The following is a 72,089-nucleotide window of genomic DNA, read 5'->3' on the forward strand; positions in this document are numbered from 1 at the left end:
CACCGCGCCCGGCCCATCAACACAACATTTAAAATTTTCTCTAGAAAGTATCTGCAGGTGACATGTCATGTCAATTTTTGTCAAAAAATATCTTTATATTACTTTCATTTTGAAATATTACTTCATTGTTATAATGATGGAGGCTGACAGTGATTGGTCTCCCAGTATATTAACATTGTCATATTTCTGTCTTCTAGCATCCACTGTGAGAGAAGTCATCTGTCAATTGTTATCTTTTGAAGGTAAACTTTTTTTCTGGAATTATATAAAACTCCGTGCCTTGCCTTTGGTGTTCTTCATTATCACCACAATGTAGATTCATGGAGTGCACAAACACATTGTTTCTAGTCACACAAAGCAATGCTGTGCAGAAACAAGAATGCATTAACTAAATCTACAGATAACAGCATGGGTGAATCTCAAAAACATAATATTGTACATAAGAAGCCAAATACAATCAACTGTGTAAAGTTTGATCTTATGTATATATGTTTACATTTATAGTTATTTACATAATGTTAATAATGTTTCACTTATCCTGCCTATAATTCTCGTGCATATTGGGTTTCTTAAATCTCTTTCATCAGTTCTTTCATTAATATCTCATCAGTTCCATATTGTCTCATAATTCTTCCCTCAAATATTTTCTTTGGTATCCTTTCCCATTACTTCTGAATCCAGTCAGTGGAAAGAATTGATCTAAATAAGTAGTCAATAATAGTAGAAATGCAAGCCTTCTTCATTACTTTCATTGGTGCACTATTATCATTTGACTGAATGTTTAAATAAACCCATTAAAATGTAAGTGGCTTGAGGAGAGTGATCACTTATTACTTATCTCTGTGTTTCCTATAGTACCTAGCTGAATACAAAGATAACATTGGGCATCTATTTTTAACAATTTACAAATGCAACTATAAAACCTTTAAAAGTACTTTATAGTTTTTTTTTTCCAGATATTGTATCCTTTGTATTCACAGGTCAATCTAATAAAGTTAATATATCTTCTAAAAGACTGAAATTATTGAATATTGTAGGAGTATCTGCTTCACTGTATTATTTAGAAAAATGAGGAGTTTGATCAAAAGGTAATATAACTTTCCCTCAGCAGAAATGACAGTTGGAACCAGTATCAAAACATACCAATAGCCATGCAAGTAATTTACAGGATATTGAAACAGGGTTTTGAAGTATTGTAATGCTTATTTTCTCCTTGTTTATTAAGACATTTTATAGTGCTGATAATTATTGAGACGTGTTATTGTATAGAGACATTAAATACAAGAACTGTAAAATACTTGAAAGTGATGGCCTGTTTGTGGAGGAACAAAGTGAGACATGAAACAAATGCCTGAGGGCAATATACTCTTCTGTCTACAGTTTGTCTTAACTATCGTGAATATTTCTTTTTTTTTTTTTTTTTTTTTTTTTGAGACGGAGTCTCGCTCTGTCGCCCAGCCCAGGCTGGAGTGCAGTGGCGCGATCTCGGCTCACTGCAAGCTCCGCCTCCCGGGTTCACGCCATTCTCCTGCCTCAGCCTCCCGAGTAGCTGGGACTACAGGCGCCCACAACCGCGCCCGGCTAATTTTTTGTATTTTTAGTAGAGACGGGGTTTCACCGTGGTCTCGATCTCCTGACCTTGTGATCCGCCCGCCTCGGCCTCCCAAAGTGCTGGGATTACAGGCGTGAGCCACCGCGCCCGGCCGAATATTTCAAATAAATGAGTTGTGGGGGGGAAAAGGTTAAAAAAGCCTCTGAGATGAAAAAAGAGTGGGTGCATAAATGATATGAATTTAGAGACTCTAAAAAGAACATGTTTTCTTTCATATATCACCTAAGTCCTATCTGTTCTTAGTTTTTTAGTTTTTTTGTTTTTTTAAGGGGAATCAAGAAACCTTTATTTTATTCTTGAGTCTTTCTCTGTTTGACATTGAAGAAGCCAGTTTAACTGTCTGGGCCTATGTTTACTCATCTAAGAATTGAGTGGAATTACCTTTGTAGTAGAACCCAGAGGGAAATAAATTGTGCATCATCATAAAGATGCTGACTAGTGTTTATTGAAATATTTACTAAGGTGATAAAGAATGCACTTGTAATAATTTGCATAGTTTGTTCACCAGAGGGTGTGTCTGCTTTTCACTCGACTTCTATGGACAGGGACATAGCTGGAGTACTTGGTAACAGCAGTTTACATGTAGTGAATGTATCCATACTGGGTGAGCAAACAAAGACATACAACTTGCTTTTTTTAATAGATTGAGTTGTCTAGAGTTGTGTGACATGTAAACAACAAGGAATATTGTTTAATGTGGGCCCAAACTTGCAAAGGAGGATCACGAGGTCAGAAGTTCAAGACCAGCCTGGCCAAGATAGTAAAACCTCCTCTCTACTAAAAACAAAAATTAGCTTGACGTGGTAGTGGGTGCCTGTAATCCCAGCTACTCGGGAGGCTGAGGCAGAGAATTTCTTGAATCCGGGAGGCAGAGGTTGCAGTCAGCTGAGATCACACCACTGCACTCCAGCCTCGGGGACAGAGCGAGACTTTGTCTCAAAAAAAAAAAAAAAATTATTAACAATAAGGTTATTTTCATGTCACTTGTCTTTTGTTTATAAAAATAAATTAAAGCTAAAATAATATTTATGATTAAAGCCTTTGGGTTATTTTAAGTTCCAACTAAACATATTTAAAAATTTTAAGCTGTAAGAATTTTATTTTATAAAATTAACAATTCAATGAAAAATTCGACATAAAACATTGAATGACATTTTATTCATTTTAATTTTCATTTATACCTTATACTTTACAGTAATTTTTAAAGACAGATTAAAACCACTATTTTCCTAGAATAATGCCTTTGTAATTAAGAAAAAAAAAACTTGAAATTTGGAAGAAGGCTGGATTTCTTTAGTTAAGGTATTTTAAGACTTTCAAACTAATCAGGGAATATATTTTGTCAAGTAACTTTTTAAAAAAAATAGGCTAATCCTTTTAGGTTTAATTTACTCCTAATGAATGCACATCATGATACTTCTTTTCTGATTTTTCGAATCCATAAAGTCAATCCTCGCATCGTATAAAACAGAGCTTTTTAATTTTATTCAAATTAATTATTTTTGTGATACAAATTTTACCTTCTTATTAGTAAAAAGGAAAAATTGGGAAAGTATGGAATTATCTTTGTAATTACCTTCCCCCCCAAATTATTAAAAATACTATGGCTAAAGGCAAATATTTTTAATGTTTTAAATTACATTTTTCATTTATTATTTATTTATTTATTTATTTACTTTATTTTTATTTTTTTATTTTTTTATTTTTTTATTTATTATTATTATTATACTTTAAGTTCTAGAGTACATGTGCATAATGTGCAGGTTTGTTACATATGTATACTTGTGCCATGTTGCTGTGCTGCACCCATCAACTCGTCAGCACCCATCAGCTCGTCATTTACATCAGGTATAACTCCCAATGCAATCCCTCCCCGTGATAGGACCCGGTGTGTGATGTTCCCCTTCCCGAGTCCAGGTGATCTCATTGTTCAGTTCCCACCTATGAGTGAGAACATGCGGTGTTTGGTTTTCTGTTCTTGTGATAGTTTGCTAAGAATGATGCTTTCCAGCTGCATCCATGTCCCTACAAAGGACACAAACTCATCCTTTTTTATGGCTGCATAGTATTCCATGGTGTATATGTGCCACATTTTCTTAATCCAGTCTGTCACTGATGGACATTTGGGTTGATTCCAAGTCTTTGCTATTGTGAATAGTGCCGCAATAAACATACATGTGCATGTGTCTTTATAGCAGCATGATTTATAATCCTTTGGGTATATACCCAGTATTGGGATGGCTGGGTCATATGGTACATCTAGTTCTAGATCCTTGAGGAATCGCCATACTGTTTTCCATAATGGTTGAACTAGTTTACAATCCCACCAACAGTGTAAAAGTGTTCCTATTTCTCCACATCCTCTCCAGCACCTGTTGTTTCCTGACTTTTTAATGATCGCCATTCTAACTGGTGTGAGATGGTTCTCATTGTGGTTTTGATTTGCATTTCTCTGATGGCCAGTGATGAAGAGCATTTTTTCATGTGTCTGTTGGCTGTATGAATGTCTTCTTTTGAGAAATGTCTGTTCATATCCTTTGCCCACTTTTTGATGGGGCTGTTTGTTTTTGTCTTGTAAATTTGTTTGAGTTCTTTGTAGGTTATGGATATTAGCCCTTTGTCAGATGAGTAGATTGCAAACATTTTCTCCCGTTCTGTAGGTTGCCTGTTCACTCTGATGGTAGTTTCTTTTGCTGTGCAGAAGCTTTTTAGTTTAATTAGATCCCATTTGTCAATTTTGGCTTTTGCTGCCATTGCTTTTCGTGTTTTAGACATGAAGTCTTTGCCCATGCCTATGTCCTGAATGGTACTACCTAGGTTTTCCTCTAGGGTTTTTATGGTATTAGGTCTAACATTTAAGTCTCTAATCCATCTTGAATTAATTTTCGTATAAGGAGTAAGGAAAGGATCCAATTTCAGCTTTCTACTTATGGCTAGCCAATTTTCCCAGCACCATTTATTAAATAGGGAATCCTTTCCCCATTTCTTGTTTCTCTCAGGTTTGTCAAAGATCAGATGGCTGTAGATGTGTGGTATTATTTCTGAGGACTCTGTTCTGTTCCATTGGTCTATATCTCTGTTTTGGTACCAGTACCATGCTGTTTTGGTTACTGTAGCCTTGTAGTATAGTTTGAAGTCAGGTAGCGTGATGCCTCCAGCTTTGTTCTTTTGACTTAGGATTGTCTTGGAGATGCGGGCTCTTTTTTGGTTCCATATGAACTTTAAAGCAGTTTTTTCCAATTCTGTGAAGAAACTCGTTGGTAGCTTGATGGGGATGACATTGAATCTATGAATAACCTTGGGCAGTATGGCCATTTTCACGATATTGATTCTTCCTATCCATGAGCATGGTATGTTCTTCCATTTGTTTGTGTCCTCTTTGATTTCACTGAGCAGTGGTTTGTAGTTCTCCTTGAAGAAGTCCTTTACATCCCTTGTAAGTTGGATTCCTAGGTATTTTATTCTCATTGAAGCAATTGTGAATGGAAGTTCATTCATGATTTGGCTCTCTGTTTGTCTGTTACTGGTGTATAAGAATGCTGTGATTTTTGCACATTAATTTTGTATCCTGAGACTTTGCTGAAGTTGCTTATCAGCTTAAGGAGATTTTGGGCGGAGACAATGAGGTTTTCTAAATATACAATCATGTCATCTGCAAACAGGGACAATTTGACTTCTTCTTTTCCTAACTGAATACCCTTGATTTCTTTCTCTTGCCTGATTGCCCTAGCCAGAACTTCCAACACTATGTTGAATAGGAGTGGTGAGAGAGGGCATCCCTGTCTTGTGCCAGTTTTCAAAGGGAATTTTTCCAGTTTTTGCCCATTCAGTATGATATTGACTGTGGGTTTGTCATAAATAGCTCTTATTATTTTGAGGTACATTCCATCAATACCGAATTTATTGAGTGTTTTTAGCATGAAGGGCTGTTGAATTTTGTCAAAGGCCTTTTCTGCATCTATTGAGATTATCATGTGGTTCTTGTCTTTGGTTCTGTTTATATGCTGGATTATGTTTATTGATTTGCGAATGTTGAACCAGCCTTGCATCCCAGGGATGAAGCCCACTTGATCATGGTGAATAAGCTTTTTGATGTGCTGCTGAATCCGGTTTGCCAGTATTTTATTGAGGATTTTTGCATCGATGTTCATCAGGGATATTGGTCTAAAATTCTCTTTTTTTTTTGTTTTGTCTCTGCCAGGCTTTGATATCAGGATGATGTTGACCTCATAAAATGAGTTAGGGAGGATTCCCTCTTTTTCTATTGATTGGAATAGTTTCAGAAGGAATGGTACCAGCTCCTCCTTGTACCTCTGGTAGAATTCAGCTGTGAATCCATCTGGTCCTGGACTTGTTTTCGTTGGTAGGCTATTAATTATTGCCTCAATTTCAGAGCCTGCTATTGGTCTATTCAGGGATTCAACTTCTTCCTGGTTTAGTCTTGGAAGAGTGTAAGTGTCCAGGAAATTATCCATTTCTTCTAGATTTTCTAGTTTATTTGCGTAGAGGTGTTTATAGTATTCTCTGATGGTAGTTTGTATTTCTGTGGGGTCGGTGGTGATATCCCCTTTATCATTTTTAATTGCGTCGATTTGATTCTTCTCTCTTTTCTTCTTTATTAGTCTTGCTAGTGGTCTGTCAATTTTGTTGATCTTTTCAACAAACCACTCCTGGATTCATTGATATTTTGGAGGGTTTTTTGTGTCTCTATCTCCTTCAGTTCTGCTCTGATCTTAGTTATTTCTTGCCTTCTGCTAGCTTTCGAATGTGTTTGCTCTTGCTTCTCTAGTTCTTTTAATTGTGATGTTAGAGTATCAATTTTAGATCTTTCCTGCTTTCTCTTGTGGGCATTTAGTGCTATAAATTTCCCTCTACACACTGCTTTAAATGTGTCCCAGAGATTCTGGTATGTTGTATCTTTGTTCTCATTGGTTTCAAAGAACATCTTTATTTCTGCCTTCATTTCGTTATGTACCCAGTAGTCATTCAGGAGCAGGTTGTTCAGTTTCCATGTAGTTGAGCGGTTTTGATTGAGTTTCTTAGTCCTGAGTTCTAGTTTGATTGCACTGTGGTCTGAGAGACAGTTTGTTATAATTTCTGTTCTTGTACATTTGCTGAGGAGTGCTTTACTTCCAATCATGTGGTCAATTTTGGAATAAGTGCGATGTGGTGCTGAGAAGAATGTATATTCTGTTGATTTGGGGTGGAGAGTTCTATAGATGTCTATTAGGTCTGCTTGCTGCAGAGCTGAGTTCAATTCCTGGATATCCTTGTTAACTTTCTGTCTCGATCTGTCTAATGTTGACAGTGGAGTGTTGAAGTCTCCCATTATTATTGTATGGGAGTCTAAGTCTCTTTGTAAGTCTCTAAGGACTTGCTTTATGAATCTGGGTGCTCCTGTATTGGGTGCATATATATTTAGGATAGTTAGCTCTTCCTGTTGAATTGATCTCTTTACCATTATGTTATGGCCTTCTTTGTCTCTTTTGATCTTTGATGGTTTAAAGTCTGTTTTATCAGAGACTAGTATTGCAACCCTTGCTTTTTTTTGTTCTCCATTTGCTTGGTAAATCTTCCTCCGTCCCTTTATTTTGAGCCTATGTATGTCTCTGTGTGTGAGATGGTCTCCTGAATACAGCAGACTGATGGGTCTTGACTCTTTATCCAGTTTGCCAGTCTGTGTCTTTTAATTGGACCATTTAGTCCATTTACATTTTAGGTTAATATTGTTATGTGTGAACTTGATCCTGCTATTATGATATTAACTGGTTATTTTTCTCGTTAGTTGATGCAGTTTCTGCCTAGCCTCGATAGTCTTTACATTTTGGCATGTTTTTGCAATGGCTGGTACTGGTTGTTCCTTTCCATGTTTAGTGCTTCCTTCAGGGTCTCTTGTAAGGCAGGCCTGGTGATGACAAAATCTCTAAGCATTTGCTTATCTGTAAAGGATTTTATTTCTCCTTCACTTATGAAACTTAGTTTGGCTGGCTATGAAATTCTGGATTTGAAATTCTTTTCTTTAAGAATGTTGAATATTGGCCCCCACTCTCTTCTGGCTTGTAGAGTTTCTGCCGAGAGATTTGCTGTTAGTCTGATGGGCTTTCCTTTGTGGGTAACCCGACCTTTCTCTCTGGCTACCTTTAAGATTTTTTCCTTCATTTCAACTTTGATGAATCTGGCAATTATGTGTCTTGGAGTTGCTCTTCTCGAGGAGTATCTTTGTGGCGTTCTCTGTATTTCCTGGATTTGAATGTTGGCCTGCCCTACTAGGTTGGGGAAGTTCTCCTGGATGATATCCTGAAGAGTGTTGTCCAACTTGGTTCCATTTTCCCCCTCACTTTCAGGTACCCCAATCAGACGTAGATTTGTTCTTTTTACAGAATCCCATACTTCTTGCAGGCTTTGTTCATTTCTCTTTCTTCTTTTGATTTCTCTTCTTGCTTCATTTCATTCATTTGATCCTCAATCGCTGATACTCTTTCTTCCAGTTGATCGAGTCGGTTACTGAAGCTTGTGCATTTGTCACGTATTTCTCGTGTCATGGTTTTCATCTCTTTCATTTCGTTTAGGACCTTCTCTGCATTAATTACTCTAGCCATCAATTCTTCCACTTTTTTTTCAAGATTTTTAGTTTCTTTGCGCTGGGTACGTAATTCCTCCTTTAGCTCTGAGAAGTTTGATGGACTGAAGCCTTCTTCTCTCATCTCGTCAAAGTCATTCTCCGTCAAGCTTTGATCTGTTGCTGGCGATGAGCTGCGCTCCTTTGCCGGGGGGATGCGCTCTTATTTTTTGAATTTCCAGCTTTTCTTCCCTGCTTTTTCCCCATCTTTGTGGTTTTATCTGCCTCTGGACTTTGATGATGATGATGACGTACTGATGGGGTTTTGGTGTAGGTGTCCTTCCTGTTTGATAGTTTTCCTTCTAACAGTCAGGACCCTCAGCTGTAGGTCTGTTAGAGATTGCTTGAGGTCCACTCCAGACCCTGTTTGCCTGGTGTCAGCAGCAGAGGCTGCAGAAGATAGAATATTGCTGAACAGCGAGTGTACCTGTCTGATTCTTGCTTTGGAGGCTTCCTCTCAGGGGTGTACTCCACCCTGTGAGGTGTGGGGAGTCAGACTGCCCCTAGTGGGGGATGTCTCCCAGTTCGGCTACTCAGGGGTCAGGGACCCACTTGAGCAGGCAGTCTGCCCCTTCTCAGATCTCAACCTCCCTGTTGGGAGATCCACTGCTCTCTTCAAAGCTGTCAGAGTCGTTTGCGTCTGCAGAGGTTTCTGCTGCTTTTGTTGTTATCTGTGCCCTGTCCCCAGAGGTGGAGTCTACAGAGACAGGCAGGTTTCCTTGAGCTGCTGTGAGTTCCACCCAGTTCGAGCTTCCCAGTGGCTTTGTTTACCTACTTAAGCCTCAGCAATGGCGGGCGCCCCTCACCCAGCCTCGCTGCTGCCTTGCGGTTAGATCGCAGACTGCTGTGCTAGCAGTGAGGGAGGCTCCGTGGGCGTGGGACCCTCCCGGCCAGGTGTGGGATATAATCTCCTGGTGTGCCTGTTTGCTTAAAGTGCAATATTGGGGTGGGAGTTACCCACTTTTCCAGGTGTTGTGTGTCTCAGTTCCCCTGGCTAGGAAAAGGGATTCCCGTTCCCCTTGCGCTTCCCAGGTGAGGCGATGCCTCGCCCTGCTTCAGCTCTCGCTGGTCGGGTTGCAGCAGCTGACCAGCACCGATTGTCCAGCACTCCCTACTGAGATTAACCCAGTACCTCAGTTGAAAATGCAGAAATCACTGGTCTTCTGTGTCGCTGGCGCTGGGAGTTGGAGACTGGAGCTGTTCCTATTCGGCCATCTTGCTCCGCCCTATTTATTTACTTTTGAGATGGAGTCTCACTCAGTTGTGCAGGCTGGGGTGTATTGGCATGATCTTGGCTCACTGCAACTTCCGCCTCCCAGGTTCAAGAGATTCTCCTGCTTCAGTTTTCAAAGTATCTGGGATTACAGGTGCATGCTACTATGCCCAGCTAATTTCTTATATTTTCAGTAGAGACTGCGTTTCACCATGTTAGCCAGGATGATCTCAATCTCCTGACCTTGTAATCCGCCTACCTTGGCCTCCCAAAGTGCCACAGTGCCTGGCCTCTTTTCATTTAATTTAGTTGCAATCACACACTTGCATTTGCAATGTCTGTACAACGACAATCTGTATGAGTGGATGATATGCTTTATTTGACATTTCTCCATATAAGGTATTTGTAAAAATATTAAAATAAACATTTTGATCACCAAGTATAGTATTTGTATAGATATGTTGAATTAATCAAGATTTCCATTTTTTCAAACTTTTCTGTGCCTATCATTTAAAAATGGGCATTTTAGCTGGGCATGGTGGCTGTAATCCTGTAATCCCAGTACTTTGGGAGGCTGAGGCAGGGGGATTTTTTGAGCCCAGGAATTTGAGACCAGCCTGGGCAAATAGTGACATATCGTCACTATAAAACTTTTTTAAAAATTAACTGAGCAGGTGGCATGAGCCTGTAGTCCTAGGTATTCAAGAGGCTGAGGTGGGAGGATTGCTTGGGTACAGGAAGTGGAGGTTGCAGTGAGCTGAGATTACATTACTACACTCCAGACTGGGTGACAGAGTGAAGCCCTATCTCCAAAAACAATAACAATACAAATAAACAGTTACTTTTAATATTAGTGTTTCTCAACCTTAGCTGTATGTTAGAATCACTGGGGGAGTTTTTAAAATTGTCGGCTAACTCCTATGTTGTTTACTGGAATAATTAGTTAATCAGAATCCTTTGGAGTGGGACATAGATCACAGTGTTTTATAAACTTCCTAGGTGGTTTTAATGTGTAACTAAGGTACAGCAGTACTGCAAATCAAAAGAGTAATAGTTGAAATTAATAGGCCTTACTTGGATAAATCTTAATGAAGCATTACTGTTGCTGTTCCCAACAATTAAGAACATGAGCTTCTTAGAACTGAGAGACAAATAATTTTGCATGTGTGATATATTTCTTTCGATAAAGCTCAAGTTTCCTACTCAAGTTTTCAGCTAGTTATTTACCATCCAAAATTATGTTTAATGACTTACGCAATACTCATCACATGTCCTGGAAGAAGTTCAAATATGAGTGCATATCTGTTACAAAAGTTCTTCTACTTGCTAATGTAAACAAGGTTTTTCTGTAAGAAATCACATTCGTTAAAGGAATCAAATAGATGTTAAACCTTGTCTCATTCTACTATGACAAAATTTTCATCTAAGAATATATCATTAAGACAGACATTTAAATAAAAGCTAACATTTTACAGTTTTAAATGTTTTCAACCTGTTGCTTTAAATTATAATAATATATTTTCTAACAGTCAATGAGATCTTAATTTATAATGGCCTTCTTGTTCTGAATGAATGGTTATCTTATCACATTGTTTTACTACTACTATTTAAAATTGTGGTATGTAAATTGAAAGCGAAGTTGTTCTGAATACATTCTTCTGCACTGTGCATCAACTTTTAATTTCAGTTACTAAAATGAGGTAGCAAACCAGTCTTTTGTTTCCTTCTAAATTCAGGAAAAGTTTAAATGCTTAGGAATTATTATTTTCCACATGGGTTGAAGGAACTGAAGTAAAAAAGCTCTATCTAGGTCTCCTGTACAGAGGCATGTAGTTTAATAGCTTTTCCAATTATCTTTCCCTTAGCCATTTTTTTTTTAACATTTTCAAAGAGAATGTTTTGGGTATATTTGTAAATTATTATTTTTCCAAATTACATAATACATTACATTTTGCTGCTAATATAATTCCAACATTTTGACTTACTTTTAGTTTTCTATATTGTACAATATTTAGTAGAATTTGTATTTGTTGCATACATTTTGTTAATTAGTAAAATCATCCTGTGCATTTCCCTATGACTCAAGATTTGGCTACATTCCATTATTTTTTATTTTTCAATTTAACTTCAAAATTAATACAGAAATAGAAATAATAATGAGATGTACTTTGTGATAAAATGAGAAGCATCTCTGTAAATTTGAAGATTTCTTCTTCTGGCAGTAAATATATGCTGCTTGTGTGACAGGAACAGCCACATATATTTGGGTGAACAGTTACAATTATTGATTTTTTTTTCTTTTTTCCCATGTGCTTCTGTAACTGATTTGATATTTCTTATTAGCCTTTCAGCATTCTCATTTTCATGATTTCTCTTCCATTTAAAGTGATTTTTCTATTTAATTTACTTGAAGTTTACAGGAAAAGCTTAGGAAAGCTAATATTCTAATATTATCTCCAATTCATACCAAGTCTACTGAGTTTTATTCTAGTGTATTCAGTTTTCATAATATTTTTGAAGAATAGCTCTTTGTAGCCAATTTTACAGATGAGGAACTAGGTATATGAGAGAAAAGAAAAAAAGTAGAGTTTAAATCCACAAGTGTGTAACTCAGAATTCTAGGCCATTTATAGTATAGCATCCCACAAGCTAGTCAAATGTTTACATTGATGCAAACTCAGCCAAAAGAGCAACTTCTAAATAATTAGTAGAATATTAAACTTTAGCCAAGGATTCTAAGTAAATTAGGAGAAAAATGAAAGACAATGAAGAATAGGTATGCATCGAAAGTCACATACTCTTCAATTATAAATGGGACCAATTATGATCATGACTGAAGATTAGGTAAGATATTGTATCAATGACCCAGAAGATTAGGTAAGATATTATATCAATCACCCATAATAGTTTAATTTAATATTTTAGAAAATAGACCTCTAGAAACAATTTGTTTTCTTTTTGTAAATTCTGGTTCCAAAAGAATATGTTAACTAAACAGCAAAATGCTGCAGTCACATAATATAACTAGGAGACTGATTTGATTTTTTGCCCAAGCAAATTTGCCAGCATTTAGCAAATAGAAGCATGTATTCTAAGATATTTGAAAATCCTGGCAATGATGCCTGAATCCTCTGGCTTTGGATTGTTTACTTCTGAGCTCTCTCGCTATATGAAAGAGAGAAAAACAAGCCATAAACCCACTCAACATAATTTATTGACAGCAAAGCGTATTTATGCTTCTATTTTGATAAACAGATGAAGTGGCAATTTTTGAAACCCTCTCCATGCTTTAAAAAGAAAGGGAAATGCATGTGGCAAAACACATTTGGAAATTTAGCAAACCTCAGATGTTTATTGTGAGATGTTTGATGAACCTAAACACAGCTGTGTAAACTTCTACCATGAGTATGGCATTTTCCCTCAAAAATAGCCAATACCTCTTCATGCTAGCCGTGTACTGATAATACCATTCAATTAATAAGTAGCTTTGTTCATGAATAAAATATTTTTAAATGAGAAAAACTTGCTCTCAGCCCATGCATAAGCTAATATGCAGTGATGAAAACACTATTTCTGGAATAATTTAATATCCCAAAAGTGCCCTAATAGTTATTACAAAAGACCCACTTTAATTTGAATGTGTGTATTAGCCTGTGAACTGTAGATGGAAAGTCTACTAGCATGATTTGTATGGCAGGATAAGGTCAAAACAACAACATATTATTTTAAATAATTCCATGTTTTTAATTGACACAATGTAATTTTTGTGGGATAAAATTAGTAAAAACAATTTAAGGGGTTTGTGGGTGATGTGAGTAAAAACCACATCAGAAAATGCAGAAAAATTAAAAGACTGTGCTTGAAACAGTCCCTGTCCCATGATAAGATTGCTTATGCCTGGAAATGCATTAAAAAATGGCACATGTTTTCACAATAACAAAACAACAAACTAAAAATAAAACAAATACAAGAACAAATATTGTTGATAATATAGACATTCCATGATATTCACTTATTTCATTCTTATTCGTATAATAGTTGTAGCCATCTTTAGCTTCATGTATTTTAGTTTCTTCTTTGCTAAATTAGTGTCCATGGAAGTTGAGAAGTTATTGGGAAAAAAATCAGAGTCCTAGAGATTTGTGCAATAATATTAAAAGGTGATAGTGGGTGTTTAATTAGAGTTCCAACAGGAAAGGAGGGAGAGAATAGGGTATAACAAAATATTTGAAGAAATAGTGTGTGAAATCTCTCAAATGTGGTGAATACAAAAATATATAGATTTAAGCAGCTCTACAAATCAAAGCAGAATAAAATTTCACTCATGCACGTTACAGTAAAACTACTGAAAACTAAAGATTGAAAAGAAGATCTTTAAAGCAATTAAGATAAAACAAAGTTTACATGGGGAATAATGGTTCAGATCAGCACTGACTTCTCATCTGAAAGTGTTGAAACTAGAAGATAGCGCATAAATTAAGTGCAATGAGGAAAATAAGTTGCCAGATCAAACTTTGAAATTCAAAGTGTTATCTGAGAAGAAAAAAAAGCCTTCTAAAACAAAGAACAATGACACAGTTTTGTTGAATAAACCTGCCCTATAAGATATGCCAAAGAAAAATTGTCCAAAATGAAAATATGATACTTAGTCACAAAAGGATAATGCACTTTAAAATATATAATTATCTTAGTAAATAAGAAAGCTAACTCTAAATATTCAGTTTCTTTATATAGATTCAAAGTTGCTGGAGTACTGCCAATGCAATAAGACAAGAAAAAACACCAGAAAAATAATTCTATTTGGATATGATATGACTGTGTTGTAGAAATCCAAGAAATATACAGAAAACCTAAAATTAAATGTATTAAGGTCACAGTGCTTAAGGTTTATTTTATTGAAAATTGTATTTCAGGTACTAGTAACAAAAAAATGGAAGCAACAGAAATCAGTTCTATTTACTGTAGTGTTAGGTAGTGTTAAAAATATACTTAGGAATAAATTTACCAAAACTTTTCCAAGACCACTACACTGGAAACTATATAATATAACTAAATGAAATTAGGAAAGACCAAACAAAGGTCAAAATATACTATACTTATATAGTCTACTCAATGCTGTTAAGATCCCAATTGTCTCATTTGATCTTTAGATTCTATATAATCACAACTGTATTCAAAACAAACTTTTCCTTTGTTGAAATTGCCAAGCTGAATCTAAAATTTTCATGAAAATGCAAGGACGTAGAATATCCAAAGCAATCTTGAATAGTAAAAATAAAATTGAGAGAACTACTTTACCTAATTTTAAGACAGTATGTTACTGGCATAAGCATCAATGCATAAATACAAGAACGCTCAGAAATAGACCCACATTTTGTGATTGCTTTTCTTTAATTACAAAGGTGATAACACAATCTAATAGACAAAGTAAAATATTTTTCCAAAATGGTGATAGAAGCTACATTTCAAAATGAAACCTGGATTTCTACCTCACATCTTATAGACTTATTAATTCATACTTACAATAGTTATAAACATACAATACAGAAAAGGAAATATTTTAGTGAAAAACTACAAGAAAATCTTCATGATAAAGTGGTGGGCATATAAAGCACATAACTCTTAGGCTGCATCAAGCAATAATTTTTTAATGCTAAAAAATTAGACTTCATTGGCCAGGCGTGGTGGCTCACACCTGTAATCCCAGCACTTTGGGACGCCAAGGCGGGTGAATTACAAGTCAGGAGATCAAGACCATCCTGGCTAACATGGTGAAACCCTGTCTCTACTAAAAATACCAAAAAAAAAAAAAAAAAAAAAGGCAAGCATGGTGGCAGGGTGCCTGTAGTCCTAGCTACTTGGGAGGCTGAGGCAGGAGAATGGTGTGAACCCAGCAGGCAGAGCTTGCAGTGAGCCAAGATCACGCCACTGCACTCCAGCCCAGGTGACAGAGTGAGACTGTGTCTCAAAATAATAATAATAATAAAAATAAAATTAGACTTCATCAAAATGTAAATGTCTTATCATCAAAAGAAATAGTCAGTGAATAGTGAAACTGTAGACGAGGAAAAATATTCACAAGGCAATTTCTTTTTTTTGTTGTTTTTTGAGATGGAGTCTCGTTCTGTCACCCAGGCTGGAGTGCAGTGGCAGGATTAGAGGTCACTGCAACCTCCTTCTCCTGGTTTCAAGCAATTCACCTGCCTCAGCCTCCTGAGTAGCTGGGATTACAGGCACACGCCACCAAGCCTGGCTGATTATTCTAGTTTTAGTCGAGATGGGGGTTTTATCATGTTGGCCAGGCTGGTCTCCTGACTTCAAGTGTTCCACCTGCCTCAGCTTCCCAAAGTGCAGGATTACAGGGATGAGCCACCATGCCCAGCACAAGCACATATTTTTTAAAAAATGGTATTCACTATATGTAATTTCTATACTCAATGTAATAGAGTTTTCTAAATGGCTAATAGCAGCCCATAGTCCTTAACATAATTAAGAATTAGAGAACTATGAATTAAAATAATATGAGATACCACTGTGTTCATCAAAATAGTTAATACAAAAGTTTGAGAGAGAGATGGAAAGACAGCACCAAGTATTGGTAAGTTTCTGGGTCTAGAAATTTCACTGTGAGTGGAAGGTAAAATGGTACAATTATTTTTTAAAAAATCTGGTAATTCATTATAAAATTCAATATATTCCTACCTTATGACCCAGCCATACTTCTCCTATGCCTTTACCCATAGTAAATAAAAATATATATTTTAAAGTTGTACAAGAATATTCATGGAAACTTTATTTATCATAACCCAAAACTAGATAAAACCTATGTGTTTATTAATAGGAGAGTAGATAAACTGTAGCACGTTTATGCAAGAAAATACCAAAGTATTTATTTATTTATTTTTGTGATGGAGTTTCACCCATGTTGCCCAGGCTGGAGTGAAACGGCGTGATCTCAGCTCACCACAACCTCCGCCTCCCAGATTCTAGCGATTCTTTTGCCTCAGTCTCCAGAGTAGCTGGCATTACAGGGATGCGCCACCACATATGGCTAATTTTGCATTTTTAGTAGAGATAGGATGTCTCCATGTTGGTCAGGGTGGTTTCAAACTCCTGTCCTCAGGTAATCCGCCCGCCTCAGCCTCCTAAAGTGCTGGGATTACAGGAGTGTAATCCGTGCCTGGACCAAAGTGTTTTAAAAAATGAATGCATTGATGATAAATAACATTTATGAATCTCAAAAATGTTGTTCATATTAAGAAAAAAGTTCCAAAAATACATAATATATGCTTGTATTTATGTGACATTCTAGAATGACAAAAATTATTCTACAGTAGAAAAAATTAGCACAGAATTGTTGCTTCCTGGTGATAGAGCAGGAAATGACTGGGATGGGGCATAAGGAGATTTCTGACTGATGGTAAAGTACTATAACTGGCTGGGGTTTCAGGTTACATAGGGTTATGCATTTTTCTAGACTCACTGAATGTATACTTATGTACATTTCATCATATGTACATTTTACATTGAAAAGAAACTGCTAATGTATTCATGATATGCATGCTGTGGTAGTTATAAAAATTACCTTAAAGCATATCAAAAGTAAGATGAGTAAATGGTTATGTAGAGGAATAGAGATATGAGAGAGTAAGTATAATAAAATATTATTTTAGATGGCAGTTTTCTAGATGTTCTCTGTAAAGTTCTTTTTAAATAAAAAGTTGGGTAAAACTAAAATTGTCTTAGGTAATTTAATATTTTGCTTTCAAAGCTCTATTATCCCCAGCAGTAATTCCATATCTGTCATGCTCATCATTCAGAAATGATGGGAATCTAAATGTGAAAGTAATGGTGTTAAATCTTGGCTAAATACTCTTTAGCCAACTAATCAGTGAATGATTCATATTTTTAACAGAAGGTTAGATTGTTCATCATGGCCAATTCCCTCCCATGTTCCACACCTCGGGTCAACTGTCTAACAATTATCTCTGAGTTTTCCCTCAGCTCAAATGTTTTAGGATTAAGAGTCAGAGTCTATAGTCTCATACTTAAAAGCAATATAAGAACATTTGGTGTGTGTAAAAACTACTTGAAATTGTACAGCCTTTTGAATTATGTAGGCTAGGATGCAAATGCCAGCTCAGTCTCTTACTCGCTTTATCCAATAATTGTGTTAGGATGACATGAAATAGTGCATGTAAAGCCTGTCTCTTTCGCTCTTTTCTCTCTCTCTCATACACACAAGATAGGATATTAGCCAGAGGCTCAAACCTGCACAGTTCATCTAGAGTTTCAGAGTAACAACTGAAAAAGGTTTGTTTACCATTGTCTAGATATTTGAAAAAACATGAACCATAGTATGATTTAGCTGAAAACCACTGGCTATTCAACAATAATCACCACAGGCACCTACAACTTCTTAGGAAAAAAAAAAAAAAAAAAAAAAAAAAAACACTTGGAGGTAATCTGTATTGTCATTTCGAATCCATTTTCACATAGCTTTTAAATAAGATATTTGAATAAAATATTCAATCTATTAGACAAATAATATTGTTGTAAAATAGCAAGACTATGTGCATATATGTAAAGCACAAAACGTCAGTACAAAAACATACTTAAGTCATTCTACTGCACTGAGTAAGATGAATTTGCACCGTCTATCCCAGAGGCACTGAGTACAGTTATCTAGTTCTAGGTCTCCCTCAGAAATTGCAGAATGCCTTTGTCTAAATCATGGAAAAATCCTAGGCTTAAGTTTTCACTTGTGGGTTGGGAGGACTGCACTATTTATGTTTTTATGTTTTTCCCCCATTTATTCCTTTTATTAAGAGATTCTCCCACATCCAGTACAATGAACCACATAAGATAAATAATATAATGTTTCTCCAAGTGTGGTCCTTGAACTATGTAACATCAGAATCACTTTAAATGTTAAGGAGACATACTCATCTTGAAAACCATTTTATACAATGAGACCAAATGGGGTAAGAATTAAATTTGTAGAAAATAACCCCCTCCTGAGTGTAGTTAACAACATTGGTTGAACCTTGGAATCACATGGGAATTTAACTCATAAGGATACCCGAGTCACTTCAGAGAATTTGATTCAATGGATTTTGGGTGTTATCTGAGGATTGGAATTGAGAAAAATCTTTCCAGGTGATTCTAATAATGGGAATAATGACTGCCCTTGTTCTAATCCAGAGTTTTTCCACTTAATGTATATCTAAATGATAAGAGGATCTGGTTAAACTATAGATTCTGATTTAGTACATCTGAGGTTGAATGAGAGACTTTGCATTTCGAACAAGCTCCCAGATGATGCAGATGCCACTTATCTCAGACTATCCTAGGTAGTCGTTAAAAAAAAAATCTTTTGCAAACAGAATTATATTATATATTATATATTATTGCTTTTGTATACTTCTGGGAATCCTGCATAGTCAACCTTTTGGTTTTCTGTCTGTGAAGCATTCCCTGAAAACAGCACCAACATATTTACAGAGCTCTCTTCAAAACAGAAAAACATTTCTAAATAGTTTATATCTAAAATAATAAAAAGAAAAAAGGAATCAAACAAAAATAACTAGATAGAAAAATTAATAATAATAACGATGATTTGATGAATCTATGTGGAAGAGAATCTGAATGCCTCAGAAGTCTATGAAAAGAGGCAAGTTTTAAATTGAAATGTGATTCAAGAGGTTGAGACACCCATTTTGACTATGAAACAGGGTAACAATTTTCTGCTTCTATTCCTCCATGGCCATTCTCTGTCCACAGTTGAAGGGATGTTAAAGACTTTTTTCAGCATCACTTAGGCTTTTGAAAAAGTGATGAGAACACCTATCCTTGGAAGAATTAAATAAGGGGAATCAGCATCAGTACTGGCAGTCCTTGTGTATTCTTGGCAGCTCAGCACAAGGCTATTGGCAGGATTGAAGGAGCTAAAATTGTTCCCACTCTTGCACCCGCCTTGTATTGTAATTTCAGCAGGAGTCAGAATTTGGCAGATAAGTCAAAGGACTTGAATATTTTCATTTCTCTTCATGTCATTTATTTACAGAGTACCTCTCTCATTTTTTCTCTTCTGTCAGAGAGCTGACAATGTTTTACCAAAAATAGGTAGAATTGATATAGAGGAAAAGTGACAAAATTGATTATTGAAATTAATTGAGTATTAGAGATTCAATAAGTAGTTTAAGCTGCTACAATTTTGTTATCAGTACAGTGGACACTGATCACATTTGTGTATTGAGTCCTTGAAACATAGATGGTTTGAACTGAAATACAATATGAGATAAGTGTAAAACACATACCAAATTTCAAAGATTTAGCATGATCAAAATGGAATGAAATTAAAAGTCAATATGATGAAAGATCCCAAACTAATAACTATCTACCTTGAAAAAGTAGAAAACTTTTAAAAACTATGGATTAACCCAAGTCATGTGGAAGGAAGAAAATGATAATGGTTGAGCATAAAAAAATTTAAATAGAAACTATAAAATAATAGAAAACCACATTTGTTATTTGAAAGATCAACAAAACTTATAAAACCTCTAGCAGAGGTTTTTCAGAAAAAAGAAAAAAGTTTCAAATTACTAAAATTAGAAATTAAATAATGTATATTACTATTGACATAGAAATAAAGATGATTATAAATACTATAAATAATTGTCAATAAATTAGATTTAAAATAAAATTGAGACATTTCTAAAAAGCTACAATTTACTAAAACTGATTCAAGAAAAATATAAATTGTAAATATATAAAAAATAAAGTAAATATATACTATTTAAAAAATCTCAATTTCAGAAGATTTTAGTTCTGATTCTATCAAACATTGAGAGAATGAATACCAATTCTTTACAAACTCATCCAAAAATTGAAAGAGAAGGGTACACTTTTTTTTTTTTTAAGATGGAGTCTTGCTCTGTTGCCCAGGCTTGAATGCAGTGGTGAAATCTTGGCTCACTGCAACCTCCGCCCCCTGAGTTCAAGCAATTCTCCTGTCTCAGCCTCCTGAGTAGCTGGAACTACAGGCACACGCCACCATGCCTGGCTAATTTTTTGTATTTTTAGTAGAAACGGGGTTTCACCACGTTAGCCAGGATGGTCTTGATCTCCTGACCTTGCGATCCACCTGCCTCAGCCTTCCAAACTGCTAGGATTACAGGCATGAGCCACCACATCTGGCCAAGAAGGGTAAACTTTCTAATACATCCTATAATATAAGTATTACCCTGTTAGCATAACCAAATGAAAATGTCATGATAAAGAAAAAGAACTGGAGACAAATATATCTTATGAAAATAATGCAAAAAGTCAACAAAATACTAACAGAACTGTGCACTGTACAAAAAGATTTTATATACCATGGCCAAATGGAGTTCATCCTAGGAATTCAAGGTTGGTTCAACAGACAAAATAATCAGTGTAATATACCATATTAATACAGTCAAGTGCCATATAAGGACATTTCAAACCACATAGACAATGGTGGTCCCATAAGATCAAAATGAAGCTGAAAATTTTCTATTGGGTAGTGACATCATAGTTATCATAATTGTAGTGCAATGCATTATTTATGTACTTGTGGTAATGTGGTTTGAACAAACCTACAATGCTGCAAATCATATGAAAGTATAGTACATACAACTATATATAGTACATGGTACTTGATAGTAAATGACTGTTACTGATTTTTGTGTTTATTAGACTATACTTTTTTGTATTTTAGAATGTACTTCTATTTACTAAAAAATTGTTAACCATAAGAGAGCCTCAGGCAGGTTCTTCAAGAGGTATTCCAGATGAAGGCACTGTTATGGTAGGAGATGACAGCTGCATGCATGGTGTTGCCCCTGAAGACCTTCTAGTGGGGCAAGATAAGGATGTGAAAGACAGTGATATTGATTATCCTGATCCTGTGTAGGCCTAAGCTGTGTGTGTATTTGTCTTAGTTTTTAACAAAAAAGTTAAAAAAAATTAAAAATAGAAAAAAGCATATAGAATAAGGACATAAAGTATTTTTGTACAACTGTGTGTTTGTGTTTTAATCTATGTGTTATGAAAAAGGAACAAATACTTTAAAAATTAAAAATTTTACAATGTAAAATAGTTACAGTAACTCAATATTAATTTATTATTGAAGAAAAATTTTTCATAAACTTAGTTTCCCCTAAGTGTACAGTGTTTATAAAGTCTATGGTAGTGTACAGTAATGTTCTAGGCCTTCACATTCACTCACCACTCACTCACTGACAATTCCAGTGCAATTTCTAGTCCCACAAGCTCCATCGAAAATATGTGCCCTATGTAAGTCTACCATTTTAACATCTTTTATGTTGTATTTTTATTGTCTCTTTTCTATGTTTAGGTACACAAATATTTCTTGTTGTGTTCCAGTTGTCCAAAGTATTCAGTACAGTATCATGGTGTAACAGGTTTGTAGCCTAGGAAAAACAGGCTGTACTATACAGCCTAGGTGTCTAATAGACTCTGCCATCTAGGTTTGTGTACACTCTGTGATGTTTGGAAAATGATGAAATCGCCATATGTTGCATTTCTCAGAATGTATTCCTGTTGCTAAGCTACATTTGAATGAAGAATGGACAAAACCACAGGAAGACTTGCAAAGCCATGAACGAGCGAGCGGCTAGGAAGCAGTTGTGCCACCCAGAACCTGGCCATCAGTGCTGCTCCAGACTTCCAGTAGGAGGAGCCACAACAGGTGCTGGGCCCACTTGGGTCTGGGCCTTAGGTTGGCCCTGCTGCCAGCATTCAGCCCGGACTCCAAGCACAGAGCATGGGCGGACTCCTCATCTGCCTTCCAGATAATGCACCTGGAGCAACTAAGGGAATACAGGCCAAGGTCCCTCCTACTTCCTGGTTGTTGCGGAGCAAAGAAGATGAGCAATAACTAATTATATTCTTTAGGTCTATAGTTGAAAAATTTGTAGGAAGAGATTAAGGTGGTGGATAGGACGCAGGACTAGCTTGCAACTCCTGCTCAGAAGGGCAGAGCAGCATGTAGACACTCACATGGTGAATTTTTGATCCAAAAACTACCATAGCAACATACCAGAAAAGCTAAAAGAATTCATAGACTCTTTGAAGAAAGAGTCTTTGCATCACCACTGCAGGCTCCCTGAGATGACAAAAAACTGATTCTTTCTCAACTGGGAGGGCCATGGCCTGGGGCAAGTTTTCAGCCCTGGTCACCAACTGCCTGGAAATAGACTGGGTGCTACTGGGGTGGAATGGTGGGTGCCTGTCCAGATTTTATAACTTTGGACTGCATAGGAGTGGGGTGAGGCCTGTGACTGCCAGCTTTCCCCCACTTCCCTGGCAATCTTTATGACTCAGAAGAGACAGCCATAATACCCCTGGGAACATAACTCCATTGGACTGGGAACCACAGCCTCATCCCCCATAGCAGCCAAAGCAAGCCCCACCCAAGGAGTGGCCGAAGTTAGACCTGTCTATTTCTACCCCCACCTGGTAGTCTTTCTCTACCTGCCCTGGTAGCCAGATAAAAGTCATAATCTCTTGGGAGCTCTATGGCCCTTCTCACTGCATGAAAACCTGAATACTTAACCAAGCATACCTAGGGCAAGTTTGCATCCTGTCTATAGGACCACAGCTGATGAGCACCTGAAAGTGCCACCTCCTGGCTGGAGGCCAACCAATACAAAACCAGTGCATTTCACAAAAACACAACAAAAACCCTCACAGAGTACACATCACTCACCTGCTACCTCCACCAGAGCAGGTGTTGGTATCCATGCCTGCAAGAACTGAAGACAGATTACATCACAGGACTCTTTGTAGGCACTTCTCAGTACCAGCCCAAAGCCTGGTAGTTCTGCTGGGTGTCTAGAACCAGAAAAGCAAAAACAATCACTACAGTTTGGTTCTCAGGAAGCCCCATTCCTAGGGGAAGGGGGAGAACACTACATCAAGAGAACAACCTGTAGGACAAAATAATCTGAACAGCCCCCCGAATCCTAGATCTTCCCTCTGACATAGTCTACCAAAATGAGAAGGAAGCAGAACACTCTGGCAATATGACAAAACAAGGCTCTTTAACACCCCCACAAGATCATACTGGCTTACCAGCAATGGATCCAAACCAAGACAAAATCTCTGAATTGACAGAAAAAACAATTCAGAAGGTCGATTATTAAGCTAATCAAGGAGGCAGCAGAGAAAGGTGAAATCCAGCTTAAAGAAATAAAAAACATGATACAGGATATAAAAGAATAATTATTCAGTGAAATAGATAGCATAAATAAAAATCACAACAAGAATAAAACAAGCAGAAGAACAAACTTCAGAACTCAGAGACAAAACTTTCAATCCATCAAAGACAAATAAAAAAGAATAACAAATGAACAAAACCTCCAAGAAGTTTGGGACGATGTTAAACATCCAAACCTAAGAATGATTGGTGTACCTGAGGAAGAAGAGAAATCTAAAAGTTTGGAAAACATATTTGAAGGAATAACTGAGGAGAACTTTCCCAGCCTTGGTAGAGATCTAGACATTCAACTACAAGAAGCTCAAAGAACACCTAAGAAATTCATTGTAAAAATATTATTGCATAGACACACAGTCATCAGGATATCTAGAGTTAAGACGAAGGACAGAATCTTATTAGTGGTGAGGCAGAAGCATCAGGTAACCTATGAAGGAAAACCTATCAGATTAATAGCAATTTCTCAGCAGAAACCCTACAACTAGAAGAGATTGGGGTCCTATTTTTAGCTTCCTTAAACAAAACAATTATCAACCAAGAATTTTGTATCCAGACAAACTAAGCTTCATAAATGAAGGAAAGATATAGACTTTTCCAGACAGACAAATTCTGAGACAATTTGCCACTGCCAAACTAGCAATACAAGAACCACTAAAAGGAGTTCTAATCTCAAAACAAATCCTTGAAATACACCAAAATAGAACCTCTTTAAAGGATAAATTTCAGAGGACCTATATAATAGCAACACAGTGAAAAAAATAAACAAAAACAAAGTATTTAGGCAACAACTAGCATGATGAATAGAATAGTACCACACATGTCAATACTATCGTCGAATGTAAATGGCCTAAATGCTCCACTTAAAAGATATAGGATGGCAGAAGGGATAAGAATTCACCAACTAAGTTTTTACTGTCTTCAGGAGACTTTTGTAACATATAAGGAATCACATAAACATAAGGTAAAGAGGTAGAAAAAGACATTCCATGCAAATGAATGCCAGAAGCCAGCAAGAGTAGCTATTCTTACATCAGCAAAACAAACATTGAAGCAACAGCAGTTTAAAAAGACAAAGAGGGGCCTTATATACTGATAAAAGGACTAGACCAACAGGAAAATATCACAATTCTAAATATATATGCACCTAACACTAGAGCTCCCACATTTATACAACAATTACTACTAGATCTAAGAAATGAGATAGATGGCAACTCAATCATAGTGGAGGACTTTAATACTCCACTGACAGCACAAGACAGATCTTCAAGAGACAAAGTCAACAAAGAAACAATAGACTTAATCTATACCCTAGAACAAATGGACTTAACAGATATTTGTAGAATATTCTTTCCAACAACTACAGAATATACATTCATTAACACATAGAACATTTTCCAAGATAGACCAAATTATAGACCACAAAACAAGTCTTGGTAAATTTAAGAAATTTGAAATTATATCAGGTATGTTCTTAGACCACAGTGGAATAAAATTGAAAATCAGCTCTAAAAGGAACTCTCAAACCATGTAAATCCATGGAAATTAAATAACCTGCTCCTGAATGATCATTGGGTCAACAATGAAATAAAGACGGAAATTAAAAATTTCTTTGAACTGAGCAATAGTAGTGACACAACCAATGAAAACCTCTGGGATACAACAAAAGTAGTGCTAAGAGTAAAGTTCATAGCATTAAATGCCTACATCAAAAAGTCTAAAAGAGTACGAACAGACAATCTAAGGTCACACCTCACAGAACCAGAAAAACAAGAACAATCCAAACCCAAATCCAGCAGAGGAAATTAAATAATGAAAATCAGAGCAGAATTAAATGACATTGAAACAAACAAATAAACAAAAACAGTAAAAAAGATAAGTGAAACAAAAACTGGTTCTTCGTAAAGATAAAATTGATAGACCATTGGCAAGATTACCCAAGGAAAAAAGAGAGAAGATTCAAATAAGTTCAATTACAAAAAAAAATGCGAGGTATTACAACTGATACCACAGAAATACAAAAGGTTATTCAAAGCTACTGTGAACACCTGTACACACAAAAACTAGAAAACCTAGAGGAGATGGATAAATTGCTGGAAATATACAACCTTCCTAGATGAAACCAGGAAGATAATAGAAACTCTGAACAGACCAATAACAAGTAGCAAGATTGAAATGGTAACTTAAAAAGAGACAACAAAAAAAAGTTTAGGACCAGATAAATTCACAGATGAATTCTATCAGAAATTCAAAAAAGAATTGGTACCAATCCCACTGACACTATTCCAAAAGATAAAGAGAGAATCCTTCCGAAATCAGTCTATGAAGACAGTATCATGCTAATACCAAAACCAGGGAAGGACATAACAACAACACAAAAAGAAAACGATAAACCAATATCCATGATGAACTTAGATGCAAAAATCCCCAACAAAATGCTAGCAAACCAAATCCATCAGTATATCAAAAAGATAATCCACCAGGATCGAGTGGGTTTCATACCAGGGATGCAGGGATGGTTCAACACACACACAAATCAATATATATTATACACTATATAAACAGAATTTAAAACAAAAATCACATGACTATCTCAGTAGATGCAGAAAAAGGTACGGACAAAATCCAGCATCCTTTTATGATTAAAACCCTCAGCAAAATTGGCATAGAAGGATACCTTAAGGTGATAAATGTCATCTACAACAAATCCACAGCTAACATTACACTGAATGGGGAAAAGTTGAAAACATTCCCCCTGAGAATGGAACAAGACAAGAATATCCACTTTCACCACTTCTATTCAGCGTAGTAGTGGAGTCCTAGCCAGAGTAATCAGACAAGAGAGAGAAATAAAGCACATCCAAATTGGTAAAGGGATAGTCAAACTATCACTGCTGATGATATGAACATATACCTAGAAAACCCTAAAGACTCATCCCCAAAGCTCCTTGAACTGGTAAATGAATTCAAGAAAGTTTCAGGATACAAAAGTAATATACACAAATTCATAGCTCTGCTACACACCAACAGCAACCAAGGGGAGAATCAAATCAAGAACTCAACTCCTTTCACAATGGCTGCCAAAAATATATATTACAAAATACTTAGTAATAGACCTAACCAAGAAATTGAAAGATCTCTACAAGGAAAATGAAAAAAACACTGCTTAAAGAAATAAATGACACAAACAAATAAAAACACATCGCATGCTCATGGATGGGTAGAATCAATATTATGAAAAAGACCAGACTGCCAAAAGCAATCTACAAATTCAATGCAATCCCCATCAAAAATACCACCATCATTTGTCACAGAACTAGAAAAAAATTCTAAAATTCATATAGAACCAAAAAAGAGACCACATAGCCAAAGTAAGATTAAGCAAAAAGCACAAATCTGGTGAGATCACATTACCTGACTTCAAACTATACTACAAGGCCATAGTCACCAAAACAGCATTGTATTTTTATAAAAATTGATACATAGACCAATGAAACAGAATAGAAAACCCACAAATAAGGTCAAATACTAACAGCTAACTGATCTTCAATAAAGCAAACAAAAACAAAGTGGGGAAAGGACACCCTACTCAATAAATGGTGCTGGGAAAATTGGCAATTCACATGTAGAAGAATGAAACTTGATCTTTATCTCTCACCTTATACAAAAATCAACTCAAGATGGATCAAAGACTTAAATCTATGACCTGAAACCACAGAAATTCTAGAAGATAACATTTGAAAAACCATTTTAGACGTTGACTTAGGCAAAGACTTCATGACCAGGAACCCAAAAGCAAATGCAGCAAAGACAAAGATAAGTTAATGGGACTTAATTAACTAAAACACTTTTGCACAGCAAAAGAGATAATCAGCAGAGTAAATAGACAACACATAGGATGGGAGAACATCTTTGAAAACTTTGCATCCAACAAAGGACTAATAAATATTAAAACTACACAGAACTCAAACAAATCAGCAAGAACAAAACCAATAATCCCATCAAAAACTGTGCTAAGGACATGAATACACAATTCTCAAAAGAAGATATACAAATAACCAACAAGCAAATGAAAAAATGCTCAACATCACTGATGATCAGGGAAATGCAAACAAAAACCACAATGTGATACCACCTTACTCCTGCAAAAATAGCCATAATCAAAAATTAATTAAAAAAAAATATGTTGGCATGGGTGTGGTGAAAAAGGAACACTCTTATACTGATGGTGGGAATGTAAACTACTAGAACCACTGTGAAAACAGTGTGGAGATTTCCTGAAGAACTATAAGTAGATCTGTCATTTGATCCAGCAATACACTCCTCGGTGTCTACCCAGAGGAAGTCATTATATCTAAAAGGTACTGATACCTGCACATGCATATTTATAACAGCACAATTTGCAATTGCAAAAATATGGAACCAGCCCAACTGCCCATCCATCAATGAGTGTAAAAAGAAAATGTTATATGTATATATTTATATACACACACACATACACACACACACATACACATCATGGAATACTATTCAGCCACAAAAAAGTAATGAAATAAAGGCATTTGCAGCAAGCTGGATGGAATTGGAGACTATTATTGTAACTGAAGTAACTCAGGAAGTGAAAACCAAACATTGTATGTTTTCACTTATATGTGGGAGCTAGGCTATGAGCACGCAGAGGCAGAAGAAAGGGAAAGGGTCGGGGGTGGTGAGGGATAAAAGACTAGGCATTGTGTACAGCGTATGGGTGATGGGTGCAACAAAATCTCAGAAATCACCACTGAAGGGCTTATTCATCTAACCAAATGCCATCTGTTCCCCCAAAAACCTATTGAAATAAAAAAATTTTAAAAACCCACATGACCATTTCAATAGATATGTGAAAAACAATTAACAAAATCTGACACCCTTTTGTGACAAAAGGAACATCAACAAGTAGAAATACAAAAGAACTTCAATCCAATAAAAAGCCACATCTAACATTACACTCAATGGTCAAAGATTTCCTTCTAATATTGAACCAAGGATGTCTGTCCTCCTTACTTCTACTCAGCATTGTACTAGAGGTTCTATTCAGGGTAATGAGATTTAAAAAAATAAAATAAAAAAATAAAAAATAAAACAGAAATAAAATTATTCAGGTTGGAAAGAAACAAGTTAAAGTCTCTTATTTACTGATCACATTATCCTGCATATAATTATACAGAATTTCCAATGAAACAATTACAGCTAATAAATTAGTTCAGCAAGGTTTCAGAACACAAAATCAATATAGAAAAATCAACTGTATTTTTGCACACTATCAATGCATAATCCAAGGATAAAATTGTTTAAAAATCCCATTTATTATTATAACATCAAACACAACAAAGCACTTAGGTGTAAGTATATGTAAAAATGTACAAGACTTGTATAGTAAAACAGTATAATACAAAAGAAATTAAGACAAGTGAATAGAAAGTTATCACATGTTCATTGATCAGAAGATTTAATATGTTAAGATATCAATCCCCCTAAAATTGATATAAACATTTAATGAATGCCCTATAATATGTGCAGCTTCTTTTGTTTGCTTGTTTTTGGTTTGTTTGGTTTTGGTTTTGGTTGCTTTTTTTTGTTTTGTTTTTTTGGAAGAAATTGACAAGCTAATCTAAAATTATATATGTTAAAGCAAAAAAACCCATATTAGGTAAGATAATTTTTTGAAAAAATACATGGAAAGATTCCCACTTTTCAATTTCACAACTTACAACAAGAAAGCTCCAGTAATCAAGGCAGTGTGGTACTTGCATAATAATAAATATAAATATATTAAATACAAATGAGAATACTGAAATACATTTATAGTCAATTTTTTTTTTGACAACAGTTTCAAGACAATTTATTTTGGAAAAAAACAGTATTTTCTACAATGTTGCTAGGACAATTGGATATCCACATGCAAATAATAATAATGATTTGAACTTTTACCTACTATCATGTAAAAAAAATTAACTGTAAAGCCATAATATTTAAATAAATACATTTGACAATAGAAATTAAAACCATTTGTGCTTCAAAGTACACTATTGAGAATGTAAAACACAACACGCAGAATGGGAAAAAATATTTGCAATCTATATATCTGGTAAGCTTCAGTATTCATAATATGTTAAAATAACTACTATAAATCAACAACAAAAAGACAAATACTCCATTTTTTTAATCGACCAAGGATTTGACTAAACATCTTTTCCGAGATGATATACAAATGGCCAATTACCATATAAAAACCTTATTAGTTAATCTCATTAAGAATATGCAAACTGTAGGATGAGGTGGCTCACACCTGTAATCCCAGCACTTTGGGAGGCCGAGGCAGCGGATCACGAGGTCAGGAGTTTGAGACCAACCTGGCAACATGGTGAAACCTCGTCTCTTAAAAAAATACAAAATTAGCTGGGTGCGGTGATGCATGCCTGTAGTCCCAGCTACTCGGGAGGCTGAGGCAGGAGAATCGCTTGAACCTGGGAAGCAGAGGTTGCAATGAGCCAAGACTGTGCCACTGCACTCCAGTCTGGGCAACAAAGTGGGGCTCCATCCCAAAAAAATTAAAAGCAAACCAAGAACACAATGCAATAACACTTTATGCCTTCTAGGATGGCTTTTAAAATAGGAAGAAAGAAACTTGCAAGCATCAATGATGATGAAGAGAAATTAGAGGCCTCACATTTTGCTGAGAACAATGCAAAATGGTACACCTTTCTTTTAAACATATTTTGGCAGTTTCCATATTTTGACAGTTTCCATATAACCCACAAATCCCACTCCTATATATATAGCAAAAAGAATTGAAAATCTATGTTCACACAAAAACTTGTATACCATGTTCATAGTAGCATTATTCATAGCAGCCACAATTTAGAAACAACTCAACTGTCCATCAATTGATGAATTAATTTAAAAAGGTATAATTCATGAAATAAAATGTTATTCAGCCATAAAAAATGAAGTATTGCTTTCTGGTCCAATATTGATGGATCTTGAAAATATTATGTAAAAAAAAACCCAGACATAGAAGACCATATATAATGGGTTTCCATTTATATGAAATAGCAAGAATGAATGAATGTATAGGAAATTAATGGTGTTGGTTACCTTGGTGAGTGTAGATATCAATAATTATTCCTAATGGGTACTTGGGATTTGTGTGTGTGTGTGTGTGTGTGTGGGATGATAAACATGTTTTGGAATTAGTCGAATGATAGCAAGCTTTTTGAATATGGTTAGAATCTGCCAAGTTGTATGCTTTAAAATTGAATATTTTTTGGTATATAAAATATTTATCTCAATTATTTTTCAAAAAGCTATTTCTGAAGGGATCATAAAGCTTAAAAGTAATTTAAGTGTTTCAGAACACTACCTCAGAAAATTTATAGGAATTCAGAGATACTCAGTATCCATCAAGTACAATTTACAATGCCTAGTATTTATTCAATTAATTATGTATTCAAATAAGCAAGAAAATACAACCATAATGAGAAGAAAACCCAAACAGTCAAAATTGACCCACAATTAACAAAGCCATGAGAATTTTCAGGCAAGAGTATTAAAAAAAAGTAACTGCATTTATTACTTAAAAACTAAATTGTCTAAATAATATGTAGAGAATTGACACAAATCAATAGAGAAGGAAGCACCAATCCCTAAAATGTATAGAAGACTCCCATCCCTAAAATGACAGCTATAATAGATTATTAGCATATTAGAAATTGCACAATGAAAGATTTGTAAACTAGAAAATGCAGCAACAGAGACTGTCATAACTGAAACAGAAAAAAAAGATTTGAGTCTTCCTCTCTATGAACATGGAATATCTTTTCATTTATTTACTTCTTTAATTTCTTTAATCAATTTTTAATCTTTCTCATAAAGGTCTTATACATATTTTGCGAGATTTATAACTATGTATTATATTTGGGGGCAATGCTAATGTAAATGGTAATGGCTTTTTAATTTCAAATTCTACTTGTTTATTTCTAGTATAGCAATTGACTTTTGTATATTAACCTTTTATCCTTCGACCTTGTTATAATGACATATAAGTTACATGATTTTTTTCTATCAATTCTTTCTTTTTTTTTTTTTAAGAAACAATGTCTCGATGTCTCACTCCACCTCTCAGGCTTGTGTGCAGTGGCACGATCGTAGTTCACTGCAGCCTCAAATGCCTATGCTCAAATGTCCCTCCTGCTTCAACCTCCTGAATATCTGAGAATACAGGTGTATGCCACCATGACTGGCTAAGTTATTAATTAATTAATTAATAATTTACAGTTTTTTAGAGACTAGATCTTACTGTGTTGACTGCTGGTCATGAACTCCTTGCCTCAAGCAATACTTCAGTCTTGGCCTCCCAAGTAGCTGAGATTATGGGAATAAGCCACCACTCTGAGATTTTTTTGTCAATACTTTCAGATTTTTTTGCATGCATAATTATGTCCTCTGTGAATCGTTTCGTTTTTTCCTTCTCAGTCTGTATGTTTTATTTCCTTTTCTTGTCTTATTGCATTATCTAGGACTTCCATATGATGTTGAAAAGAAGTGATAAGACAGGGTATCCTTGCTTTGCTTCTAATCTTAGTGGAGAAGTGTGTAGTTTCTTAAAATTAAGTATGCTGCTAGATGCAGGTTTTTCACAGAAGTCCTTTTCCAGTTGAGTAATTTTTCATCTATTTCTGGTTTGCTGAGAGTGTTGAACATGTCTTGGATTTTGTCAGTTAACTTTTCTGTAACTATCAACATGATTATGTATTTTTTCTATAGTCTGTTGATGTGATAAGATTACATTAATTGATTTTAAAACATTCATCCAGGCTTGCATACTTAGGATAAATTTCACTTGCTTATGATGTATCTTTTCACACATTATTGTATTTGATTTACTATTTTGTTGAGGATTTTTGCATTTATGTTCATGAGAGATATTGGTCTCTAATTTCTTATAGTGTCTTTGTCTAATTTTGATATTAGGGTAATTTTGGTCTCTTAGAATTGGTTAGAAAGTAAACCCTCTGTTTCTAACATATGAAAGAGTTTATAGAGAATGGGTATCATTTCTTCTTTAAATGATTGGTAGAATTCACTATTGGACCCATCTGAGCCTGGTGCTTTCATTTTGGAAGGTTATTAATTAATACAATTCCCTTAATACAAGTAAGCCTATTTAAAAGATGGACTTTTTTTTTTTTTCTTCTGTGGGTTTTGTTAGCTTGTGTCTTTAAAGGAATGGGTCCATTTCATCCTGGTTATAAAATTTGTTACTCTTGTTATTTGATGGCTGATGTTTCAATATATATTCCCACAATTTTCAGTAATCTTTTCTTACCTACTTCACTAAATATGTGTCTTTCCCACATGTAATAATGGTTTTCTTCTTTAAAGACTAAATCTTACCATGTTCACTGCTGGTCATGAACTGCTTGCTTCAAGCAATACTTCAGTCTTGACCTCCCAAGTAGCTGAGATTATGGGAATAAGCCACCACTCTGAGATTTTTTTGTAAATACTTTCAGATTTTTTTGCATGCATAATTATGTCCTCTGTGAATAGTTTTTTTCTTCTTTCTCACTCTGTATATGTTTTGTTTCCTTTTCTTGTCTTATTGCAGTATCTAGGACTTCCATATGATGTTAAAAAGAAGAGATAAGACAGGGTATCCTTGCCTTGCTAATCTTAGTGGAGAAGCATCTTTTAAAAATGCCAACTACTACTACTACCATTAATATTATTCTCATTACATATATTTGTTTGTCTCCAAGGAAGTTGACATAAAAGATTTAAACCAGACTGTCTAGATTTAAACCTCTAAATTCCTTGCCCTTGGGTAAGAAAATTAATCTTTCTAGTCCACTTTTATGTTGAGTTAAATAAAGGTCAGACTCAAAAAGTTGCTTTGAGGATTAAATTAGTTAGTAGAGAAAAGCACTTATAAAATTGCCCAACACATTGTAAGCACTTCACAAATGCTAGCCCTATGTTTGCTATTATAAAGTTATTGAATCTTGCAGACTACCTGTAACTTGTTCATCTTCTCATCTCCCAGTACCTATCACAATAGCTGGTGCAACAGACTCTTTGAGTTAAGTGGCACAAGCGATTAAGAAATGGAAGTTGGCTCTTTCCCCTTCCTCTGTAGAATCAAATTTTATGAAAAAATAATACTTTATAAAAACAGCGTCAAGAGATCTGCCAAGTTAGCCCATATTACTTAAATGGTAGGGATGGTATTCGTAAGTTGTACATGTCTTCCTAATACTTTTAATAAAGAAAAATATTTTACTTTCTGTAATACAAAAGTATGTCACATGAGGATTGTGTAGACACATATTTGATAATAGAAAAAGCATTAGGTTTCTTAATATTACATTTGCTATAAGTTATGCTGTGTTATGATATATGTAACTCCCATGAAGTTAATCTTTTTCTGTAAATGTGACCACAAATGACCAACTTAAGGAAATTTTAAATGAGTGGAGCTTATTGTGTTGGAATAATTCTAAAGTTCATAAAATGGTAACATTTGCAAACTTTAAACTTGTATATGTTCTATTCAATATCACAATTCAAAATTAATGAAAGTAAAAAGTAGCTATAGATTGATGTACCAGAGTGCATACTGCTTGCCAAGTGGTAAAAAAAATCAATATATCCTTGAAATTGAATTATGTTTTTATACCTGTAAGATATTTTGCAAATGTTTGACAGTTTATTTTCTTTAAGGTATCAAATTTTTTGGCATACATGTAGATTCTAAGTTTTGCAAAGCTATTAGAAACAAAATTTAGATTTAGCACTTGAGAACAAGAAATATAAAACTTTAAATATATTTAAATGTTGTATTTCTTATGCATAATACAGTGTAGATAATAAATACCATTATACCCAGTTGCTTAAAAAGAAAAAAAAAAGCAACCTATTTTATCAAATGTACATACCATGAATATTAGGTCTATCCTAAATTACACAGGCATTTTTAAGTTGTATTGCATAATATTTAGTGTATAACAAAAAAGGTATATAATTTATATGCGAGGTATAAACCATAAAGTAGACTTCCATAAACACAACTGATTGTTACCAACACTGCTGCCTGCACCTGGTGCTGTTTCACCATCCATTCTCCTGCCTTTCTCACTAAACTTCTGATACATGGATTTCGTATCATCCCTTTGCTTTGTTTTTAATAATTTTATTATATATTATTTCTAAAAATGTGTTGTTTAGTGGCATTTTCCTTCAAAGTGAGTATGCATTCCACCAGCACTCACAATAATATTTCTATTGAACAAGAAGATTCAATGTTATCTCACTATGTTGATTGTTACCTGTCACTGAAAAAGTAAGAAAAGGTGACATTACTATTTTGGCTGATGTACTTGATTTTGATTATCAATGAAAAATAGAATTGCTATTTTAATAATGGGGGGCAAAGATGGGACAATATATATTGGCTGCCTCCCAATAAATTCTCTATCCAGTTATCCAGTAGTTAAAGTTAAAAAAAAAAAAAAAAAAAAAAAAAAAAAAAAGAAAGAGAAAAAGAGAAAAAAAGAAAGAAAGAAAGACCATGGCAGCCAAATAGTAGCAGAACTACCGAAGAGCCAGAGGCCTCATTAGTAAAAGTTTTGGTCTTCCTAGCAGGTAAATTGCCCCAATGTGATTACTTGCTTACTGAAAAATAGAGAGCACTGAATAAGCATAAGAGGAGATTAGACATGACAACTACATCTTATGTATATTTGCAGATATGAATTTTAGTAACTGCCTCTATTTACTTTCTTAAATGTATGTTAAGTTTCATTCATCTGTTTACAATTCACCTACTACTTTCTTTACTAGTTCACAGTCATAGTCAACTATAAGTTTTTTCACTCTGTTAAGGTAGAATTAGAAATAAGCAGAGGAATGGCATCATCTAGAGACGAATGCCATGCCCATTAAAGGACTACCATGAGTGGAGAAGGTAAGCATGCTTTTGCTTGTGTGGCAGAGTTATGTTGCATGAAAGCATGTTGTTTGGAAGTTTGAATATATGTAGAAGGTTAGTAAGGAAGCTGTAAGATAAAAACAAGGATGTTGGATAACTGTCAATTGGCACATAACCATTCCAAACTCTTGCTAAAAGATGTCTCTCTTCTACAGAATCTACATGACTAAAAATCACCATTTCTCAGGCACCCAGATATGAAAGTTCTACATCAAAGTTAGCTTTCTTAATTTGTGTGGTATATGAGAGACAGAAGGAAAGTAGGAATTCCTTCTTCTTGATGCTGTGGTTATACCAATATTGAAAATTTCCAGGATCAGCATTTCAGGTTGTTGTTAAGATTTCTAAAGAAAAATCTGTACGCAGTTTAGATAATTGCACTTAAGTATGTAGAAAATGAGTGCAGATTTTGAAAGTCCATTCATTATTTTCATGTTTATCCAAAGAATGTTGAGGTGGAAGCAACAGTGGCTTTTTGGTCCTCTGATCTCTTTGTGACTTTTGAACCCATGTAGACCACATGCCTGCCTCCTTGTTTTCCACTTTTTTGACTATGGAAGTGGAAGGTGTGATCCTGGTGGACCTGTTTGATAATCTGGGACCCATTCCTGAAGGTCCATCTGAAAACCATTGCCCTAGCCATTTAATTTTTAAGCACTCCAGTTTTTAGTTGAAATTTCTGAATGCTAAGAGCAGAATGCTGTCTATTTTCTAAAACTGAAACCTACATGTTTAGTAAAACAGATTTGTACCTACATGTAGTAAAGTAACAGTTATACACATAATTGCTAAAAAACTTTTCTTCAGTTGGAAGAAAAACAAAAAACAAGCATGCAGGACTTAACTATTAGTTGAATCTTTCTTTACAAATCTGAACAATTTACCCAAATCAGAGAGTTACAAATAGAAGACCTTTCTCTCCAAGTTGATCTTAAAGCTTTAAGAATTTTATGAGAATAGTTTTTTGATACTCTTACTGTTTATACAGAATGAGTTGAAACAAGAACTGAAATATGTGCACATTATATTACAATGTATAAAGGGAGCTTTTAATAGTAGTAATAAAAATCCAAAGCTCTTTAATTGAACCAACTAATATGAAAAGCAGAAGAAAGAAATATACTCAGCAAGTAATAAAAATGGCAAACAAGATATTTTAACTTCACAGATTTGGGCACATATAGAAAGTGTAAACTACCATGGTCTATGACATAGTCTCAGGAAGTCCTGAGAACATGTGCCGAAGGTAGTCAGGTTGCAACTTGATTTTATGCATTTTAGGGAGACAACAGTTACAGGCAAAGACATAAATCAATACATGTAAGGTATACATTGGTTTGGCCCAGAAAGACAGAACATCTTGAAGTGGGGGCTTCCGGGTCATAGATGGATCCAAAGATTTCTAATTGGCAATAGGTCGAAAAAGTTAAGCTCTGCTTGAAGAGTTGAAGTCAGCTTGAGTTAATAAAATCAGGGGGGTTTTGGAATCCAACGTTCTTGTCATGTAGCTGAAGCCTCCAGGTTGCAGGCTTCAGGGAGATTACATAGTGAATGTCTCTTATGGAACTTTAAAAGGTGTCAGACTCTCCAGAACAAACCTAGTAGGGAAAGGAGATTCTTCACAGAATGCAAATTTCTCCCACAGGAGATAGCTTAGCAGGGCCATTTCAAAATATATCAAAAATATATTTGGGGGTAAAATATACTTTGATTTCTTTCAGGGCCTGCTATTTGACATGTGATACTATACCTGAGTCAGTTTGGAAATTGATATCTTATTGCTACTCTTTTGTCCATCTAAGGTCTCTGTTTTTATGTTAATGCTGGTCAGTTGTGTTTAAATTCCAAAGGGAGGAGGTACAGGTACGATGAGGCTCAACCTTCACTTCCCATCATGGTCCAAACTTGTTTTTCAGGTTTCTTTGGGATCCCCTTGGTCAAGAGTGGGTCGGTACAGTCAATTGGTGGCTTAGAATTGTATTTTTGGTTTACGAAAGCAAAATCACAGATAGAAGCTCACCCTTTGTTGTTTTTTCGAATAACAAGTTGTTGATTTTATCAACAGAAAATATGATATAAATAAATAAGTGCTTCCACACTTAGATATTTTAAAAAATCTAATAGGATGGGGTGGTCAATAAATGCCATTTTTCAAAGAGTCAAGGGTTTAACTGAGAACGACTGAATTCTCTTTGATAGTGTGATATCACTGCCAACACTAATGTGATTTAAGACTGAAAAAGAGAGGAACATATTTGGCATGAGGATTGTAATGATCCTCGGATTTCTTTCTTGAGTTAATAAAACCTAATCTAAGAGATGAGATGGATTATTTGGACTAGGTGCAACTGTGTAGACAGCACGTGTGACAGAGAGTTTGAGAGTTTAATCCAGGCCAGAGGACAGAGGCCACTCATGACTTAAGCCACGATATGCACGTGCTTTAAATAATATTTATTCACCTATGCCTTTCAATGCTATGTCTTCAGTCCTGATCTCTCGACTAACATCACCTTTCATTAACAGGCAGCCCAAATAAGACACATCCAAAACTAAACCCTCGATTGATTTCTTCAGATTTACCCTTCCCTGAATAGTCTTCAAATATAATACATGAAAAGTACATTATAAAATCTGTTCATTCTAAAAATACTGTAATTGTAGTTGATTCCTTCTTTATTTTACACCCTGTGTCCAATTACCAGCAAATTTTAATCTTTTTTATTCTACATTCAAAATATATTGAGAATCTGAATTTTCTAGATATTGTCACCCTTATCTCTCTAGGTTCTGGCACTTATCTCTACCCTGGACTATCACAATGCCCTCTATTCTTGTGCCCACTAGTTTCTTTACATGGAACTCAGAGTTATTCCAAAAATAACTAAAATCAAATTATCTGCTCAAAGATTCTCAGTGGCTTCCTATACAATTAATAAAATGCAAATCCACCATGACCTATAAAATACGACGTACGTTGCCTATCCAGTAACTCAGTGACCTCATACTCTACTCCTCTCCCTCTTTCTCATTCAGCTCTAGTTTCACAGGTGTGTTTTTTCTTTTTTAATTTCAATACATGTGCAGATTTTTTATGTGGATATATTGTATAATACCCAGGTTTGGGGTATGGATCTAGTCACCCAGGTAGTGGGCTTAGTACCCAAAGGGTAGATTTTTACCTATGTCTTCCTCCTTCTCTTCCCTCTCTAGTAGTCTGCAGTACCTATTTTTCCCACGTTTATGTCCATGTGTCTTCCCATGGTTCTTCTTAATGGTCTTCAATCACACAAACATGTTATATCTAGCTTGGGGCCTTTGGCCATCCTATTGCCACTAATTAGAACAGTCTTCCCCATACCACCCCCCCGCCAAAAAAAAAAAAAAAAAAAAAAAAAAGACTTCATTGATTTCTCTTACTCCAGACATCTTCTCAAACACCATCTTATCAGAGAGGGCTTTCCAAACTATTCTATGTAAGTTCGCTCTCCCATCCTTGTCACTGTTCACCAAATATTTACAACCTGGCTTTTTATGTGTTTATTTTTTTACTGTGTCTACCCCTCTACTAGGTGTCCCTGAGATGAGGGACTTCAACACTGTTTAAATGACCTACACATGATATAGCCCCTCAAAAATTATTTGTGAAATGAATGAATATAAGAAGAGAAAGTAATCAATAATTAGGAGAGTTATTTAGCATGCAACTAGGATGTATGAGTAGATTAAACCATGTGAGAAGATAAAACTAGGAAGTAATGCTCAAATAAGCAGCATGATTAATGACCAGAATATGGCAAAAGAATCCTTAAATTTAATTCAGGAAGCCTATTTCACAAACAGCAGGCCTACTTTGGTAAATGTTTCTAGAAGAGAAAAACAAAAACAAATCACTGGTTTTCTTCTTTCTGGTTTCTTTTTCCTGATGATTTGGAGTTCAACAAGATTTGGGCACAGGAGACTTCAGTACCTGATACAGAATCAGATGCTGAGAATGTAATGGTAAACAAGATGTAATCCCTGCTTCCAAAGAGCTCACAGATTCAATATGGGTGGTGGTGGCAGAGGAAAATGAAATGCAGCAGGCCTTATTGGAGTGGTGGTTGCATGCTTCTAGGAATGGCTTTGCTACACTAGAGGATAGCTATTTCCTCCTGTGCCTTCCTTAGTGGTAATGACAGGACAATATGCTCATGAATTTTAAGGAAGAACTTTTCTCACTAAAAGCCAGAGAAGAAAGACAAATTCCACATGATATGCTTATATATGGAATCTAAAAAAGTTGAAGTTATAGAAAAAAATTTGGAAAGTAAAATAGTAGATACCAGAGGCTCGGTCTGTGGAGGGTAAGTGGAAAGATGTTGGCCAAAGGACACAAAACTTCAGTTAAAAAGAATTAGTTTCAGAGCTGTGTTGTACAACTTGGTGACCATATTTAATCACAATGTATTATATTCATGAAAATCACTAAGAGAGTAGATTTTGTGTTCTTACCACAAAAAAAAGTGAGTTAATGCATATGTTAATTAGCTCAAGTGAGACATTCCACAATGTGTATATATTTCAAAATATCATGTTATACACCATAAACACATACATGTTTTATCTGTCAATATAAAAAATATTTTAAAAATAAGAAATAAAACGATTACAGGGCATTGAAGTCAGACTAGTTTTGCCATACAGTGTAACAACTAATTAAGATGAGAAATCAGGCAACTAGTGATAAATATTTTTTTTAATTAAAACATCCTCGACCATTAGGAAGAAATAAAATATAAATAAATATATACTCACCAACTATATAATAATTTCTCACTTTGCGTGATTCGAATACGTTTATTTTTTGAATTGTGCCCAAAGCGTCTACAATGATTAAGTCAAAGAAGCAAATCAGAATATAGTCTAATTAGACAATTAGTGGCAAATCTAAACATTTGAAGGAAATGGTTCATGAGGCTCTAAGTAGAACCAAATCCTAGGACTAAATAAGAGTATGGTTAGTTCTAAATTGCAATGATGGTTTACATTATTATGGGCTTTTATAGTTTGATAACTGTTTTTCCTCTATATTATCTTGTCTAATTGTCACAAAGACTTTTTGCAGATAAAAGTTAAAAGCAGCAGCTTTATAAATAATGGCTAGCCCTTGTGGCTTTTTTTTAAATGAAAAAAACCATTTTTTAGGAAACCCCATTTTTCTTATGAAAAACCCATTCTCTTGTGAAATCCCATTTTTTTCTTATGAAAGGCTATCCACATGTGTAGTCTAGATTGATTAAATCCTTTACAGTGTGCCCGGAAGAGCATTAAAAACCTGTCCAGGGTAAGGAGTCTCTACAACCAGTGGTTCAATTCCACTAGCTTTGAATATTATTGGTCTTCTTAATTATCTTATTATCTTAATATAGTTGATAAATGATGTTCTCAAGGAATGCAAAAAAAAAAATTGTCCTCTACATTACCATATATAAGTAGTTGTAAACTTGTGGTTTCAGCAAGTGTATGTTGGCATCTTAGATATATAAAGAAAACTAGATTGTTGACTAGCAAGTGACCTAAGCAACTTTCCATGTTGCTGTTTGACCTAGTGTTAATCATATGAAGAACAGGAGACAATTATATAATTGTATTCTGAATCTATAATGGCAGAATTATGTTGATTTTTGTTAAGATCAAGAAATACTTTCAAAAGAAATGCAGAAATCATTAATTTACAATGCATCTAAAAACTTTGTTTCCAAATGATCCGACTGTGTCAGTTTTCTAAAATGTATGCATTCTGTCATTTTTTGATCCTTTTATATCTTTGACAGACTGAGTGTTTGATACAGCAGTATCTTAAGCTCTGCTAAAGAAAACACAGAGCTGATTTGCAACATGCATTTTTTAAAAACTGACTTAGGTATTGGTGTGCTTATTTCTAAAAGGTCTCACTTGGACTATTGTTACCTTTTTTACTGTGATAAGAAAGGTATAACAAATTTACCGTTTGATCATTTTGAAGCATATAGTTATGAAGTGTTGGATACATTTATATTGTTGTGCAAAAGATGTCTAGAATTTTTCATCTTGTAAAACTGAAACTCCATACCCACTAAACACTGATTTCCCTCTCCTTCCTCTAGTCCTTGACAGCTACCTATTTCAACATTCTGTTTCCATCATTCTGAGTATTTTAGGTACTTTCTATGAGTTAAACCATACAGCATTTTGTCCTTGTATAACTGATTTATTTCAATTAGCATAATGTCCTCTAGATACACCCGTGTTGTTGCATGTGTCAGGATGTCCTTGTTAAGGGTGCATAATATTCCACTGTATTTTATTTATCCATTTATCTATGAGCATTTGTATCGCTTCCACTGCATAGACAAGGTTAATAATCCTGCAATTAATATGTTTGTGCAAACATATCTTCAAGATTCTGCTTAAATTATTTTGGATATATACCCAGAAGTGAGACTGTGACATCACATGGTAATTTTATTTTTAATTTTTTAGTAACTTTCCTACTGTTTTTCATAATGGCTGCACCAATTTTTATTTTCATTAGCAAAGCACAAAGGTTCCAATTTCTATGAATCATTGTCAGCACTTTTTATTTTCTCTTCTTTGGATAGTGGCCACCCTAACTGGTATAAGGTAATATCTCATTTTGGTTTTGATTTGGACTTATCTTATGATTAGTGATGTCCAACATTGTTATATATTCTTGTTGACCATTGGTATATCTTCTTTGGAGAATTGCTACTGAAGTCCTCTGCCCATTTTTTAAAAATTGGTTTTGTTTGATTTTGTTCGAGAGTTCCCTTATATATTATGAATAGTGACCCCTTATCAGATACATGATTTGCAAATATTTTCTCGCATTCTATATGTTGCCTTTTCACTTTGTTGATTATGTCTTTTGGTGCACAGTTTTTGAGTTTGATATCCCATTTGTTTATGTTTTCTTTTGTTTCCTGTTTTTGGTGCCATATTAAAGAAATCATTGCCAAAACCAGCGTCTTGAAGTATTTCTTCTAGGATTTTATCTAGAAGTTTTATAGTTTAGTTCTTAGGTTTAGGCCTACAATTCATTTTGCATTACTTTTATATAATGTAGAGTAGGAGTCCAATTTCATTCTATTATACATGGATATCCAGTTTTCCCAGTACCATTTGTTGAAGAGACTGTTCTTTCCCCATGGTGTAGCCTTTGACACCCTTTTTGAAAACCATTTGGACACATATGCAAGGTTTTATTTCTGACTTCTCTCTTCTGTTCCATCGGTCTATATGTGTGTCTTTATGGCAACATCATACTGTCTTGATTACTATTACTTTAAAGTATGTTTTGAAATCAGAAAATGTGAGGCTTCCAACTTTGGTCTTCTTTTTCAGATCATTTTTGCTATTTGAGTTATTTTTAAATTATATTATGTATTTTAGAACTTTTTCCTATTTCTAGAAAAACAATCTCTGAAATTTTGATAGGAATTGCATTGAATCTTTGGGTTGCTTTGGGTAGTATAGACATTTTAACAATTCTAAGTCCTCCAATTTTTAAGCATGCGGCTGCATGAATGTTTAGACTCTCCTTTTACATGAATGTGCCCTACAAATGTTGAGGTTCACCTGTAGGCTGTGATATAGAGAGCCTTTCCAAAGTAAAATGTATCTTGATTATGGAACCAAAGACTTATGGGATCAGGGCACTTCAGAGATGGGAAGGAACTCAGCTGTACTTCTTGTCATTTGGCCCAAGAGTGAAAACTGCTGATAGTTTTCTATGTTAAAAAAGAAACTACCGTAAATGTAGTGCCTTCAGATGGCACCCATTTATTGTTTCGCAGACTTTCCAGATCAGAATTCAAGGCACAGTTTAACTGGATCCTCTGCTTATAATCTCACTCAGCTGAAATAAATGTTCTTGCTGGGCTATAATTTTACCTAATATTCTTCCAGGCCCATGTGATTGTGGTAAATTTCAGGATCTTAAAGTTGTAGGACAGACGACCTGAACTCTCAGACGCTACTTCGTTTTCACATAGCCTCTGGTGTCTGTCATTCTGTCATTCTACTCTCTAACTACCTCCCTGAGATCAACCCAACCCAATAAATGTCACAAGTATCACCCATCTTCCACCTTCATGCTACATTTAAATTTATTTAGCTTATAATCTTTATAGATGAAAATGATGTAAACATTCCTGTGAAACTATATTAAATAGATCATTCATTAATTTAGTGTTAAAGTTTTACTGAGTCTGTGTACTTTTAATCAAGAAACTATTTGAAGTATCAGAATGTAGAACAGAAAAAAGACCAAATGGCCTTTTGAGATATCCATTGTTGGTAGGGGATTTGCAGTGAAGCTGCATGTTTCTGCTTGATGGTGACTTGGATTTTTATTCTCATCTGTGATTTTGTTCAGGTTAATTCTAACATTTTAAAGGGGAGATTTAGGCTCAGCGAGTCTTGAAATGAGACTAAGATTGTGCATTTTTTAACACATGCTCAGGTATTGCAACAACAGCATCAATTTGTAGCTTGTTACTCAGTGGTTCTCAACTCAGCTGAACGCTTGCAATAACTGGAGATCTTCAAAAAACGCAGTTGGAATCTAAGGCAGGTGCCAAGCTTTGGTATATTTTAAAAACTCCTGAGGAGATGCTAATCAACTGCCAGGGTTGGAAATCACTAGCATCCACATTTCAATAATTCCTCAAAACCCCAGCCACTTTTTCTGTTCTGTAAGCCTCTCCTTAATAAACTTCCTGTCAATTCCATTCCTTTCCCTCCTCCCACTTTCCTGATAATCTGTAGCACCTTCAAGTCAAAGTCATAAGATGTATTTTAACTTTTATAAATTCACTACATATTTTCAATGTGTTAGCCTTGTATCCTCAATAATACACTTTTTCTGTGAATGCAAGGGTTGTTACCTTTAGAGTAAATACAGTGTTTAAACACACAGATTGAGTTTAAATTTGCAAAAAAGGAAATGCTTCATGGTCAATTAATAGTAAATAATATTTGAAAAACAGCTTAGAAACTACTTTCACATATTTTCACTTTTGTTTTATAGCATTCTTGTACATTATGTGGTTTTCAATATGTATATCACTTAAGAGAAAGAAGAGGTAATTTTTTGAACAAGGGTAATACATGCTTGAGCCAAGATCAGACACTGGTCCTTTGATTCTAAACACTGTGTGTATGTTTCTCACAAGACTTCATCGTTTTTATATCATACAAAAAACAATACTGGGTATGCTTTCTGTTTTCTTAGCAACCAGATTACTTTCACATGCATTGACTCACTTAAAATTGGCAACAATCTATAATTAACTTGATAACCAACTTCAGCCAAATAATTTATTTGAATTAATCAGTCTGGACATTATAATAGACAAGTAGTCATGCCAGGAACTCCAAAGACAATGTTTGGAACAATTTGATATTTATAATGTTGGCATGGATGTCAGATAAAATATAGAGTCATCCAGAATTCTAACTCTCCTTTAACTCTGCATCACCCAATAGCAATAACATACCCTTGTATAGGAATTAATATATGCCAGAACTGAAATAAGTACTTGATCTGTTTAAGTCATTTTAATGCTCACAACAGTCCAATTAGTTAAATTTCTTTCTTTCTTCACTTTTTTCTTTCTCTTTCTTTTCTTTTCTCTTTTCTTTTCTTTTCTTTTCTTTTCTTTTCTCTCTCTCTCTCTCTCTCTCTCTCTCTCTCTCTCTCTCTTTCTCTCTCTTTCTCTCTCTCTCTCTCTTTCTTTCTTTTTATCTTTCTTGGAGGAAAAAGTGCAGGCACGGACTGGCAACTCTCCCAAGTTCATCTATTCATTAAATGGCAATGCTAGGATTAAAAAAAATCAGTCAATCTTCAGAGTTCTTCCTTTAAAACAGGGGTAGGCATAATTTTTAAAAGTACAAAGCTATACCCATTTGGTTAAATACTCTATGGGACTCCTTTCCTCACTACAATGGTTAAGCCCATTGTATGTGGGCAAAGTCAGAAATATTTATTATCTAGCCCTGTAAAGAATTTTTTTTTTTTTTTTTTTGGCGGGGGACAGAGTCTTGCTCTGTCTCCCAGGCTGGAGTGCAGTGGTGTGATCTCAGCTCACTGCAACCTCTGCCTCCCGGGGTCAAGCGATTTTCCTGGCTCAGCCTCCTGAGTGGTGGGATTACAGGCACATGCCACCAGGCTCGGCCAATTTTTGTATTTTTAGTAGAGACGGAGTTTCACCATGTTGGCCGGGATGGTCTCGAACTCCTAACCTCGTGATTCGCCTCCTCGACCTCCCAAAGTGCTGGGATTACAGGCATGAGCCACCGCGCTCAGCCTAAAAATGTTTGTTAATGGCTGTTTTAAACGAATGTGCTGTATTTTCTGTCCAATTAGGCCATCTAAACATCTGAAGCATGTATTCATATGTCAACGTGTTCTACACATAGAGTACTTACCTAATTTTTCCAAATATTATATTGAAAAGCATAAATTTGTACAGTGCTTTTATTTTTTACTTAAAACTCTCACAAACTTTATCTCCAGTTCCATAATCACTGTATGAAATAAGGTCAATGATGAGTCTTTTCATTAAACAGATCAGAAAAGCCAACCCAATAAATGTCACAAGTATCACCATGCAGACCTCCAAATTTTCAGTCTACATCACCATGACATCATGAGACTAACACTGTATCAGTATATTACTGACCTTCATAATGGCTTACAAAAACATTTATATTCAATAAATACTTGCTGAAAGCTTGCCATATTCCAGGCCTTGCATAAATGTTAATTCACACTTTGAGAGGCCAACGCGGGCGGATCATGAGGTCAAGAGATCAAGACCATCCTGGCCAACATGGTGAAACCCTGTCTCTACTAAAAATACAAAAAAATTAGCTGGGCATGATGGCGGGCGCCTGAAGTCCCAGCTACTCCAAAGGCTGAGGCGGGAGAATCGCTTGAACCCCGGAGGCGGAAGTTGCAGTGAGCCAAGATCATGCCACTGCACTCCAGTCTGACAACAGAGTGAGACTCTGTCTCAAAAAAAAAAAAAAAAAAAAAAAAGTTAATTCACTTTGTGCTCATAACACATCTCTGAGGTAAGAACAATAATATCATTTACATAAATAATAACATAAATTACAAAACGGAGGCACAGGTTTTAATAGTTTAAGGAGCTAACCCAAGGTAATGCTGCTACTGAGTTATGGAATTCATGTTTAACCTGAGGGGTCTAAAGTCCTTGATTATAATTATTTCACTACATTGACTCCTGTGGAGCTCATGAATCAAGTCTGTGTATTTTAAAATGTGAATCTAGTTGAGATTTGAGAATTCATCTTAAATGCTTTTAGAAAACATGTTAATTACTCTCATTTTGATGACTCACCAATAAAAATAGAAGTAAAAATAATTTTGATATAATTCAAATCAAAGACATATTTAGTGTAAGTACCTAATTGGCTAAAATACATGCATTCACATAAAATTTCTTTCATTTGCCTTTTTCAGACTTTAACATAGTTAATTTTCTAATATTTTACAAATAAGCTGAACACATGTTAATTATGTTTGATTGTTTTGCTCTAAAATCGTATAACTTTAAACACATTAAAAATGAAATTGAAAAATTAAAATCCATCTAAAAAGGTACACATTGTAGAATAACACGTTCCTGTATACTTTGGCCAATGAATTGTGAACAGCTGTTTACATGTATCATTTTCAAATAGAAGCTTTAAGATTGAATCCATGTTCCAACACATCTTCTGATCCGTTTGCAGTGGTGACTTCAATATATTTCAAATGACATGGGGTAATTACATGAAACAAATCCAAAGTGAATGTGTAATTAGAGTGGGAGATAAACCTTTACTATTTTATCTACAAAAATTTTGAATCTTTTGGTACTGATTCTTATTACCATAATTGTTGGTTGAACTTCATATATATATATATATATATATATATATATATATATATATATATGTAAACTTTGGAATAATCTCAAACTTACAGAAAATTTGAAAGACATTTCTGTCTCTGTGTTTACATGTGTGTGGGTGGGTGGGTGTATCTGTGATATAATTCGTTCTATATCATATGAAATTAGGTTGCAGGAATTATGGCCCTTAATTGGTAAATTTTTCAGTGTTTTATTTCCTAAGAATGAGAAGATTATCTTAGAGAACCATCATAAAATTTAACATGTTTATATCACCTAATCTACAGTCCATAATTTAAATTTCATCATTAGATTTTTAAATTTTTTATTTTTCTTTAGCTTTTTCTTTATACTGGTCCAGAGTCCAGGCCAGGGTCATGCATTACATTTAGTTTTTATGGTTTAAGCCTGTAAGTGTTCCTCAGCTTTTCTTTATATTTTACTACATTTTTGAAGGACATAGGACAGTTATTTTGTAGAATGCCACTTGTTTTTTATTTGCCTGATGATTCCCCATGATTATATTTAAGTTGTGCATTTTTGTCAGCAATACCACAAACATGGCTCCCTGTTTCTGTCAGTAGACGTATCTAAAGTCATGAATTAATTTGTCCCATTATATTGACTTGTCCCATTATAGAGGATGTTAACTCTGATTACAGGATTAAGGTAATGCTCTTCATATTTCTCCACTATAAAATTACTTTCTCTTTTGTAATTGATAAGTAATTCATAGGAGATGCTTTGAAACTCTTACTAAACCTCCAACCACTGATATTAGTATTCATCATGACTCTTGCCTAAATCCATTGTTACTATGATAATAGCAAAATGATGTTTTGAACTTCATAACTTCTTCTATTCTAAGGATGTTGCCTCTCTTTCCTTCCTTCCTCCCTCCCTCCCTCCCTCCCCCCTCCCTTCCTCCCCCCCTCTTCCTTTCTCCCTCCCTTCCTCACTTCCTCCCTTCCTTTCGCCCTCCCTTCCTCACTTCCTCCCTTCCTTTCTCCCTCCCTTCCTCACTTCCTCCCTTCCTCCCTTTCTCCCTCACTACCTTCCTTCCTTCCTTCTTTCCACCTTCCTTCCACCTTCCTTCCTCCCTTCCTTCCTTCCTTCCTTCTTTCCACCTTCCTTCCACCTTCCTTCCTCCCTTCCTTCCTTCCTTTTTTCTTCCTGCCTTCCTTCCTTCTTCTTCCTTCCTTCATATATATGTGTGTATATATATATATATGTGTGTGTGTATATATATAAAAGAGGGAGAGAAATAAATAGGAGTAAATGCACATATATTTAAACATGCATACATATAAATAAATGCATATATATGCACACTTTCTCATTTATAAATAAATGCATATATACATACATTATATATATATAGAGAGAGAGAGAGAGAGAGAGAGATAATGCATTCCTTACTTTCTGGAACACAATGCTGTTCTAGATTACTTTGCTTTGTCTGCCGCCAGATCTGGAATAAGTCATTTCTCCAAGGGGTGCTGGTTCCTTTTAGTAGAGAAGCCATTTTGAAACCAAAATCTGAGAACAGGAAGGGGTTATTGCTGATAATTAAGTGTCATCTTCTAACTAAATTCAAAGCAAAACTTCTTTTACTGTCTTATCCAAATTGCTATTGGTAAAGAGAAGGTATATGAGTATGTTCCTTTTGAAAGAATTATACTCTGTCTTTCCTCTAGCACAAATAAAGATAAATAATAATGAAGATCTACAAAGTACTGAGCAAGAAAAACATCAATCAAATTCTAAAAATTATATTTGTCTTTGATAGGTTTTAATGCTGTTGTTCCTCATATAGACTTGAGAATTTCCTGCATGTTAAAATATACGTAATAGATATTTTATATCTTATTTTATTTTATTATTATTTTTGAGATGCAGTTTCACTCTTTTTGCCCAGCCTCCCAAGTAGCTGGGATTACTGGCACCTGCCACCATGCCCGGCTAATTTTTTGTATTTTTAGTAGATACGGGATTTCACCATGTTGGCCAGAATGGTCTCCATCTCTTGACCTCGTAATCCGCCCACCTCGGCCTCCCAAAGTTCTGAGATTACAGCAGTGAGCCACCACCTTCCAGCCTTTTTCTGTCTTATTTTAAGGAAATCAAGAAAATTGCTTTATTTCCTTTGAGAAAAAGCACAGCTTTCTAATATTTCAACATCTAAAAATTGATTCCTAACAGAAAACATAATGACTTTCCTTAATTGCCTTCGTCATTCATTATCTATTTTGATATGTAAGCGTGTCTCGAATATTCACATCCTTGAAGTGTTCGGATCAATTCTCACCCAACTACTTTGTACAGTTTTCTCCTAGTATTTTCTGAAGACATTGTGCTAAAAAATATTAGTAGATTATTGTGTTGCATGAAAATGTTAACATATCTTGACTTAAAAATAAGTATATATGTGTGTGTATATATATGTGTGTGTGTGTTTATTTCTGTATATATATCACATTATAGAGATGGGAAATAAATAATAATTTAGTTTACACAGTTACTTTTATGGGTGCATTTATCTATTTTTATGATGGATTCATCTGCTGTGAGTAGTTAGTCATCACTAAACCTTGTCTTTTGCATCCTGGGCTTAGAATAGATTTGGAAGTTTTCTTTTCACTGTTTAGCTTGAGTATACATTGTGAAGTATTTTCAGTAAATGACTCCTAGTTAAGTCTATAACTACAATAATATGTCTATATTTGCAATAATATAATCCAGGAACATGGAGTAGAGAGAAAATATTAAGTCACTTTTAGGATGGAATCATCAATAAGCATTACAGATTGACACACATGCTTATATTTAGTATTTAGAGATATAACACCATCAAACTTTAAGTTTAACAAACTTTAACATTATTATTTAGGGATATAGGTATGCTAAAACATTGATTGGTGATGATGCTAGGCAGAATTCTAAGATGATTCCCATGACCATTGCCACCTGGTATTTTACTTGTGATTATAAGTTATGAGGCAAAAGTATATTGTAAATGCAGTTAAATTTACTAATCAGTTGACCTTAAAATGGGGAACTTGGCTGAGTGAGTGCAACTGACATGAATCCTTAAAAGTAGAGAGGTTTCTCTGACACACTCACAGTGTGAGGAGGATTTAATCAGAAGAATCCTGTTGCTGGCCTTGAAGGACTAAATTGTGATATTGTCAGAGAAAATGAGGACCATGGCATGGAAATTTGAGCAGCTTAAAAGATGACAGTGTCTTCTGGATGGCAGCTCATAAGGCAGCAGCAATATAATTCTTAAAACTGCAAGAAAAGATTTCTGACAACCACTCTAGTGAGGCTGGAGGCAGATTCTTTCTTAGATAAGTAGGATCAGATGAGAAGCATCAGATAAGGAGGCGGTCAACCAACCCTTGGAGTGTGAGTCCTGAGACAAGAATCTAACTGCTGCAATTTACTGTGTTAGAGTTTGCATGGATTGGGAGTCTAACATGGTTCAACTGGATTTTCTAAACGTGAAGCATTGTATTTGTAAAGCTTTGATAGAATCTTGAACTCCTCCAGAACCTTATAGTTCTTTTAAGTAAATAGATTACAAGGCTAACCCCACACTAAAATTTCTTATGAGAACACACCCCAACTACAGTTAGAAGTTCTACCTTACAAACTCAAGTAATACAGGGGCTCTTGCATTTTAAAAAAAGCAAATAGTCTAGTATCAGAAAGTGATTGCAAGGAACACATGTGGTGTATGTATTCCAAATCAGAGATATTTGCTGTATTTGGATAAGAATTAATCTTGTCAGTAAACTTTACCCAACTCTCCCTACAAAATAAGAAAATGCAGATACTTCTATAGCCTCTCTTGAAATTAGGACACAGAAAAACCAAACCTAGAATTTTGATTTAGGGGCAATTATATAAGGAATACCCGAGGGGAAAATATTTTGATGGCAAGAGATGTAGCAGTATTGATGTTCTAGGGTACCAATAGAGGTGCAGTATTGGTGTCCAGGGAAGGGTAGTGGCAATGTGGACTGGCTGACCCGCGGTCCTGACTGAGCTGATGAGCAGGAATGGATGGGAAGTTGAGGAGGTAGGACAAAACTTATTAGATGTTTACTCTGTCCAAAATCCTGAGATTTGCCTTATACATTGTGCAGAAAAGAGTTAACATAACAGGTAGCAGGCCCCAAACTGGTATCCTTTAAAAGGCTTGTTTGCTAGCCATTGGCTGACATCTAGAAAGTTGGATTTTAGGAGTATTCTCATCATTCACAAACTGACAAAGTAACCCACTGTGCACCAACTGTTTGTGCATATAATGTGTGTTCTTTGCTTCATACCTGCTTTCCTTTTGAGAGTGTGGAATTTTGATATGCCCTAGGTAGAGGGCACCTATTTCACCCCAAGAAAAACTCTGGAAACTGAGTTTCTAATGAGCTTCCCTGGGCAGGAACATCAAAAGCATGTTACTGCATTTCTGTTGCTGGGGAACAGTGTCCTCTGTGTGTTCTGTCATGGGAAGGAGTCAGCAAAAGGAAAGCTGCACATGATTTCTTCAAGGCTCCACCTCTGATTTTGCCCTTATGATCTGGCCATGTATCCTTACTAAATCACATTCATAAATCTTGTCATGAGTATTATTATATGCTGAGTCCCATGAGTCCTTCCATTGAATCTCCTAGATTCAGGATCTTGGGGACACTGACACATACATACATCGTTTACTTTCCCAATAGCTACTAAATGGATTTATTCCATTCATTTTGAGAAATTAGAAACCATACTCCACATTGCTGAAAAAATTGTGCAGGTTACAGGGTTGTGTAATGACATCACTAGCAGGCAACCTCTGTGTGTCTAACAAGGTGTTTTAGAACTGGTTGAGTTGTAGACCATGTTAAAATGGGAATTTGAAGTGTTGTCTTGGCCTACAGTCATCCTACTGTCTAAACTGTCACCTTCCTATGTAAAATCCTCATCACTCAGTCACTAATCCAGTCAATAATATGTCATTTAATAAATATTCCTTGGGTTTTAAGTCCCAGCCAAAATATGGGCTCTGCTAATCACACCCGACTACTTTTCTGAGTAGTTCAGTCCATATTTGAATAGTTAGTATTGCGAGGATAACTTTCTGAACAATAACTCACAATCAGCACTCTTTATGTGCTTACCTCTGGGTTATTCTCTCATTGTGGCCACTAAGTAATTCTTCTCTTCCACAGTTCTGAGATTATAAATCTTAGATTTTTTTTAGTCTCAAATATTACATACAATTATATCCTAGTTAAGAATTGATGCCAATGATCAATATTTGATATCACTATTTCTAAACTCAAGCTTTTCCAACCTTTCCTGCAACTCTCAAAATCAGGACTAGATCAAAATAATTTGTCCAGATGTGGCTCTATCTGAAGAGCATAGTCCCCGTAAAGTACTTAAGTAGTCATTGTTCTAAAACTCATTCTGAGTCAAAGCCATTTCTTCATCAGAAATACCTCATTGTTAAATATTTTATTTCCTAGCTTCAAAACTGAAGGCTTCTACCCCTGTTGATCATTTGTATGTCGTCTTTGGTGACATATCTGTTCCAGTACTTAGCCTATTTTTCAATAAGGTTATTAACCTTTTTTTTTTTGAACTATTGAGTTTTGGGTGTTTCTTATTTATTTTGCAGATTAACTCCTTATTGAATATAGATGCTCATGGACTAATGACAGGGTTACATCCAGATAAACTCATCATAAGTTGAAGATAATGTAAGTCAAAAATGCATTTAATCGTCGAACCTACAGAACATCATAGCTTAGCCTCCCCTACCTTCAATGTGATCAGAACACTTACATTAGCCTACAGTTAGGCCAAATCATCTAACACGTAGCCTATGTTATAATAAAATTTTGAGTATCTCATATAATTTGTTAAATACTATACTGGAAGTGGAAAATACAATGTTTGTATGGGTGCTCAAAAAATAGTTTCTATGAATGGGCATAATTTTTACACTATTGTAAAATAAAAGCATTATAATTCAAATTTATTATAATTCAGGACTATGTGTATACAGTTTTCAAATATTTCCTCCCATTCTATAGATTGCCTTTTCACTCTGTTGATTGTTTCCTTTGTTGTGTAAACACTTTTTAATTTGATACAGTCTCATTTGTCTATTTTGTTTTGTTGCCTTTTCATTTGTGTCATATTCATAAAATCACTGCCAAATCCAGTGTCATGAAGCTTTTCCTATTTTCTTTTCTTTTTATTTTAAACTTTGGATATTTAGCCCTCAACTTGAACATTTATTTCTTTCTATATTGACAAAATCATATATATTTATGACTGGGGAAGGATTTAAGATATGTTTGTCAAAGGATACAAAATTTCAGTTAACTAGGAAAAATAAATTCAAGAGCTCTGTAGTTCAATGTGGTGACTATAGTCAATAATAAAACTGTATACTTGAAAATGGCTAAGAGAATAGATGTTAAATATTCTTACCACAAAAATAAGTATGTGAGGTAATATGTATGGTAATTAGCCTGATTTAACCATTGCACGATGTATACATATATCAAAGCATCATTTACTACCCTGTGTTTTCTTTTAGGAGATTTAGAATCTCAGGAATTACATTTAAGTCTTGAACCTATTTTGATTTAACTTTCGTGTAATATATAAGGGCCCGATCTCATTCTTTTGTATGTAGAGATCCAGTTTTCTCAGCACAATTTGTTAAAGAGACATCTTTTCCCCATTGTGTATATTTGGCACCATTGTCAAAGATCAGTTGGCCATATGTGCATGGATTTATTTTCCGACTCTTTCTTTTGTTAAATATCACTAATCTTCAGAGAAATCCAAATAGACCCTCCACAAGGATACGTCCCCTCACTCCTGTCAAGATGGCAATTAAGAAAATAAAACAAAAAACAAATGTTAGCCATGGAGAAATTTGAACCCTCAAACACTGTTGGAAGTGCAGATGGTACAGCTGCTAGAGAAAACCATATGGGGGCTCCTTAAAAACTTAAAAATATAAAACTATCACACCCTTTGATCCAGCAATCCAGAGTCTGAATATATATTCAAGAGAACTGAAATCAGAGTCTGGAAAGTACATTGGCACGTCTATGTTCATTGCGGCATTATTCACAATAGCCCAGATGTAAAAGAGGTGTCTATCTACAGACAAGTGCATGAAGGAAATATGTGATATAGACCTAAAATGGAATACTCTTCAGTCTTAAAAAAAAAAAAAAGACATTCTGTAGCATGACATGCTTAATTTAAAAAAATAAAGTTATTTTGAAGAAAGCTTTATAGTTCTTTGGTAGTATGAAAGACAAAAATTGGAGTATCTAACTTTACTTAAGACAAAATAATATTATGTTAGAATTTACTTTTTCTTTTGTGATTATTGCAAAAATAGCCCGTAGACATATTAAATTCATCTCATTTACATTAATACCATAGACAGCTTAATACCACCTCATTTTCATTGAATATTATAAGTATTCTTCACTTTTGCTACATACTTTTCCCACTTTAATTATTTTCCTCAACAACTTTTTATTGTGTTTATGCCATTTGGTATCCCACAAACACATACACATAAATGTATTGCAATTGTTATGGTTTTATTATAGTGCACTTGTTTCAAATAATCAAGATTAGTTATTGTATTAACTTGGTCTGCCATAACAAAATACCCAAGACTGAGAAGTTTAAACAACAGAAACTTATTTCTTAAATATCTAGAGGCTGGAAGTCCCAGATCAGGTTGTTAGCATGGTAGGGTTCTGGTGAGCACCCTCTTCCTGGCTTGCAGATGGCTGCCTTCCAGCTGTATTCGTAACATACAGGAGATAGACATTTCTCTCCCTCTCTTCTTATAATGCCACCGATTCCATAGGATGAAGACTACTCACTTATCACCTCATTTAGTCTTAATTACCTCCACAAGTGCCATCTCCAAGTACTGTCACATTTCAGGTTAGTGCTTCAACATATGAGTTTTAGGGAGAAGGCACAATTCAGTCCACAGCAGTTTTAAAGTAGGTCATAAGAGATTGACCCTTATTTTATAGATGTGTTAACTCTACGGAATTATAACAATTTCATACATGTTGTAGTTGTGAGTAACTAGCTCTGTAATTGAAATCCACAATAGCACTGTTGAGTCTTTGACAGTTGCAAAAATCAGGGGTAAGGACAGAATCCTGATAGAATGAACCAACCAACCTTTGGTCTTGCAGTTTAAGATGAAAAGGTTAACTTCATTTCTTTACATAGACCAAGCTTTGGTAAATGTCATCAGCATATTTTCTCCCCTCATTTAAATGTTTGAGCTGGTAAGGTTTAACATTAAATCTCCAATTTCCTTTATTGTACTGGAATTAATCTTTTTTAAATTCTTGAATTATGTGGGTGCATAAATTATTAACTAAAATTAGGAATGACTTTATATTTGAACTTGGTACAAAGAGAAAAAACTGAATTGTGACTAATTCTAAGTGTGATGCCTGGGTTTTTGGATGAAGGAAATAATTTCAAGGTAGGATTTTAAATTTACATTTTCCTCTTTGTAAGTTATGACCTCTGTTTAATTGTCCAAGTGTAGCTTTTAATCAAATCGACTTTAGAAAATGAGTTTTACTTTATGTTACATTGTCATTCCCTTATGCAGGTAGATATCTAAAGTAGGAGGGGCAATAATCTGGGGGAAGGACACTTTAGACACTTTCTGGGACCTGATTTTCATGAGGTTTATCATATATCCTTACATATAAGAAAGTTTTTTTTTAATTTTTTTAAAATTATTATTATACTTTGAGTTCCAGGGTACATGTGCACAATGTGCAGGTTTGTTACATATGTATAATTGTGCCATGTTGGTGTGCTGCAACCATCAACTCGTCAGCACCCATCAACTCGTCATTTACATCAGGTATAACTCCCAATGCAATCCCTCCCCTCGCCCCCCTCCCCATGATAGGCCCCGGTGTGTGATGTTCCCCTTCCCGAGTCCAAGTGATCTCATTGTTCAGTTCCCACCTATGAGTGAGAACATGCGGTGTTTGGTTTTCTGTTCTTGCGATAGTTTGCTAAGAATGATGGTTTCCAGCTGCATCCATGTCCCTACAAAGGACACAAACTCATCCTTTTTTATGGCTGCATAGTATTCCATGGTGTATATGTGCCACATTTTCTTAATCCAGTCTGTCACTGATGGACATTTGGGTTGATTCCAAGTCTTTGCTATTGTAAATAGTGCTGCAATAAACATACGTGTGCATGTGTCTTTATAGCAGCATAATTTATAATCCTTTGGGTATATACCCAGTAATGGAATGGCTGGGTCATATGGTACATCTAGTTCTAGATCCTTGAGGAATCGCCATACTGTTTTCCATAATGGTTGAACTAGTTTACAATCCCACCAACAGTGTAAAAGTGTTCCTATTTCTCCACATCCTCTCCAGCACCTGTTGTTTCCTGACTTTTTAATGATGGCCATTCTAACTGGTGTGAGATGGTATCTCATTGTGGTTTTGATTTGCATTTCTCTGATGGCCAGTGATGATGAGCATTTTTTCATGTGCCTGTTGGCTGTATGAATGTCTTCTTTGGAGAAATGTCTGTTCATATCCTTTGCCCACTTTTTGATGGGGTTGTTTGTTTTTTTCTTGTAAATTTGTTTGAGTTCTTTGTAGGTTCTGGATATTAGCCCTTTGTCAGATGAATAGACTGAAAAAATTTTCTCCCATTCTGTAGATTGCCTGTTCACTCTGATGGTAGTTTCTTTTGCTGTGCAGAAGCTCTTTAGTTTAATGAGATCCCATTTGTCAATTTTGGCTTTTGCTGCCGTTGCTTTTGGTGTTTTAGACATGAAGTCTTTGCCCATGCCTATGTCCTGAATGGTACTACCTAGGTTTTCCTCTAGGGTTTTTATGGTATTAGGTCTAACATTTAAGTCTCTAATCCATCTTGAATTAATTTTCATATAAGGAGTAAGGAAAGGATCCAGTTTCAGCTTTCTAATTATGGCTAGCCAAGTTTCCCAACACCATTTATTAAATAGGGAATCTTTTCCCCAGTTCTTGTTTCTCTCAGGTTTGTCAAAGATCAGATGGCTGTAGATGTGTGGTATTATTTCTGAGGACTCTGTTCTGTTCCATTGGTCTATATCTCTGTTTTGGTACCAGTACCATGTTGTTTTGGTTACTGTAGCCTTGTAGTATAGTTTGAAGTCAGGAAGCGTGATGCCTCCAGCTTTGTTCTTTTGACTTAGGATTGTCTTGGAGATGCGGGCTCTTTTTTGGTTCCATATGAACTTTAAAGCAGTTTTTTCCAATTCTGTGAAGAAACTCATTGGTAGCTTGATGGGGATGGCATTGAATCTATAAATAACCTTGGGCAGTATGGCCATTTTCACGATATTGATTCTTCCTATCCATGAGCATGGTATGTTCTTCCATTTGTTTGTGTCCTCTTTGATTTCACTGAGCAGTGGTTTGTAGTTCTCCTTGAAGAGGTTCTTTACATCCCTTGTAAGTTGGATTCCTAGGTATTTTATTCTCTTTGAAGCAATTGTGAATGGAAGTTCATTAATGATTTGGCTCTCTGTTTGTCTGTTACTGGTGTATAAGAATGCTTGTGATTTTTGCACATTAATTTTGTATCCTGAGACTTTGCTGAAGTTGCTTATCAGCTTAAGGAGATTTTGGGCTGAGACAATGGGGTTTTCTAAATATACAATCATGTCATCTGCAAAGAGGGACAATTTGACTTCTTCTTTTCCTAACTGAATACCCTTGATTTCTTTCTCTTGCCTGATTGCCCTAGCCAGAACTTCCAACACTATGTTGAATAGGAGTGGTGAGAGAGGGCATCCCTGTCTTGTGCCAGTTTTCAAAGGGAATTTTTCCAGTTTTTGCCCATTCAGTATGATATTGGCTGTGGGTTTGTCATAAATAGCTCTTATTATTTTGAGGTACGTTCCATCAATACCGAATTTATTGAGCGTTTTTAGCATGAAGGGCTGTTGAATTTTGTCAAAAGCCTTTTCTGCATCTATTGAGATAATCATGTGGTTCTTGTCTTTGGTTTTGTTTATATGCTGGATAATGTTTATTGATTTGCGAATGTTGAACCAGCCTTGCATCCCAGGGATGAAGCCCACTTGATCATGGTGGATAAGCTTTTTGATGTGTTGCTGAATCCGGTTTGCCAGTATTTTATTGAGGATTTTTGCATCTATGCTTATCAGGGATATTGGTCTAAAATTCTCTTTTTTTGTTGTGTCTCTGCCAGGCTTTGGTATCAGGATGATGTTGGCCTCATAAAATGAGTTAGGGAGGATTCCCTCTTTTTCTATTGATTGGAATAGTTTCAGAAGGAATGGTACCAGCTCCTCCTTGTACCTCTGGTAGAATTCAGCTGTGAATCCATCTGGTCCTGGACTTTTTTTCATTGGTAGGCTATTAATTATTGCCTCAATTTCAGAGCCTGCTATTGGTCTATTCAGGGATTCAACTTCTTCCTGGTTTAGTCTTGGAAGAGTGTAAGTGTCCAGGAAATTATCCATTTCTTCTAGATTTTCCAGTTTATTTGCATAGAGGTGTTTATAGTATTCTCTGCTGGTAGTGTGTATTTCTGTGGGGTCCGTGGTGATATCCCCTTTATCATTTTTTACTGCATCAATTTGATTCTTCTCTCTTTTCTTCTTTATTAGTCTTTCTAGCGGTCTCTCAATTTTGTTGATCTTTTCAAAAAACCAACTCCTGGATTCATTGATTTTTTGGAGGGTTTTTTATGTCTCTATCTCCTTCAGTTCTGCTCTGATCTTAGTTATTTCTTGCCTCCTGCTAGCTTTCGACTGTGTTTTCTCTTGCTTCTCTAGTTCTTTTAATTGCGATGTTAGAGTGTCAATTTTAGATCTTTCCTGCTTTCTCTTGTGGGCATTTAGTGCTATAAATTTCCCTCTACATACTGCTTTAAATGTGTCCCAGAGATTCTGGTATGTTGTATCTTTGTTCTCATTGGTTTCAAAGAACTTCTTTATTTCTGCCTTCATTTCGTTATGTACCCAGTAGTCATTCAGGAGCAGGTTGTTCAGTTTCCATGTACTTGAGCAGTTTTGATTGAGTTTCTTAGTCCTGAGTTCTAGTTTGATTGCACTGTGGTCTGAGAGACAGTTTGTTATTATTTCTGTTCTTGTACCTTTGCTGAGGAATGCTTTACTTCCAATTATGTGGTCAATTTTGGAGTAAGTGTGATGCGGTGCTGAGAAGAATGTACATTCTGTTGATTTGGGGTGGAGAGTTCTATAGATGTCTATTAGGTCTGCTTGCTGCAGAGCTGAGTTCAATTCCTGGATATCCTTGTTAACTTTCTGTCTCATTGATCTGTCTAATGTTGACAGTGGAGTGTTGAAGTCTCCCATTATTATTGTATGGGAGTCTAAGTCTCTTTGTAAGTCTCTAAGGACTTGCTTTATGAATCTGGGTGCTCCTGTATTGGGTGCATATATATTTAGGATAGTTAGCTCTTCCTGTTGAATTGATCCCTTTACCATTATGTAATGGCCTTCTTTGTCTCTTTTGATCCTTGATGGTTTAAAGTCTGTTTTATCAGAGACTAGTATTGCAACCCCTGCTTTTTTTTGTTCTCCATTTGCTTGGTAAATCTTCCTCCATCCCTTTATTTTGAGCCTATATATGTCTCTGCATGTGAGATGGGTCTTCTGAATACAGCAGACTTATGGGTCTTGACTCTTTATCCAGTTTGCCAGTCTGTGTCTTTTAATTGGAGCATTTAGTCCATTTACATTTAAGGTTAATATTGTTATGTGTGAACTTGATCCTGCCATTATGATATTAACTGGTTATTTTGCTTGTTAGTTGATGCAGTTTCTTCCTAGCCTCGATGGTCTTTACATTTTGGCATGTTTTTGCAATGGCTGGTTCCGGTTGTTCCTTTCCATGTTTAGTGCTTCCTTCAGGGTCTCTTGTAAGGCAGGCCTAGTGGTGACAAAATCTCTAAGCATTTGCTTATCTGTAAAGGATTTTATTTCTCCTTCACTTATGAAACTTAGTTTGGCTGGATATGAAATTCTGGGTTTAAAATTCTTTTCTTTAAGAATGTTGAATATTGGCCCCCACTCTCTTCTGGCTTGGAGAGTTTCTGCCGAGAGATCTGCTGTTAGTCTGATGGGCTTCCCTTTGTGGGTGACCTGACCTTTCTCTCTGGCTGCCCTTAAGATTTTTTCCTTCATTTCAACTTTGGTGAATCTGGCAATTATGTGTCTTGGAGTTGCTCTTCTCGAGGAGTATCTTTGTGGTGTTCTCTGTATTTCCTGGATTTGAATGTTGGCCTGCCCTACTATGTTGGGGAAGTTCTCCTGGATGATATCCTGAAGAGTGTTTTCCAACTTGGTTCCATTTTCCCCCTCACTTTCAGGCACCCCAATCAGACATAGATTTGGTCTTTTTACATAATCCCATACTTCTTGCAGGCTTTGTTCATTTCTTTTTCTTCTTTTTTCTTTTGGTTTCTCTTCGCGGTCATTTCATTCATTTGATCCTCAATCGCTGATACTCTTTCTTCCAGTTGATCGAGTCGGTTACTGAAGCTTGTGCATTTGTCACGTATTTCTCGTGTCATGGTTTTCATCTCTTTCATTTCGTTTATGACCTTCTCTGCATTAATTACTCTAGCCATCAATTCTTCCACTTTTTTTTCAAGATTTTTAGTTTCTTTGCACTAGGTACGTAATTCCTCCTTTAGCTCTGAGAAGTTTGATGGACTGAAGCCTTCTTCTCTCATCTCGTCGAAGTCATTCTCCGTCCAGCTTTGCTGGCAATGAGCTGCACTCCTTTGCCGGGGGAGATGCACTCTTATTTTTGGAATTTCCAGCTTTTCTGCCCTGCTTTTTCCCCATCTTTGTGGTTTTATCTGCCTCTGGTCTTTGATGATGGTGACGTACTGACGGGGATTTGGTGTAGGTGTCCTTCCTGTTTGATAGTTTTCCTTCTACCAGTCAGGACCCTCAGCTGTAGGTCTGTTGGAGATTGCTTGAGGTCCACTCCAGACCCTGTTTGCCTGGGTATCAGCAGCAGAGGCTGCAGAAGATAGAATATTGCTGAACAGCGAGTGTACCTGTCTGATTCTTGCTTTGGAGGCTTCCTCTCAGGGGTATACTCCACCCTGTGAGGTGTGGGGTGTCAGACTGCCCCTAGTGGGGGATGTCTCCCAGTTAGGCTACTCAGGGGTCAGGGACCCACTTGAGCAGGCAGTCTGCCCCTTCTCAGCTCTCAACCTCCGTGTTGGGAGATCCACTGCTCTCTTCAAAGCTGACAGACAGAGTCGTTTGCGTCTGCAGAGGTTTCTGCTGCTTTTGTTATTGTTTACTGTGCCCTGTCCCCAGAGGTGGAGTCTACAGAGACAGGCAGGTTTCCTTGAGCTGCTGTGAGCTCCACCCAGTTCGAGCTTCCCAGCGGCTTTGTTTACCTACTTAAGCCTCAGCAATGGCGGGCGCCCCTCCCCCAGCCTCGCTGCTGCCTTGCAGGTAGATCACAGACTGCTGTGCTAGCAATGAGGGAGGCTCCGTGGGCGTGGGACCCTCCCGGCCAGGTGTGGGATATAATCTCCTGGTGTGCCCGTTAGCTTAAAGCACAGTATTGGGGTGGGAGTTACCCGATTTTCCAGGTGTTGTGTGTCTCAGTTCCCCTGGCTAGGAAAAGGAATTCCCTTCCCCCTTGCACTTCCCAGGTGAGGCAATGCCTCGCCCTGCTTCAGCTCTCGCTGGTCGGGCTGCAGCAGCTGACCAGCACCGATTGTCCGGCACTCCCTAGTGAGATGAACCCAGTACCTCAGTTGAAAATGCAGAAATCACCGGTCTTCTGTGTCGCTCACACTGGGAGTTGGAGACTGGAGCTGTTCCTATTCGGCCATCTTCAAGAAAGTTTAATAAATATTTCTAGGAGCTAATTTGCCTCAATTTGGGAAAATCATTTTTATAAGGAGTGTTCACTATATTTGAGCATTTGAGGGAAGAAAATAATGTATGGATTACAATCTCTGCTCTCAAGAAAATAAGAGAAGCAAGACTTTTTACTGGAGAAAAAAATAGCATAATATATAATCGACAAAGTGCAATACAGATTGTAATTTTTGGAAGCCTTCATTGGAATTTAGTAGCTTTAGATTAATATTAAATGACAGATAATTTGTATAGCTGAGTACAAAGGAATGTGGGGAAAATAGAAATATTAAAGCAAGCAAGAATTGAAGTTAAAATATGAGGTTGAGCAGAGGGTTTACACTGGACTGTAGTGAGAATAGATAAAGTAATAAGGATCCAGTGTGATGTTTTTGGGTTGTTATGTTTTTCCTTCTTAATCAGGATTTTGCATGGCTATTTTCTATAAGTTTTACAGGTTGACCAGTCTGATTCTCATTGACATTTCTGTGCTATAGATATATTTTGGCAGTTCTGTCCAGCTTATCATAACTATTTTCTGTGAGAATATCTGTCTCCTTCCTTAGGGTTGCCAATCACTCTGTTCACGAAGTACTACTGTTTCCTCAACTCTGTCTACTTGCTTACACCAGGAGTAAACATATGATCCAGATTTATTAAAGGGATTATAAAATTGGGGATCAGAGACAACTAATAAACTTCTGTTTGCTGATGAAACTGAAGGACATTTAAAATATGTGGACAGAGAGACCTTAGAAAATTGTTTTGATGAAAGAAAAGATTGAAATAGATGTGAAAATAGACACAGGAAGATGTCAAAGAAAATTGCCAGCTTTTGATTGCTTCCCAGTTCATATTTTTCTCTTTTATCTTTCCTCTTCCTTTGTTCCTTCCTTTCTCTCCTCCTTCCTTTCACTTCATTAGGTGTTTAGATACCTTCTGTAACATGCACCTACAAATCAGTTATGGAAGAGACCACAGATGTTGTGGTATATTTAATTTTAGTAGTAGTGTATTTTCTTTGATTAACCCATGGCCAGTGCAAATCAAATACTAGAAATTATAATACACTAACAAAGCCTAATACCAGAACTGTAAGGTGAAGTGAGGAAATTAATCATTAAAAACAGAACCACAGAAAATCAATTTGATTGGGAATATCATTCCCACATTTAACTCCAGGCTGGTATAACCTGGGAAACTAGTTTGCTTTTGAAACAAAGCTAGTCTAGGATAGTGATTTTAACATTGTCAGTTTTCAAAGCATGTATCTACTTTTTAAATTTAGTTTTGAATATTCTCAAAGTAATTAATTGGTTTTACAAATTAAACACCAAAAATGTACATGGGAAAACATATTTTACTACATTTTCTAATTTACCTTCAAATAAATCCATTTAGTCTCTCAGAAAGAGTTCGTACATACATTTTCTTGGAAACTTTGAAATCTGCATTAGAACCCAAATCTAAATTAGTATATTTAATAGATGCTATTGTTTTATGAACCACAGGGTCAGAAATATCTTCAGTCTAGCTTTGTTGAAGTTTTGCAACTAATCATCGTTTCTGATATGAATTAAAGTTGCCATTGTATGAAATAATATATTTTCAGAAACAATTGTCATAGATATTCTCCTTAAATAGTTCTCTTTATTTATGTCTCTTTTCAAAATATATTCCTAAGTAACTTCAATGTGTTAGATTCAGCAGAAATAACACTTTTCATCTTACATTGAAGTGTGTTTTCTCTTTTAACTTTTACTCTATTCACAGTATTTTGTCTTCCATGTCTTTCTCTATATTTCAAGAAGCAAATTGAGATATCAAGATGAAAATGCATGTATGTTTGCATATAATGCAAAGGCTTGCCATTACTGTTGTAACATCAATCTATTTTATACAAAAATTGATCATCCAGTGATTATTGAAAACTAGGTTTCTTTATGGACACTAACTATATAACAGGAAGAAACACAGGTAAATTTTCACAATTTGATCTTAACTGCAGAGAAAACTCATGCAAAAGAATTTATCATTGAGGTCTCTGTTTAAATGTTCCATTGATGACATCGGATATTTTGAGTTGCTAAGTTAGATATTTTTACTTTATTGACTGATCTGTTGCACCCTTAGCTTTTGACCAAGATGGAGTAAAATGAACGGATTTTGTACTCCTGCCTTAAACAATGAGTGACCCAGACATAATATGTGAAACAACAGTTTACGGATATTGGACAACAGCCAGCACAGGAAAGTTAACACAGAGAAAAACAGACAAACAAAATAGCCCTGTAATTGCCCCAGTGTTTTACTTGTCAAGAATTTCTAAGCCACAATGCATAAAGGGGGTACCTAAACCCAGTCTTATGTTGAAGAGACAGAATTGTGAATTTGGGAGGCCAGTTAGAATTTCCAGGGCAAATTATAGGAGAGAAGAGAGGCTGCATGGAGAGCAGAGAGTTGTATACAGAAAATCACACCAGGTTTCCTTCAAGTCCTCAGCAGATGATCAATCAGAGAAAAAAAATATATAAAGAAACTACCCAAGGTTGAAGACAGACCCATCAAAAACTAACCACAAGAAGAAAAAGATATATGAGATATGAGGGGTATTTAATTTACTTGACTACAGCAATCACTTCATTGTATATATTTATATCAAGATAAGTACATCAACATATCACATTTTAAACTTTAAATATATATAATAAAAAAGAAAATTTCCCCAAGGCAGGTGGATCACAACGTCAGGAGTTCAAGACCAGCCTGGCCAAGATGGTGAAACCCCGTCTCTACTAAAAAACTACAAAAATTAGCCAGGCATGGTGGCAGGGGCCTGATATCCCAGCTACTCAGGAGGCTAAGGCAGGAGAATGACTTGAAGACAGGCGGCAGAGGTTGCAGTGAGCCAAGATTGTGCCACTGCTCTCCAGCCTCACTCTGTCACCCCCTGCAAAAAAAAAAAAAAAAAAAAAAGAAAGAAACTTTCTCAGAGATCAAACAGAGCTACAAATAGTTTGTATTTCTACCTGCCAACATGGAAAAAAACAAACTTATAGTGGATTGAACATTAGACAGGATATTCAGAAAAGTATGGCCTCAGTAGTTTGGAAAAATTAGCTCTAGACTAATAGCTCTCTGAAAATAAGCTTAGAAACAAGACTTGGAAACATCAAACCTTTCCATTGACTTAACTGTGTCCTAAAACAAAGCTAAGAAATATTTACAGAACACTTAAGTATCTAGCACTAAGCATGATAAAGACAATATTCAACACCTTAGAAAAATTACCAGGCATACAAAGAAGCATAAAAACATGAATTATTATAAATAAATCCACAAAAAGATATAGTTTCAGAAATAATATAGATGTTAGAATTAGTACACAAGTATAATAAAAAACTTATTGTAACTCTATATATTCTACCAGATAGCGAATATATGAGCATGTTAAAGGGAGAAGTAAAAAATTTAAAAAGCAAAATTAAACATCTAGAATAAACAACAACAAAAAAGTCCGATATGAAAAATACCCCATATGGAATTAACAACAACATACACATTGCAGAAATGCGCTTGTACTGACAGCAATAGAAATGACCCAAAATAAAACATACAAAGGGGAGAAAAATAAAAATAGATAACACTGTAGTAAATTAACAGTGCATCAGTGAACTATGAGACAACTTTCAATGGCTTAATATATGTTTATAGTGATTGGAGACCCCAAAGGATAGAAATGATGGGGGTGGCCTAGTCTTTGAGAAATAATGACCAAAATTGTTCTAATTTGCTGAAATATATAAACGTACAGACCCAAGGAGCTCAACAATCCAAATCTCAATTACAAAACAATATGAAGAAAACTGCATTAAGATACATCATAGTCAAATTTCTCAAAACCATTGAGAATGAGACAATTTTAAAAGCAATGGGAAAGGACACATTACATACACGTGAAAAAATATAACAATAGCAGAAGACTTCTGGTCAAAAAAAGATGCAGGCCACAAAACAGTGGAGCACTATTTTTAAGGTACTAGAGGATAAAACTGCCAACTTAGAATTTTATGCCTAGAAAAAATACCTTTCAAAAATAAAGGTGAAATGAGTACCTTTCTGAAATACAACAGCTGGAAGAATTAATCAAGGCAGACTTCTACTCCAAAGAATATAAAAGCATTTTTTTTTTTTCAGTCAGAAAGAAAATACCCAGTGGAAATCTGGATCTATGCAAATTATTAGGTGCAATGGAAATGGTAAAATGTAGCTAAATAAAAAAATTCTCTTGTCTTTTAAAAATCTATAAAAGATAATTGACTGTTTTAATGAAAGTAACAAACTTTCTGAGTGTTCTGAGTGTCCCATATCTAGATTAGGACAGTAAGTACATGGGTGTTCAGATTTCTCAAATCCTATCAAATTCTGAACTAAAATCTACACAGCATTTTTTGTGTAAATTATACCTCAAAAATAGTTTTGCTGGACCAGTGAAATAATTTTGTTATAATTTTAAATATATGGAATATCAGTGACTAAAGTTCTATATTTTCATCTGTTTATTCTTAATTTGTGGTATTTTATGTTATTAATTATTTTGAATCTGTTTCCTAATATTGTTTAATAAAATGTTCCAAAGTGTGTGAATGTTTTCCATTCCAACTATCATAATAAGATGTTAAGTTCAGAGTGAAAAATCAGTGAATAATTAGAACATTCTATGTAGATGGAATAGACTACCACTGTCATACTCTCCAATTACAAAAAAAAATCCATTGTGATTGGTATAATTAATTATTAGTATTCCCAATTTATCTGTTTTCATTTTAAGGTAGATAGATACAGGGGTTATCTGATGTCTAAGTTAATGACTGCATTTGTTTCTCAATTATACCATGCCATGTGCAGTAAAAAAAAAAGCCCAGGGAACAAAGTCTTAAAATTTATTAGTAAAGATTTATATAATATGGAAAGAAGAACTTAGTTTTAAGGTATGCTAAGTTTTGCATGCGACCATGGAATTTCATTATTGGAGATCTTCCATAAGTGATTTTTTTAAAAAAGCCTTTTAAAAAATTTAGATTCTTCTTTACTGAAAACTGCAGATCCCTCAGATCTCAAATTCATTTGTGTTGGTGTGTAACTTTTTTTCAGCACTGCAGTCATTTCAACTGATCCAAATGGAATTACTCAAATCCTATTATTCAAATCAATCTTCCATAATGGAAGAAGACATTGTTAGGATTTCATTTTAAATATCTGAATCATAGGGGTCAATTATTTTTGTGGAAATTGCTGTCTATCTTGTCGATGTCCTTCATGTGGATGCTTTTTATTTCTATTTCAGCTAAGACATGGAGATTGTAATTTCTTTTAAATACCTACTAAATTACAACTGTTTTGTCAAAAATATAACATGTTACATGTGTGCCACATTTAGCTCTGGCCTCCAATTCTTCCAAACACAAAAGCTCTATTACTGGAAACTGTCAGTTGAACTGTTTCATAACTGTCAAATACATTGTTACTAGGGAACTTCAGCAACCATGTCCCTTTTGCCATATTCAGCATATTGACGTTTCCTTTAAATCGGGGTGACAAGCCAAGTATAGATTTGGCAGTTATCTTAGGGGTTTAATTAGTAGCAGCTGGAGATGCTGAATTCCCAATCCCTCATGTCGAAAAAATACTGAATTTCCACCTGATTTAAAACTCCTCCCTCTTTTGATAATCACACTAGCCTTCCACCTTGGAAACTTCTTTATCTCCAAATCACTCTTCCTGACTATTGGTTACACTGAATCTATTTAAATATCTGAAAATAGGAAGAAAATCACACTAGTGTGCATGATTGATAGCAAATGCATTTTTGCCCTATTTCTAAGAGATTATTTTACATGTGACATCTGATCTTTTCCCCACTGCTCTAGACCAGAGGTTCCAGTCCATTGTTGTTTTTCTACCAGCTGCATCTGCATCACCTGAGAATTGGTTAGAAATGCAAATCTTCAGTCCTCTCACAGATCTACTAAATAAGAAGGTCTGGAGGTGGGGGCCAGTAATTTGTGTTTTAACAAGTTTGAGAACCACTGATTTAGATGTGTAATCCCGGCCAGGTGTGGTGGCTCAGAACTGTGTCCCAGCACTTTAGGAGACTGAGGCAGGAGGATGGCTTGAGCTCACTAGTTCAAGACCAGCGTGGGCAACATAGAGAGACCTTGTCTCTGCAAATAATTTTATATATCTATTACATACATTTTATAGACACAATATACATGTTATATAATACAACATAGACCATCTCTGCAAATAATTATATGTATACATATATAATACATACATGCTATAAATATAATACACAGTATATATAAAATACACATATATAATATACACACGTGTGTGTGTGTGTGTCCATGTGTGTATTAGCTGGGCATGGTGATGGGCACCTATGGTCCCAAGTACTTGGAAGGCTGAGGTGGAAGGGTCACTTAGAAGGGCAGTGGAGGCTATAGTGAGCCATAATCATGCTACTGAATTCTAGCCTGGGTGAGACAGTGATATTCCATCTCAAAAAAAAAAAAGAATAAGGAGATATATAGTATTACTGTATCTCTTTACTCCTATCTCTTTCTTCAACTTCCCTCCTTTAACTTCAAGATATATATTTTGCTTCCCCAAACTTTATAAGGAATATTATTTAAATCTGTAAACTTTAGTGAATGAATAAAGTTTTACCTGATTTTCTTGATTCCAAACCCAACATTTTCAGGGACATGTCTTAAATGATCAAAAGTGTGCCCTGTTTCTGTCCCTGGATTATTCAACTGTGGCCAACAGATAGTAGTTTATATTTACCATAGCTTTTCTCACTGCAATCCTGTGGGCTATGAGAAAGAAAGGAGAAATATAAATTCCCGGAAGAACGAGGTAGATAGGAACATAATTCCAGAGAGACCAAGTCTACATTCATCAGAATCTGGAATCCCTATACCCTTAAAAAACCTCTCACCTTCAACTGGATCCTGAGTGCCTTATGAACATCTTTACATAGTACATTAACATTTCCTTCATGTATGGTTTGGTGCAGCTCCTGATTTTGGTTCCTGAAGAACTCAATCAGTAGTAATTGCTGATCTTAGTCTTTTTGTGTGTGGGTGTGTGTTTCTTTTTTAAAATTAAATTAAATTTAATTTAAAGTTCTCTGAGAAATGTGCAGGATGTGCAGGTTTGTTACATAGGTAAACGTGTGCCTTGGTGGTTTGTTGCACCTATGAACTCATCACATAAGTATTAAGCCCCACATGTACTATTTATCATGGAGAATTGACTTATCATCATTAGATCACACATTACTCCAGTGAGTTGGAAAATTCCCTCTCCATCAAAGATAATATTTCATCATTAAGGTCCCTAAAGAATGATATCACTCTTTCTTGGTAGCTGCTTCTTTCTAGAAACTTGGGACAAGTTTGTCAACGATGTTGGAAAATAGTTGAGTGGTATGTATCACAGACTCATTTCACTCCAATATGCTATCTCATTTAATATCTTAGAAATCTGCAGTAACTTTTCTCACATCTGGGATATAACTTGAGGAATTAGGTGCTGAATGAAACACAAAGGATTTTGTGGTTTTTGGAAATTACCTTGTATGTTGAATAATATTGAGATGTTGTCTTGATTCAGTGATTTATTGAGTGACTTTATATATACTGAGTTATGTTGTCCCTGCCATGTTTCTTTATCATGAAAACAGAGATCATCCCCACAGTTTACTTTTTATTTATTTAACCTAGCATTATTATTTATCAATATGTATTTATTCTTTATTATTTATCCCAGGAGATTCTTGCCTAGGAAGTTAGAGCTGCATGCATCTTTATTGTACATTTAAGAAACCTCTTAAAATGCAAAATAAGATACAAAATCTACAAGAGAAAGTCTCAAACTATGATTTATGCCAAAGAATCTTTGAAACCATTACATCAGAATCCTTGCCTTACTCTGTTCATATATGTCAAGTTATTATATTATGGCCTTTCTTCAATCCTAACCAAGCCCTTGCACTGAGAGAACTGCCTTAAACCAGATGTAAAATCTCAGTAAATATACTTAACTTTAGTGTCCCACTCTGGGACATTACTAAGGCCCTAGAAAATTGCCATTTTCCAAAACTCAAATCTGTCTTAGTGAAGGTTATTTTGGTTAAGTTTGGGAAAGGCAGCATACATATGCAGCTACCATAACGTATTCAGATTGTACATTTATTCTCACTACAGTGAGTTGTACAGAGATAATGCAGTCTCCATAATTAATTTGGTCCTAATTATTATACCCTATCTGGTGCCTTAAATATCCTCACCTCAGTTCTAGTTGATGTTATGAAACCACTGAGTCTCCAGTGGCTTTCATTTTGGACCATAGTAGTAATCTGGAAATGGATTCCTTCTCACCTGATGTCAGCACTAAAATCAACTAACTTCCAAGTATCCTCTTAGGGTGATCAGAAAATAATAAATTTCTCCCAGGAATAACAGTAGCATAAGTCAATGTTCCATTCTTCTTAATCTAATTTTACTGCCAGAATTTCATGACATCGGGGTTCTCAAAGAATGCACTTTTGAGAAACAATGGAAGAATGAGACACAGATTACCATTCTATAAACAACTAAGCTAGAGTCTCATGTCTGAATCAGGACTTCTTGATAAATATGTAATTGATAGATGTAACTTAGAGGTTAGTCTCGAGTTATGATTCTAATTTCTCTCTCATGGTCTACCTCATGAGAACTGCTGGGGTATGTATGCCTACAGAGAGAACAGAGAGCACAAAGAGAGGGCTCCAAGTGAATTCATTTTCTTGGACACTTGCAATGGTACAAAGTCTAGAGAATGACTTGGCTGCCTTGGCAAGCTGTCCTGACCCAAGTCTGAGCCAGGAATCGGAGAGGGCATATTTGTATTTTAAGACATTTAAGTTTAGCCTGTTAACCACATCTAGTCCAATGAACCTCATTGGGTGGTAATTGTTGTAGACAGAATAATAGCTCCCTGCAAAGATATCCAAGTCCTAATTTCTGGAACCTGTGCATTTATTACCTTACTTGGCAAAGAAAAATGAGCTGCATATAGAATTAAGGCTGCTAATCAGCTGATGTCAAAATAGAGACATTATTCTGGATTATATGGGTAGGCTCAATGTGATCATCAGTGTTCTTGAAAGTAGAAGAGGGAGGAAGAAGGAAAGGTCAAAGTTTTGATACTGTGTGTAAGTGACTTGACCTGCCATAGCTGACTTTGAAGATGCAGGAAGCATCCATGAAGCAAGGAATGTGGGTAGCCTCTAGAAGCTGGAGAAGACAAGAAAGTGAATTATTTCCCAGATCCTACAGAAAACAAAACAGAACAAACAAA

The sequence above is a fragment of the Macaca mulatta genome, chromosome 13, assembly GCF_049350105.2.
Source record: "Macaca mulatta isolate MMU2019108-1 chromosome 13, T2T-MMU8v2.0, whole genome shotgun sequence".
Classification (NCBI taxonomy): domain Eukaryota; kingdom Metazoa; phylum Chordata; class Mammalia; order Primates; family Cercopithecidae; genus Macaca; species Macaca mulatta.